Source organism: Passer domesticus, chromosome 2 (genome assembly GCF_036417665.1).
Source record: "Passer domesticus isolate bPasDom1 chromosome 2, bPasDom1.hap1, whole genome shotgun sequence".
Lineage (NCBI taxonomy): Eukaryota > Metazoa > Chordata > Aves > Passeriformes > Passeridae > Passer > Passer domesticus.
In genome coordinates, this window is record NC_087475.1 from 24,316,166 (window position 1) to 24,388,254 (window position 72,089).

The following is a 72,089-nucleotide window of genomic DNA, read 5'->3' on the forward strand; positions in this document are numbered from 1 at the left end:
ATTCTGTTTTGGTTTATTTTTACTGAGCAAATGTTCTACATAATACTAAAGCCCTTAAAGAGATTTTTTCTATTTTGCTTAAGCTTGGTTACCCATGGACTTTCTCTCCCTTTGTTTTCATGCTTGGCCTTGTTACAAAGGATCACAAATTTTATGCACACGAAGGAAACCTTTGAACAGTAACAATAAAATAAGAGACTGGACAACTTATTCTGAATGCTTGCTTTTTCATTTGTAAAATGAGAAGAATGATCTTTCCAAGTGAAAAAATTGAAAAAGAAAATACTTTATTTTTCTCTTGAAAAATGCTAAATGATTTCTAGCAACTTTTCTTATCCAACTAAATGGAAATGACCTTAACTGATTTCCTCAACCTGGTTCTCTGAGAAAGATCTAAATAATCTCTAAAATCTAAATAATTCCCCTCTGCATGCCCATCTGAATGTGCCCCATCATTCCCTTAATTTCCCATCCCCTTATCTAGTAACCTATTAAATTCTTCAGCTATTAAAGAATATGTTAGAGGGAGGTCAATGATCCAAGCTATGGTATATTCTTATATTGCCATGAAAATAAAATGGTAAGAAGATTAGAGTTCCCTGTGCTCCCCTTGAAGGAAACACTAAAGACGTAGCGGCTGGTAGACCAGTCAGGAACATACATCTCTAAACTACTGACTTGGCACACTATTTCTTGCTCAGCTAGAGAGCAATAAAATGTGCTTAGGGGTTATGATACTAAGCTGAAAATATTGTGATTGCTTGGATCATATGAGGAAGCAAAGCATTGTGTTTTAAACAGCAGGAGACATAGGGAGAAGGTCTGGTAAGAGGAGGCTGGTTTGCTTAGTTCTGCTTCTCAGTGAGCCATTAGAGGATACTTTTACTTGTTTGTAGTTTTATTTTTTTTTAAATTAGCCTGTTTGTATCACATTTCTTTTCAAGCATGAATTAAAGATTATGAATATTTCATTTTCTGTTTTATTTCCAGATTTTCCTGTTTGGATTGCGCCTTAGACTAGCTGGTAAGGTATGCTATAAGGATGAACCAATTCATGTAAGAGGAAGAAACACCCTTTTCCCACCTCTTTCTGAATAGAGATAATCAGATACAGAAATCATAGAATCATTGAATGGTTTTGCTTGGAAGGGCCTTAAAGATTAACTCCCCCGCTATAGGCAAGGACACCTTCCACTACACCAGGTTGCTCAAAGCCCTATCCAATCTGGCCTTGAGCATTTCCAGGGATGGGGAATCCCCAGCTGTTCTAGGCAACCTGTTCCAGGGCCTCACTATCCTCACAGAAATGAATTTCTCCCTAATATCTAATCTAATCCTGCTCTTTTGTTTTAAAGCCATTACCCCTTGTCCTATCACCATATGCCCTTATGAAAAGTCCCTCTCCAGCTTTCTTACGGGCCTCCTTTAGGCACTGGAAGGTTGCTGTAAGGTGACCATGGAGCCTTCTCTTCTTCTGAACCCAACTCTCTCAGCCTGCCTTGATAGGAGAGGTGCTCCAGGTGCTCCAGGCCTCTGATTATCTTCAACTTTTCTTACAAGGAATAGAAGGGACACTCTTCCAGAAGTAAATAGGGAAAATAAAGCTATAGAAGTACTTGGGAGAGAGTTTCATTCAACCCACAGTACAAATCTAAGCCAAATACACTTAAACTATTATTTTAAAATATAGGTTTGTTGATAATCAAATCTTTTGATGAGAGGTATCCAATTCCACGTTCTTTTCTACTGTATATATTACTTAATTCAGGAGAGAAGAACTGACTCTTCTTCAATGTCTTCATATGGTTTAGAAACAAAAACTTCTGCATTTTGGTTTCATCCCACTCCTCATGTGGGATATTTAATAACTTGTACTAAAAAAAATAAAAACAGAACCAAGACAAACAGTGAGATAAATGGAAAATGTTTTAATTCAGATAAAAGTACAAAATAATAGATAAAAGAAAAGAGGACAAGGACATAAATTAAACTACCACCTGCTAGAAATAACTTCTGAGAATATAACCATCAAGTCCTTTAAATTCTAAGCAGTCTGCCATTGTGAGCATTTTTTTGTGCCTAAATTGTGTGTCTACAACTGTCTGTGTGTTTCACAAACACATAAGAAAATTATAATCTTAATTAGATCAAGAGTGCAAAATGAAAATCAAGTTCCAACTATGAACTCTGGGAAACAACTTGAGATAGAGATCATGCAGGGATGATTCATTTGACAAGTTATCTAATTTAAGTAAATATTGCTGGGTTGCGAAAGTAATTTTAAAGAAAATGCAGAGTTGGTAGTTACAGTTGCCCTAGGGAAAATATATAAGAGTGATATTGTCTTCATACTCCTACTCAGGATACCCTTTGTGAAAATATTTTTATTGCCTGTTTTTCAGTCTTGGCTCACATGATATATTTTTACTGTGTTTTGTTGAAAATCATGTATTTTACAAAATAAGTGGAATATATACCCTTTAATTCACACACATATACGTACATGTGTAGATATTTTACACAGAGGTAAAGAAGAAAAAGAGTGAATGTGTGTCACAAAAGCAAAGACAATCAGCTTCCCTGGCTTATGTAATGGAAACAGCAGAAACATATTTTATCCTGAGGTCTAAAAAAAGTCTTCCTCCAGTATTAATGTCTCAGATGACTGTTTTGTGTGAATGAATGTCTAAACCAGGCAGAGCCATAGGAAATTTAAACAGCTATTATAAACTGTCATATGCAAAACCAGTCGAGATTATACATGGGTGGAAGTTTCACCTTGACTACTACATTGTAATTGATGTCCATCTTAAAGTATCCATTTTGTTTCTTATCAAATGTTTATATTTTATTTACTGCTCATCCCTTTTCCTTGTCTCCCATGAGAGCCATTTCATGTTTCAGCTGCTGAAACAATTTCAGAAACTGTAGAAACTGTCTATGTATAAAAAATGTGACAGAACTGTGACCTCTGAGACAGAGAATTTATTTATGTTGATATTTAGCCTTTTTCAACCTCTTATTTCCCTTTTCAATCACTCTCTGGAAACTATACTTTACTAATTTTAGATTGAGTCATCCATTTCAGCAGCTGTAAAAGAAACAAACAATTTTTCAATCCGGCACTTGTAATAGAATCACAGAATTAATGAATCTGTAAGTGAACAGCATATAATGCAAATAAACCTAAAAAGCATTTTTATTAGGCTTATTTTTCTCTGCTGGTTCTGGCTAGTCCAGAAAAAGTTTAGATGGCAAACGTTGTGTCATTGTTTCTGTTATAGAAATTATCCGTTTCAGAAGTTTATAACAGCAATATTATAAATTTATCATTCTGTTTACAAATTACACTGCAGTTATTTGGTTTTAAATATAATAATCTTCAGGGGAAGAGACAGGATTACTCTAAGATACCATAAGTAAAAAATGGAAAAAATCCAAGTTGGTATGCATTTAAACAATTTTAAAAGGCACAAAATCTTCTACAGGACATGAACATTAACTTCATTTAATTAAATGATAATATTTGTACAACCGACATGCCAAGGTATCTCAAATTGCTCTATTGTGTCGGGCCCATGGACCTATTCATTCTAGCTGGGTTGCAAAGCAATAGACTATATTTTCTTTGAAATGTGTCCTTTTGTTTGGTGAAAGCTGTCCCAAAGTAATTAGTGTCACAGCTTCAAAAGAAGCATAAGTAAAAATTGAAAAAGCAAAGGGGAAAGCAGCACTTATAAACCTGCCTCTCATGCCCATAAACCAATGCAAAGTTAAGATGAGTGTCCTGGTCTAGTGAAGTAATCCTGTTGGAGGAGACCCTCACAGCATAGAGGTGATTTCTGTCATGAAGCCACAAGCCTGCCTCGCTGGGTGACATGTGCCCAGACTGCCTAGTCTTTAATGTGGTTGTATAAAAATGGAAAACAACAGTGTTAGCATAGTGAAGGGCATGAGCTAATGTGCCCAGGGTTTTAATTCCAGGTTGCTCTATCTGGCTGTCCCAGGGCATGAGCCAAACAGATGCATAACTGCCTCCAGTTGCTCATGAACAAATCTTCTATGTGAATTTCAGTGAAGGAGGGGGAAAAGGAAGAGAACACACCCAATTTGTTTTGATTACCAAATCCCCTATTCAAAATAACTATCTAGCCAGGTTGGCGTTTGGGTAATAAAAATTTGCACATCAGGCTAAGACCAGATGCCTCAAGAGGGGCCCTGTTGCCACAGACACAAGTCCCAGACATGTGATGCCACCAGAATGTGCTTCTCATTAAAAACCACACAGCATTGTACGCTGCCTGTTTCTAACATTCTTAGGCAAATAGATTAATTTATTTAAATCATTCCTGTCTTTCCAATCTTCTAAGAAACTATACTCTGGAATAGACAAGATTTAATGTTTGATACAGGTACACCCATTCAGGACTTTAATCTCACTCTAATTCTCCTAGAGGACATTTGGCACAAAAGTCATGACTGTGTGCTCAAAAAGACAAGGGCAAAAAAAAAAAATTATTTTCATACTTTGCTTTTGACAGCAACTATTTTTGCAGACAATCCCTGTTCTGTGGTGCTCCCCATCAAATAGAAAAGACATGTAGCTGGCAACATTGGTCAAACTGAAAAGCAGAGTAAGCTTCAAAGTCTGCACAAGAAGAAGGGAGGTTGCTGTAGGATAGGACAGGACAGGACAGAACAGAACAGGATAAGGTAGTGAAGACAAGGCAAGTCATACTCTGTTGTTTAATGTTAGTTATAGTAGATGTCTATCTCCCACATTATTGTAATATACATTTCACCTTCCATTTGCAGTAAAAACTAAATTGCTTCATTAATTTACTTCACATGAAATGCATTTCTATTGAAAAAAAGAATTGACAGGTTCATAGCTATGAATCTGACTTACCTAAGTGGCTGATAATTATGCCACTAATTTGAGTGGATACAGAACCAGATCCTTATTAATGAGTGCTTTCTTGTTGACTCACAGCATTGAAATTGTGTCTGTAAGGGACACCTATAAAATTGTGCTGCAGGCATTTTGTGATGCTACGTCACACTATTGCTTACAAATTGATGTAAAAGTTATACTGAAGATCAATATCAGCAAACTAGCAATTTGTACCTAATAAATTCCAGACTACATACTAGGGACCTGTTTTCTCATTGTGAGACTAGTTTTTTCTCACATGGCAACTAAAAAAGTCCAGAAAGTGGCCTAACCACAGTGTAGCTTTCAAGAAAGTCATAACACAGGGAGTTCATACACCTTGGAAAAAAGCAATGCATAATTCCACAACCCTCTGCATCCCATCTAGATAATTTAACTCTGTCTGACAATCAATGAATGACACAATAAATCACTAAGATGGCTGGTTGCTTTATAAAGTAGTTTATTCCTGGTGTATTACTTCTAGATACGTGGATGAAAAATATTTCTTACTGAAACTGGATTTTAAGCTGTTTCCCCAACTACTCCATTACATTTCTTTATTCCTTTCTTTTATATCGTGAGGTAATTGGGTTTTTCTTTATTTTCCATGCAGTTGTGTGTAATCTTTGAGGCCAGCTATGATCTAAAACATAGCAGAGAGGTGTTTCATTTTTTAAAATCAAAATGTAGTATCTAATGCATATAATGTATGTTGTTGACACAGCTAGTCTCCAACTGCAATAGAATCCCAGAATTTTTTCTATAAGGTCAGACACAAAGAAGTTTTAAGGTTAAGGGTAACTATGCCAAAACCTGGGATTGAGCCATTTTAAAACACATGCCCAGGTGATGCTTCACTAGAGTGAGGGCACAGGAAAAGGTGCCCCTTGGAAATCTATTAGTATAATGTACTGCTGCATGGCCCACTGTTCCCAGATCCAGCGTACTTGCAACACAGAAGCAAGGCTTTGATCCACCACTTTATGGTGCCAAGTATGCAGAGGACACAGAAGTGTTTGTCCTCTGCCTTCTTGTCAGCAGTGCACTGGAGAGCAATCAAAGCTGCGTGCTGCATGTAAATATCACATGGAGGGTGAGTCTAGATTGGAAAAAAATGTACAGGTTTTGCATCACAGTCCAAGTGCTGTCAGAAGTGGGTACCATGCAAGAGAGAATGCAAAATACCACTGTGATATAACTCAACAGAAAGCTATGAGAAGGTAACTACTCGATGTATGTCAAAAGTTGATTCAGTTATTCCCCATGTTTCAGCAATAAACACCCAGTGATATCCTTAAAGTCCACAGTCCATGCTATTCAGCTTATATTTGGTTTCCATTAAATTTATGGACTATTCACTTTTCCTATGCTGTCATCCCCTTGAAAAAGAGCATTAAATGTTAAAAATTCACATCTGAACCCCTGTCATTTGACTTTTTAATGTGTATATGTTTGAATGTAGCTTCCTTCCTTCCTTTACACTTGCCCAGTTTCCTCTCAGATATATACTTCCTAAAACCATGGATCTGTACCTACCTAGACAGAAAAAGAGAAAAGGGGCAGACTGGATTGGATCAATCTGATCACTCATATTATACATGCCTGTATTAAATGCTGAATTTAATCACCGAGTGCATTATACATAAGAGAACACTGCAGCCACAGTGCAACAGAAGAGATTAAGCAATAGAAGAGATCCACAGGAAGATCATTGAACAGATATTCCACAAACATGGGTTTGTTGGCAAGCTTAATCATGCCTATTATACCTGAACCATATTCCCTTTTTTTTTTTTTTTTAATTAAAAACATGACAAGAACAGAAGTTGGGAGCTATTCAGCCATAACAACCACAAACTCTTATTAAAGTGAGGTTATCCTGGATGTATTGAAGCCAAAATTGAATTCCAGTTGACTTTAATGGGGACAAGGTTTTGCAAACATTCAGAAATCAGTAAGAGTTTAAAAAAAAAAAAAAGTGAAGACACTCAAGCTTCTTACACTCCAAGTATTAAATAAGAGCAAACCATGATGCTAATCATGTTTGACTTCTAAAATGTGGTGTTTATGGAAAGAAGTTTGAACATTAAGAAATCCACAATGGGGACTATTCAAACTAAAATATTTTATGATGCTTTAACTACTTTGGGTCTGGTTATGATTTTGGCTTTTTTCTCAGGACTGTCAGCTGCAGTAGTGATGGGTGCAGATAGCTCCCTCAGGATGAGGATGTGGAAGTAGGGAATGACTGATTTCTTCTATATCACAAAAATATTTCAAGTGTTCTAAACATTACAGTTTGACTTTTCAGTTCTAAACCATATCTCTTGAATAAAAAAATGTTAAGGCAGGGAAATGGGTTTACAAGTCCAAGAAAAAGTACTGATTTTTCCATTAATTTTCCACTTCCAATTTATAATAGCCAAAGGCTTTATATTGCAGGTGGGTTGCAATAGACCTGGTGAGCTTTGGACCTTTAATTGCTCTCAGAAGCCTCAGAATAATTAAAAAAAAAAAAACAAAAAAAACCAACCTGACATATAAAGAAGGCTGGGGAGATTAGGTCTCTCAAGGCTTCCATGTTTTTGGCTCGTAATTATCCCTCCAGGCGGTCTGCTGATGATCCTTGAAGGAGGGACTCTACTAAGGATCCAGGCAGGGCAATTTTAATCCATGAAATGTGTCTTTATTCCTGCAGTTTCAGCAAATCAACATGTTCCATGGAAGCAATATTCCCTTAAAAATTTTCTAGTCAGTCAGAATGCTGTTTTCACGCTACAATGCAAAATCATATGGATGACCATTGTCCTAACCCTGAACATGTCTTTATCCTGCATTTCTATGCTCTTTTTCCAATTTTGGTGAGCTTAAACTCATAATAGAATATAGTCAGGTTTTATACTCTGTTTATTCTTCTTGAATATTATTCTTTACTGTCTCTATCTCCAAACTTCTTAATCCAGTGTTTTAACAGAAAAAAATTCTACAGACTTGGAATTTTGGTTATGTTTTAGTAACATTCTTAGTTTCAGTACCCTTCTACTACACTACCTTCTAACAGTAGTGTATTCTAACAGTATTTCCTTTACATTCACTGTACTGTCTAAAACTACCTGCTGTATTAAGGTGACTTGCAAGATAGTCCAACGGAGGTTCAACTAAGCTGGCATGCAAGTGGCTATGCCCATTTTTTTGTACTGCCACTAGCATGTACTTTGGGCATCAGACATCTGCAAAATGTCTGAAGCTTCATAAAAATCTTTGAAAATAGCTTTTTAAAGTTTTTTTTTTCCAATTGTTCATGATAACTATATTTTAAGTTTTCAATCATGTGTTTCATTAAACTACAGAGGTATCTAAATTAATCCTATGAAAGCTGTTTGTGAACAGCAAATTTATTTGGTTGGCCAAAATTGTTCCCCAGCTTTCAGAACCTTAATGAGAAAATTGTCAGGATTTCAGAACAGGAAAATGTTAATTGGTTCAGTTGTTTAGAGCATGGTGCTAATAATTCTGATCTTGTGGGTTCAACCTCCACATTGGCCATTTGCTTGAGAGTTAGGCTTGATGATCCTTGTGGGTCCCTCCCCACTCAGAATGTCCTGTGATTTTGTGAAAAACTTAACAGAACAAGGAAAAAGAATGTGTTCATTAATTCACAAAACCGCTTCATTCAGACAGCCTCAGTTTGTTTTCCAAGTTAGAGCAGATTCTTTAATACCTACATTATAGAAATTGCATTGCTGTTAGAATCAAAGGCAACAAAACACTTAAAATATCAGCTGTGAAAGAAAATCCACAGCTTCCGATACTGATGGTGTGAAGCTCCCAGTCCAAACTGCTGTGTACCTGGTTTTCAAAAAAGGCTGAAGTCCAAAGATTTCCTCAGTTCAAAGTGGAAATCAACCTTAAAAAAATTGGGTTTAACTTTTATCTGAACGTCTAAATGTGATTTAAAAGCCTTGGCAAAATTATTTTCCACTATGGAGACACTATAACACATCTAACTTCTCTTCGTAAATTTTAATATGCTCTAGCATATTGATACCTGGGAAGCAGCACAGAACTCCTTTCAGTCACACAAATTGGAAAACACACCCCTGCTCCAAGAAAGAAACTTTGATATCAGATCAAAATCCATCAATTCTTTATTAGCTCTTCCTTAAAAAAGAAACTCATTAGAACGAAGCAGTTCTTATGAAAATCTTAGAATGCAATGTGCATGTTTGGCAGCGAGGGCTCTTCCTAAGTGACTTCTGTACTTGATATTTACAAGATGTGGAGTCGTTTTACTTCACAGCTAAAACTCATTAGGCCCACAGGTCAAGCCCATTTCTCTCTTCAAAATTATTTTACTATTCATTTACTAGTTGTTGAGATTTTATACTCTCTCTGTTGGGCTGAGCTATGTATTCAGTCCTCCCATGCTGGTCTTCCTAACTCAGAAAGTCATTCATGTTCTTTTAAGGAGCTCAGGGAGCTCAATAAACTCAGCTGTTGATAGCTGGTTATCTAAACCAAAGGTCATCCGTCAGTTCTCTTTTCTGCTGAGATAAAGTCAGTTTCTTTGCACCTTCTGAGATTAATCTTACCTTGCATTATTTGCTGAACTTCACAGTCACATTGTCCTTGCCCATCTTCTGTAAGCCTTCTCTCATTTTAAGCATTTATTGGTCAGCCACACTCAGTAAGGTGACTTAAAAGCATTTTTATATAATTGTTTCAGTAGCTAAAGGTTACAAAATGCAGCGATACCAGAAAGCTCCTTCTTTGCTCCAGGTGCAACTTAGTGTGTGCCAAAAGGAAGCAATTCAGCAGGCCAAGTGGGCTCCACTACCTTACTTAACTGGGACTGTAAAGAGGTAAGATTCTGATTAAGAGACCTCACTGCCTGTAGGGCTAATTTTGTACATTGGAAAAGAGCCAGTTCCATGCCCCTGGGTTGTTTAGGCTCTACAATCCAGAAAATAACTTGACAAGTTTTTGACAAAATTTTCACATTCCCCAAGTGTGTAGAAGTTGTTCTTCATGCAGTCTTCAAACAAGCTGACACAAGAGAAGCCTGCTGGGGTTGGCTCAGTTTATCTGTAATGAGCCGAAAAAAGACAGAAGCCAATATTCCACTCTGTAACTGGAATCAGCAGCTTATCTCATTAACTATTCACAGTGGAGTTGCTATGCTTGAGAAAGCTGGATAATTCTCCCTTTTTTAGGTGAAAACGTTACTCGAGCTGCAATTGTGAGGCTGAAATTTACCCATAGTGCAAGCCCGCCATGAAGTAACTACTTTACTGTTTAGAAAAAAACTCATGACCACTTAAGAGTTTTTACAGCATTTTTAGTTAAAGATGATTCTAACATTCCAAAACACAGTGTGATGATTTCCATTTGCTAGTCAAAGGTATTTTAAATCTCTACAATGTCTGAAAGCATGGATAAAACTCTCAAGGCACATCTGTAAGTTCAAAAAGCCACACTGAAATCAAACTAGCAATAAGTGTTTCTTGACTGATATCTTAGATGCCAAATTGTATTCTGGAAGCACTCTTATAGCCAGATTCTGAACTTTGAAATAGGGTTTTAGGTTTATAACAGAAACAATTACAAAAGCAAGGCCAAGTCCCTGCATCTGGATTCAATGGTCACATCACACCATTGGAAGCTCCAAATCTAAGTCTGTACAAATAAATGTAAAGAACTTCTGTAGTGCAGATACAGTGGAGGTATATTGGGTTTTTTTCTTTAAGAAAATAATATAAAGTGGTAGTAATAAGCAAGAAATATTTTTAAATGCATCTACCTTTACAGTGGGAAAAATATATTTATATTTCATTTTTCTGAACATATTTCTGAAAAGATTAACCTAGTACTTTCAACTCAGCTTTAGATCTGTGTTAACCCCTTTCATAGCTGTGTCCTCCAAGTGTCATTTGTAGCAGAAAGCCTAGATTTTGCTATCTCTGCTTATTAAAGCAGCCATGTGAAAACCACTGATTTATAATATTCTGGCCACTGGATTTAATTTAGCCATTCAGATCACACAGATCTGTTTAATGCTGCACTACTAAAAACATTATACAACTGAATAAGATACAGCAAAACATAATCCAAATCTGCACTTATCTGCCCTGACATGCTGAGCATTAGGAAAACATATTTTGTCTTTGATCACATGCTGTTATGCTACTTAGCAGCTCAGATACAAAACAATTATATTCTGCAAATATACACGAGTCAATCAAAGAAGCTGTTCTATAGCTAAAATCCTCTAACCTATAAAATGATATACTGTTTTTGCTACGTCCAGTTCTGTTCCTATAGAGGGCATTAAGGTATCCATAGCCTATAGGAATATTTACAAGATTGAGCAAAACACATCTCATTAATTCTCCAGGGTTTGTGGCATGTTTTGTTAACACTCCTAGAGTTTCGTTAATTACCTGGCACCAGCTATACAATGCCTCTTTCAGTATGGGTAGTCTTAATGCTGAAATACATGCAGTGTCAAGTCACCTGGGCATCCACTTCAGGATTAAAGTTTGCCTTCCACTATGTAAAACCAGTGATTCTGAAGTGTTTCTCTGATAGTTTTTGATGCAGAAATGCACAGTATGAGAATATCAAGAAGGGTAGGGGAAGCACTTGTTTCAGTCAAGAGAGTGTTTCTGAAAGCAGGGATAGATAAAAAATGGAGCTGGAATAGCTGTCCAGTGAAAGAGGGAAAATATATCTGATTAGTGTTCCTGAGGACCTTGCTAAGTTTCTGGAAATAGCTGTACATCAGGATAGCCTGTGTTATTAGGAGGCTAAGTTCATTGGCCTAAGAGTCATATGTGCTTCCTAATGGGGTAAAAGAAGTGAAAACACATTTCAGTGTTTCAAGTGTGCACCACGGAAAGTGTAGCAAGTCTTGGAGCTTAAAGGGAAGAGACAAATATTTGGGTCTAAGTTTCATTGGCAGACGGGACTTGAACAGCTGAGCAGCAGTTTGGCAGCATTCTTAGGACAGAATTTGTTCTTCAACTCGAAATGTTGTTCTTCAGTATAAAATGAACAACACTGGCTGAGAAGGTTAAAACTGAGGAAGTGGAGAAACTTTTTGTAATTTTCAATGCCAAATAATATAGTGTAAGCCACAGTAAAGTGAAGAAGACTCAAGTGGAGAATGTTTACTGCCCACTGCTACAGATTTTTTTTTTTTTTTGGTAATATTTTAATAAAGTTGAATTCTTAGCTGAGGGAAGAAAGCAAATTAAATAAAGTTCTCATCACCTCTTTTATTTCAGCTCTTTTTTTGAAAAGAGGGAAATATTTTTCTTTCCTCAGCTAATTCTTTAGCTGACAACATAAGAAGAAAATCTGGCTCTGTTATGCTTCATTTTAAAGATGTGGAAGTGGCATAGAAAATGCCCAACAACAGTTTCCATGTTATTACTCCCAGGTTATTAACAGTCTGATAGAAGTATCCTATGCAGTTAAAAGAAAAACTTCCTCTTCACAACATTTCACTGGGAAAACAGAAATAAAATAAGCGAAATAAAGAGATACTGGCACACAGTCAGAGGAAACTAAATCTACTTCTTTTAGTGGTATCTCTCATTACAGATTGAAGTAGATTCTTTCCTTCATCCTTTTAATCACAGTACCTCTTTATTCCTTCACTTGTTAATACTTTAAGAGGCTACACCATTTCCTGCCCTTTTGCTTTGTCATTTAGAACAAAGGTAAAGCAGCACTGCATCTCTTGAGGTAACAAGAGGAACAAACTTGCCCCATGGGTTTTCATCCAAGTCACCCCTCAGAAAAGCCAGGTACAAATGGGCTACACTGGTTTGGGGGAAACTGAAGAGCCCTGTGTAGCTGTGGCAGTGTATACAGCACTTGTCTGTCCTGTGCTCAATGGTCTCCGGATACAAATCAATCCAGAGATACGTGATGGGCAGAAGTGTCAGCCCAGTGCTGTGCTCAAGCAAACAAACTCTGTGGAAAGGCAGACATGGGATCAAGCTAACACAGCTATACAATCCCCGTCTGGAGCTGCCCTGCAGACACAGCCACTGGGCTCCAGCCACCCACCAGACATGCCCAAAGGCACTGGAAGCAAGGACAGCCGTGTGACATTTTTGTTTGCACGGGTACAAGAAACAGTTCTGTTTTGCTGATGGCAGCTAAGGGCCCACCAAGGCTGTGGCAGCCCCTAACACCCTCTGTCACTAACTCTCTGCCTCCTCTGTTGCCTGTGTTTCCTGCGTACTTCAGTGAGCCTTGGCCTAGCATTGCTTTCCCTTCCACACTGCTGACCCTCATTCTTTCTTCACTTCTTGTTAATCAGCATTTACTCCAATTAGTTTGTGATATAACTTGTCAGGCATTTTAGTTCAAACACATGAAAGATCAAAAGTAAATAAAGGAAATACTGACACTGGCAGTAGACCCAGCATGTTCTCCCAATACAAATACTCAGAGCCTGAAGAGAAGTAGTGAACAAGTCATGACAGCACACGGGTATTATTTCTGTAAGTTAACAGTTTGTTTTTCTGCATCATAAAGTTGAATGCAGTCCATCAACTTTTCTAGAACTCCTCATTTTTCTGCTGGAAGTTAAACAAGGTCCTAATTCATCTGCAAAAATTTATTCCCCATTTGCTGCCAAGTGGTAAAAGCAATAGTTAATTTATTACCAGCTCCAACAGAAGGCATTTAAAAACTTTGCTCTGCACTCATGGGATTTTCAATCTTCTGGGCTCCTTCTTTCTGCTCTTTTGGAGACAGCTGTCAGGAAAGTCAACCTGTCCATCAAGTTTATTCAACTGTGATATTCAACTATTCCTCGCTTTGTTAAACCATAGCAAAAAAACCCCATCAGTTTCAACTTAAAAAAAATTGTCTTGTTTATTAAACAGAATCTCAGTGCTCTCTCTTCTTCCTGCATGAGGCTGCTTGACAAGAGAAACTGAGAGAGAATCCCAACTTATCGCTATGAGAAGGATGGCACTGGACAGAGATAATAGGGGAGGAAAGAAGACTGGAAGTTTCATTCCACCTACAGCTATTCTTTCAGCAAGAACCATGGCTTAAAGCAGTGCACTTTGATATACCAGGAAGCAGAAGCTGCAAGAAGGATAATCATAGAACAGCTTGAGTTGGAAGGGACCTTAAAGATCATCCTTCTACCACTTTACTCAGAGTGCCATAAAACCTGGCCTTAAAATCATAGAATAGAATCATCGAATCATCAAGTTTGACAGACCTCTAAGATCATCAAGTCCAACCTTTGACTGAACACCCCCATGCCAACTAAACCACAGCACTAAGTACCGTGTCCAGTCATTTCTTGAAGACTTCCCAGAATCTATCACCTCCCTGGGCAGCCTGTTCCAATATTCCTCATGTTCAGCCAGGTGTTGACCAGCACCCCCAGGCCCTTTTTCACTGGGCAGCTTTCCAGCCACTCTGCCCACAGCCTGTAGTGCTGCATGGAGTTGTTGTGCCTTGAACACTTTCAGAGATGGAGTGTCAACAACTTCTCTGGGCAACTTGTTCCAGTGTATCATCACCCTCACAGTGAATTTCTTCCTTATATCCAATCTAAATCTACTGTCTCTCAGCTTAAAACCATTAAGAGCAGTTAAACCATGGAAAAAAAAATCAAAGAGGAAAACCTGAAGGCAAGGAGGACATAAGTTGTCTGAAGAAGGGTATAAAGAAGAGCCCTTTCAAAGGGTAGCAACATATTGGCACTGCAGCTACGAAGAGACAGATAACTGGCTCCTGGAAAACCCAAAACTTAATTTTTGAGAGAGCAGTCATGCTACAATAGTTTGCCAAAACCCTGCTTTGATGTTGGCTCTTACTGAAGGTAACTTCTCAGCCTGTGAGCTAAGTGACCACAAGGACAGTGGTAGTGATGGAATTTTCCCTCAAACACTGCCAATCTGAACAAAGTGAAGGTATTTCACAATTAGTGAAGTTCAGTGAAAATAAGAAAGACGGTTCTCTCTAATTGTACCATTTCTCAAACTTTCATGCTTGACTTACCTTTAGCTGCCTCGCAGTGCTGTCAAAAACCCTGTCATTTGTTGCTACCTACAACAAACAGGTTCTTGTTCATGCGAACAGCCTTTTACCTTCAGAATACTTTCAGAAATGACTGTATCAGAAACTCACTTGGTGCTCCCTACAGTTCAAGTACTTCTACTTGGTTTCCCTTGTTCCTTTGAAATATTTTCCTACCACTTTGTAAATTCTGTGTAAACGGCTGGTACCACAGCTGAAAAGGCAAATATCATGATTTCCTTTACCATCCATTTGCTCTGCCTGTCCCTATACACAATGTAAAAACTTGAAACAGTTTGTAAATATGTTTTCCAACCTTTTACTGTACCAGATTTCAGACAACCTAGCATCAGCGAAATCATACTGCTGCAGCAGCTGTCTGTCTAGATACCAGCCTCTTCTTGAAATGCAGCTGAAATCTCAAATTAAAAAAAAAAAAGCATACTGTGACCACAGGGCTGTCCAAGCACATGTAGCATCTACAAGTTCCATATTACAGACAATATTTACTGCTAAATCCTTAATTGTAAGTACTACACATCATTGAAAAAAATCTTGTCCTTAATACTTTTCATTCCCATAATTTACATTCTAAAAATTGTAAAACTTTGCAATAAAGTAAACATATATATTGGAGCTGGGTGTGCTTCGTTGTCAAAGTAGTGTGATTTTTACCCTGTGAACTGTTGATGCATTTACTGTTAATACAGAGTGGTTACAACAATATGGGTTGGTATTGGCTTTGCTTGGTTGAAACAAAATTATGCTGAAGATAGTGAACATCACGTTAATGGTGTTATTCTAAATGTCTGCAACATTTTATTCTGGCATGTATTTGAATGTAGCTTATATGGTACTGTGCTTTAAATTTGTGACCAAAGCAGTGTGAAAACACAAGGATGCTTTATCTTGCTGCTGATCAAGGCTTGGTGTGGTGCTGGGGTGTTTTTTGCTTTTCACACTATCCTGCCAAGAGACAGACTGGCAATGCACAAGGAGCTGGCAGGAGACACAGCTGGGACTACTGCTTGGATCAGTCCCCCACTGATCCAAGGGGTATCCACCATATGGTGTCATGCTCAGCATGTAAAGCTGGGGCAGGAAGGCAAAAAGGGGGATGTCTTTGCCTTTACAAGTCACTTTTGTTCATGATGACATCCAGCTTTCCTGGAGGTGGCAGAACACCTGTCTGCCCATGGGAAGTAGTGAATGAATTCCTTGTTTTGCTTTTGTTGTGCTTCACCTACCAAACTGTCTTTATCTCAACCTGCGATTTTTCAAACTTTTCCCCTTCCAATTCCCTCCCCCATATCAAACTGGGTGAGGGAGAGGCTGTGTGGAGCTGAGCTGCGAACACAACATAAAACACAACATACCACAACAAAAAAAAGTTTCTGCAGCTAAAAGCATGGATAATACGTTTTTCTTTTGAAAATGAAACTTTATTAATGTATTTGGAAGACACGACTTGTCCAGATTCTGACAACAGCTTATTGCTAACAGTTGAAGAGGTTTGGACACCAACCCTTTTGATAATCACACCTCCCACATGTTTCAAAGTCAAAAACAGTTAATCAATTAGGATTCTGATTATTTCTATTAATTTGGCGATGATCCACTGGCCACAATTTTAGAACCTTGAATATAATGCCATTTCCTATATTTACTTACCTTGGAGATGGAATTTGAAAGTTCCATACCAAAACTCACAGGCATTCTTATGACTCAAGAAGCATTCATGCTCATTTATGCAACTTGAAAAACTGAATTTTTTTGCCCTTTAGAACTGATGAGGGAAACGGCCACATTGGCTATCTAGGGAACAGAAAATTGTGCATATCCAAAAACCACACATCGGAACCAATTAGATACTAGAGCATGGTGTTCTGAATCATGCATTTTTCACTGGACTAGAGACAGGATTACTTTTGTGTACTGAAACAGTTGCTAATACCAGAGAGAAGTTGAGAAGACAGATGTCAATGATTTAATGACTTTAAACTAAAGTTTGCTTCTCTAGTGGATTTTAAAAGGCAATTAATGACCAGGTCTACAATCAGGCTGGTTAATTACTGATTCCTGTCTTTTCCTCTTTTGTTGTAATTTCCTCTCTATTTCAGTTCTGAGATTTTCTGTTCACATGCATTTATTGGAGTGTCTGTCCTTGAGTAAGATTGCAGAGACCCAATTCCCACATACAGACAGCATACAGGTCTCTGCAGCAGAATTGTGCCAGTATGAAACATAAGGATTAATGTCAGGTTGGTTCTTTGTGTTGAGATGGAAGACCTATATCAAAGAACCACAGAATCGTTAAGGTTGGAAAAGATCTCAAGATCATCGAGACCAGCCATTAACCCTGCACTACACCATGTATTCAAGCACCACATCACTATGAGAAGAGAAAGAAACCCAAACTGGTGTGTCCAGTCAGGGATTATGTGCAGAACTCCTGCGTGTATACGTGTGTGCGAGCGCACAAGATGTGTAGCTGCACGTCTGAGCGCTTTAACAGTGCTGGATGTACCCAGGACCCAGAGACAAACTTTCCGTAAGCTTCAGGTCCCGATCCCACGCGAAACCGCAACTGCCGCGACCCCTGCCCGCCGGCTCCGGAGCCCATTTCACCCACCCCCCGCCCCTGCCGCGGGCCCGCCCGCAGCCGCCCCTCCCGGAGGGGCCGCCCACCCCGCAAGAGGAGCCGCCGCGCCGCGCCCTCCGCCTGCACTGCGCCCGGCGCGGGGAGGCGGGCGGAGCGCGGCGCCCCGGCACCCGCATCCCTCGTCCCCATGCGGCGGCGGGCGGCGGGACGCTGCCGCCGCGGGAAGAGCTGCGCGCCCAGGCCGCCCGTCCGGCGGCGCGGAGCCGCCCGCATCGCCCGCCCGCCCGCTGGCCCGCGGGGCTCCCGGAGCCACGCGCTGGGCTGCCGCCGGTGCTGAGGGCTTGCGGCGCACCGACTTTCGGCGGGGTCGTGGGGCACCCGGAGAAGGGGAGAGCTCGGAAACAACAGCAGTCAATACAAACCAGCACCCGGCGGTGCCTGCCCGGCTGCCGCGCATCGCTTATGCTTGTTCGGGGGGACCCAGCCGCGGCGGCGGATCCCCGCAGGATGACGGGTGATCAGGAGTCCTAAGTCGGGGTCCAGGCGGGCCACCGCAGGCAGCGATGAGCCTCGGCGAGCCGGTGCCGGAGGGGAGCCCGGGGTCCAGGTGACCGCCGGCCCCGCGCCGCCGCCCGCCCGCAGCCCCCGGAGCATCGGGAGCGGCGGGCAGCGCCTGCCGAGAGCGCCTCGCCCAGCCGCAGGTAAGGAGCGGAGCACGGCCACCGCCGCCGGAGCGCGGTCGGGTGCGGGCGGGTTGGGTTTTGGGGTTCCCCGGCGGGACTGCGCGGGAGCGGGACGGCGGCTGGGCTGCCCGTCGGGCGTCCCGCAGCCGGTGTCGCCGTGTGTCGACACCCGCCTTCTGCCCGGGCGCTCCCGTCGCCCGGTCCGGCGGGGACATTCTTCTCTAATGGGAAGCATCTGTCCTCCGGTACGGCAGAGAGAACCACGGAGGCGAGGGGGGACTACGGCTCCCCGCAGCCCCCTCCGCCCAGCCGCTGCTGGCTCACGGCCCGGGCCGCGCAGCACCGGCCGCGCCCTCCCGCCGAGCGCCCCGCCGGCAGCCGTGAGGGCAGCGCCGCCGCCCGCGGCTCCGCCCGCGCCCCGCCTCCCGGGGCGGGCCCGCAGCCCATTGGCCGGCACCCTGCGCGGGGCGGCGGAGGCAGCCAATGGCGGCGGGGCGGCTGAGAGCGCCCCCGCGCGGCGGGGCGGGGCGGCGCGGCGCGAGCTGCTCCGGCGGATCCCGGCGCGTCCCGCGGGAGCGGGGCCCGGCCCGGCCGCCCTCTGACACGGGCGGAGCGCGGACAGTCCCGCCCTTCCCAGCCCCTCACAAGTCACTGCAGCCTCCTCTTCACCTCAGTGAGCATGTCCTGAAAGGGACCTCTCACAAAAGGATTCTAAGTGGGTAGGCTGTTTCGTAGAAGGAATTTTCATTAAGAAGAATATAAGGAAAACAGCGCCTGAAAATTCTTAAACAAATTACAAGCTATTTGTCTCATAAAGAATGCTAAACGTCCCATTAACTTGACCACAGATATTTGGGAAAACTCTTCATCCCAATGAACCTCTCCTTTGAACTCTTAATAGTTTGCACATGGTAATCTGAGGGAAAAAATGTGCATCTTGTTGCTTGCAGACCTAAGAAAATCTCAATTTTATACTACAAGCAAATAACTAATGGAACTGATAATACATGGTACAAGTGAATTCTGTCATTGTCACAGTATTGTGTAAAAGCAGGAATATTAAATGTCTGTTACTAATAGCAGCCTGTGTTCTTGTATGGCTGTAATTTGAAAAGCTTTCAAATTATTCTGTTGCTAGGAATAAGAATAGAAGTGTTTTAAACTCATTTGTCCAAAGTTAGAGTGCTTAATTGGCAATAAGACATTACATAAATTATTTGATTTTCAGAAATTACTAGTGGTCAAAGTCAATAACAGTTGTGTTTACTTGTCCATGCTTCTTTAAATGACTCTCCATGGTTCTAGCCATTCGGACTTCAACACACAGTTCCAAAAATGTGAATTTGAGTGTTGGTAGACATACTATAAACTTTTCCTCTGAGGCCTATGCTTATGTTTTTAAACAAATTGTCTAGTTTTGTCATTTCTGATTGGTCATAACACTGTTTGGTTTAGATTGCAATGTTAGAGTGTATCCAACATCACAGAGCAACCCATGGCAAAGGATGACAGAGAACAGATCTATGGCCGACCAATTCTTTCTTTCCCTTTCTCTCTCAATCATTTCCCATATCTATTATGAATGAGAGTCATTGAGCCACATTTTACCCTACCAAATGTTAACAGCCTGTCTAAAAATTAGGCAGCTAGGTGAGGTGAGTTTACTAATTTGAGACCTAATGAAGCTCAGTTGTACTATTTCTAGTTATCTGATGAGGTACATAAATTATATTATTAATCTTCAAGTGAATATTGCTTGGTTTTGGTTTTTTTTCTTTAATTGACTGTAGAGAGAACACTGGCAATTTGCTTGAGCTACATATGTCCCTAAAAGTTTTCTTGTTTTTCTGTGAGATGAGTACTATTCTTGGTGTTCAGAATAAGCCTATAAAATTTTTTACCATAGGGAGATGCCATAACTTTTTTAGAATAGTATTTACTAGAAATGAGTGATGGGGGTAAAATTGACACTGAAATAGAAAATGACATAGAATAAAGAAAGTGGCTTTCCAACTGAAATTGGCCTTGATTGTCTACAGACTTTCTAGACAATGCCAGTAATCACTAGGTATATAAAGGGTTTAGAATATCTAAAGAGTATACAAAAGTTTTAAAAAATAATAATTTATTCTCTCTTTTCTTCCTCCCTGCCCCGCAACAACGCAGGAGGAGCCAGGCGAGGAGAGGCGACAAGATGGGGGAGCGGGTGGCGGCTGGAGCGCTGTCCGTGGTGCTGGTGCTGGCACTGCCGCTGGGCGCCCTGGGCTGCCCCCAGCCCTGCGCCTGCTACCTGCCCACCGAGGTCCACTGCACCTTCCGCTCCCTGGCAGCCGTGCCGGCACGCATCCCTAAACACGTGGAAAGAATCAACTTCGGGTTCGTATGGCAGCTCGGGGCAAACAGCTTCGTGTTCCTAATGCGGAAGCCTGGAATGCTTCGCGCACGTGTGGCAAACCAGGGTCTCTGTGTGTACTTCTTAAGTAGAATTGCAGAGATGGGTTCTTACCCATCAGTGTTGTATTTCATACACTACAGCTGCTGGCATGGAGGAATTAGCTTAGTCTTTTTTTTCAAACAGAAGTTACTATTCTTTTCAAATAAATGTTTATACCAGGGTGTGAGTTCTTTTTTGGCAAATAGAATATTTAGTCTTTTAGAATGTATTAAAAAAAAGGTATTTAGTTAACTCTCTATGATGTAACCCAGTAGCATTTTGGAGAACAATGAGATATAGTATATCTTAAATGAATACAGTGGAAAGAAATTAGATCTATTGCCTTTGGAGCTGTGGTTATTTGCAGTTTTTTTCAAGCAACTAACCACAGTAGATGCATATTTTGGGAAGAGATTGCTCAGACTCCAACTCACTGTCCTCTGCCAGGATATTGCCAACTCACATCTGTCAGATTTTGAGACAAGAAGGCAGGGACTGTTGGTAGGCTTCATATCACAAGAGTATCGTGTTGGGTCATTGTGTGACACAGAACGATGCAAGAGTCGCAGTCCTCTTCTGGTTGGTGTCAGGGTTGCCCAACTACCCATGGTGAACTCACCTCGCCAACCTCAGCGCCTGTAAGCTGCAACTGATCATGCAATGACTGGCAGCAGTGACCTTGGTTAGGGGGTTTTTTTTTGCTTCTCTGTAGTTAAAATTTTTATCCACCAACATTTTATCCACCTAAAGCCTAACTTTATGCTGAAAATGTTCTTATGTGAAGTAAAGCTATATTAAAGAAATATGTACTCAGATCCCTAAATTGCTTTTGAAAATGGAATGTAGGCTTCTAATTTACTAAGGTGTTTGGGTTTTTTAGTAAAGTAGATTATTTGATACAGTGTTAGCATAAAAACATTTCCTCCCTTTGAATTTCATCACTACAATGGACATTTTCTGAGTTTCTTCCCAGGAAGAAACAGTCTTAACTGTCTGTTGTTGCACTTTGACTTTGAAAGAGTGCCTTTATCATATTGTTTTAAGTGCTATGCACTTAGAAGGTGAAGATTATTTTTCTAACTGGTAATTATCCTGGAAAATTTTTTATTTAGACGAGATCATAATTTTTTTGAAGGACTGATTTTGAAATAAGGAATTTGAATAAGACGTCTGCTATAGCCTTAGTGGATCTGCAGAATGACTAAAATATTAATACAATGTTATAAACTTTAAGCAAATTAAGGATCTTTAGATCGGTAACATGGTGAAGATCCAAAAGTATTTTATTCATATTTGAAGTATTTTAATTTCATGCTGTGTCTTCCCTTGCTTTCTAGAAAATACCAAAAAATTGGAAAAAAATCTCCAGAATTCCATGCTTAGTTTTAAGACTTCATCCCTAGATTACATAATACATTGAATTTTCTGTATACATATGAAAAACAGAAATATAGAGCTAGGCCACCAAATGTAACTCTTCCAAACTGGCAAATAAAGCCTGATTTGCTTGTCCAAAGCAAAACTGATTCATTTTCAAAGAGTAGATTTTTCTGTGTGTTTCTTATCTAAGAGGAGTTTCAAGGCTCAAATGATGTAATTGGAAGGTCAATTCCTAGATGTTATGTATTTAGTTAATGCAGCCAATTACATGTTGTAACAGTAAGTGAAGCAGGATGTGACTTACTGCTTCTTGTGCTCTTTGGGAGATAACCCATTTTTAATGTTTACTCTCAAAATCTCTATGTATTTATTGTTAAATGCTGCTTTGGCAGCACTGCAGCTTGTCTAGTTTGCCAGGCTCCATAGCATCATGGTTTGGCCACAGGCCATTAACTTATTTCCATTCTATAAACTGAGCTGCATGGAAAAATATACTGACAACTATTAGAACTTAAACGCTTATTTATTACTTTTACTCCTAATTTATGGCTAAAGTGCCACAAAATGAGTTGAAAGAAATCTGTAGTGTAAACATGAGCTAAGTATGCTTGGGCCTTGTAAGAGTCTTTCAGTAAATTCTGGCCTTTTGACAATGCATTAAGATCCCTCCAGTTTTTCCTGAAAGTTAGGTTACACTAATTTTACATTTGCAGTTCATGACAGTCAGTGAATAAGTTGCAACTATATTTGTGATTATTTTCCCCAGGTTCAACAGTATACAGTCTATATACGAAAACTCCTTTGCAGGACTTACAAAATTGGAATTGCTCATGATACATGGAAATGACATTCAGAATATTCCTAATGGTGCTTTGAAAGATCTTGTGTCTCTACAGGTAATGCTTACGTTTTCCTAAATTTCAAAACTAACTTCCATGAATAACAGAAAAGAAAAATAAGTGTATTGTATAGTGCCTTTTTAGGATTAACATAAGAATTTTCCCCCAAAATACATTTGACATCTATTAACTATGCCTATATCTAACTTGATAATGCCAACTAACACTCAGTTTTATTCTACCTCTGACCAGCATATCATTTTTCAGTGGTGCAAAGGATTTGAATGTGGGAGGAAAAAATTTGTTGGATTGCTATTCTATTTGGATTTAGATAATAAAAGTAACCTCTGTTTCTTTTTTTTTTTGGTTGATGTTTGTTTTGTTTTTCGTGGTTTTTTTTGTTTTGTTTAGGTTTTCAAAATTAGTTACAACAAATTGAAAGCCATAACTGGCCAAACTCTCCAAGGACTTTCAAGCTTAATGAGACTACACATGGACCACAACAGAATTGAGTTTATTCATCCAAATGCTTTTAATGGTTTAACCTCTCTAAGACTTGTCCACCTAGAAGGAAATTTGCTCCAGCAGCTTCACCCCAACACCTTTTCAACATTTATGATCCTAGATTATTTCAAATTGTCAACAGTAAGACATCTCTACCTATCTGAAAATGCTCTTAGGACCTTGCCTGCAGGAATGTTTCAAGGCATGCCACTGCTGGAAAATCTTTACCTTCATGGAAATCCATGGGACTGCGACTGCAGTTTGAAGTGGCTCCTTGAATGGAATGAAGTTTCTGGAGGTAGGAGCATAAGCCACCAGTGTTTATTGAACTCCTAATATTTGGGTTTTTTTCCAGTTCTGTGTGTTGATGGTTTTGTTTTTTCCTAAGTATTATTACCTACATGATGTCTAAGCGCAGTATTAAATTCTGTTACTAGTCAATAAATATATATATTTAAAAACACTGTAAAAAGCAAGCAGTTTGTTTCATTAGATAAAAATACGAATATAAGAGCATAGAAATTAGCCATTACATTTGGAATGATGGAAGTGGTAGTGGGGTTTATAACTGGAAAGGGGTAATAACCTTTTACTGCCTTTTCTTGCACAGCAGTATACTTTTGGCTAAGGGCTGCCAATTGTCCTCAGCCGACAAAGCTACTGACTATATCCTCTCATGGAAGTTGGTAACAGTGGATTTGGACTTGTTTGTCCAAGGAAGGAAGGAAATCAGGTTACCAAGTTCCTGGTTGAGCCCTCTAACTTTGAATCTATTAACATTAAGGCTGTAACATGCATTCTTCATGTCCATCCATGTTTCTTCATTGACCACAACTGTTATGATAGAGCAAATGTATTTTAAGTATTTTCAAGTGCTTGCAATGTTTTTATTTTCAGCCATGTAATTTTTGCATAAAATAGCTTGTCTATCTTCATTCAGACTTAGAGATTAAAAAAGTATCACAATGTCTAGGCTGGAATGCTTCTGATTGTATGCAGAAGCAAAAAAAAGAGAGTTTTGTAATGCCTCTGTATCTGTGATGCTCAAAATGAGGAGGGGTTTGAGTATCAGTTTTCAGTTTGGGCATCTCAGTGCAGCAGAGGAACTGGTGTCACGCCAGAGCTACTGCTAAAATATTAAGAGGAAATTAGCATTTAATTGTAACTGAAGATGTCTCAAATGAATGATGGCATCCCAAGGTTTATATAATGACTTTGGAGCACGTATGGTGAATGATGGTGGATCTTGTCATCTTAGAATATATAATTCATTGCAATTTTGCACTTGACTGTAGGACAGTGCTTTTTAAGAATGTGCGATGCTTGAATGAGTAATATAAGTCTTCCTGACTAAACAGATACTTGAGAATCTAAGGGATTGTCATCTAATGGAAATACTGTATTTCACTAGCTTACATTTTGATATTCTCACTTTCTGTTCTTGATCCAAATTGTGTGTGTATATGTAATGGGTGTACTTAAGTTTTACTGTAAGTTATAGTAATGAGATATTAGTTGAACATTCCTTCTTTAGTGCAGTGTTGGCTTGCTAGCAGTTTTATTCAGTTAGGTTATCTCTTTATGCTAAAACAGTAGTGATTTTTGGAGGGAGGAATAATTTATCCATGCAATTTTCATGTATGACAGATTTTGTATCTGTATATGACTATAACATTCACTTATTTGGGAATTCTGTCTAGAAAGAGTTATTAAATTTCTTCAGACTGTTGTAGCCACTGCCAAGTTGATTGTGGGCCAGTTTTTCCTTATCTTTGAAACATCCAGTTTGAATCTGCAAGTGACAAACTGCATATATATATATACATATATATATGTGTATATATATATATATATGTATGTGTATGTATTTCATTTATAACATTTTCTCAAGAAAATTGATTTTTCAGAGCAGCAAAGCACATATTTTCAATTAAAATAATGGTATGAAAATTTGCTGTACATTTCCCTTTCTCCTGACATTTTGCCTTATAACCCACTGGTATATTGTTCATTCTTTCAAAGATCCCTCATTCTTCAGGATGATACTTATTCCTAGAATAACTGTAATACATTTTTTTTACTGTGTGGTTCCAAACTGAATACCTAAGGTACATTTGACATTTGAGTGAGCAGAACAATGTAATAAATATATGATTGTTACTTTGCAGACAACAGTCTGCATTGACAGAAGAGAGGAGTCAAGACTGTAATTTCCTGGTCTAGCTCTCCTTCTCTGTTTTAGCTTTTTTTGTATTATTATAAAGTTTGCAGTTGTTTCAGAGGTCAGGGAAGAAGTGGCACTTTATTTTTTTCCTGCTGATAAATAGCTTGTAAGTGCAAGAACTAGTCAGCCCATTTTGGAAGCTACAGTAAAATGTTTTGCATACTGCCAGTGCTGTTCTTAATCAATAGAGAAAAAATAAAAATCTTCCTGGATTATTTAATGAGGAAGTTCAGCATTTCTCTGGTGAATACTGTATTTTCGAAAGCTGAAAGGTCCCACTCCTCTTCACATTGGATCCACAAGTTAGGCTGTCACTACAAATACAGACGTTTTGACACAGAGTAGTTTGTTACTGATACAAATGTTGCCCTGCACACTTCGGTTTCTAGGCATTTAATTCAAAGGCAGTGAATCTAAATTTCAGAAGGGTGGAGAATTCAATCCTCTCATTAAAGTCAAAAGACATCATGGTCAGATTGAGAACTGGGTGTTCATTCAGCTGTAAAATAAAGAGGTGCTATTCTATAAGTCTTGCCTTATGTGTCATGTGCCATAATGCACTTCTCATGAAGTTTATTTTGTACTTCTGAGAGTTGTCTAACTCTAGAACTGTTTTTCAGCATATTTATCTCTTGTTGTACCTTTTATTTTCTTCTTTTTTTTTTTATTTTTTGCAGGTGTTTTAAAATGCAAAAAGGACAAAGCCTATGAAGGTGGACAGCTGTGTGCTAAGTGCAGCAGCCCAAAACAACTGCAGAAAGAAGATATTCCAAACTTGAAAGATATTTCCTGTAGGAAGCCTGTCATTCAATCCTCACTGTGGCAAAATAGCAGTACTCAAAATGAGGAAGATGGTGACAGTTATGAACTCCCTCTGGAAGAACTTCAATCCTCGCCATGGAACATTACTCTAAATATGACCGATGAGCATGGCAATATAGTCCACCTGAACTGTGAAATCAAGAAACCGACAGGTTCTACCAAAATTCAGTGGAATCAAATCCAGACTCAGGAGATAGATATAAATGCCACAATTGCACTGGATTTTGAATGTCCAATGAATCGAGAAAACTATGAAAAACTATGGAAGCTTATAGCTTACTACAGTGAAGTACCTGTTAAATTAGAGAGGGAACTTATGCTCACAAAAGAGCCTAAAATAAGCTATCAGTACAGGCAAGGCTCAGATTATGATGCTCTTTACTACACAGGTGTAAAAGCTCAAATACTGGCCAAGCCTTCCTGGGTGATGCAGCCTCTTATAAATATCCAATTAAACAGGCGCCAGAGTACAGGGAAAAAAGTGGTGCTATCTTTTTTTACTGTGTTTTCTCAGACAATTCATACCAAAACCACCAGGCAGCAGAGACACTGGGTAATGATAGAGCAAAACCAGAGCACAAGGACAGCACAGAGTGTGGTGGAAGGGTCAGAGTGTCAGCTGAGCTGCAGTGTGAAAGCTTCTGAGAGCCCCTCCATTCAGTGGCTTTTCCCAGATGGAACTAAACTGCAGGCACCTTTTAATGAGAAAGATAGTAGGTTTTCCATTCTCAGTAGTGGCCAACTAATAATCAAAACAGTGAGTTACACTGATGGAGGTGTGTACCACTGCATTGCCCAAGTGAGAGATGATGTGGATGTAATGGCTTACAGACTTGTTGTGCAGCCTGCAGCTGTTCAGGTAGCTGATTCAGATGTAGTGAGGGTTGAAAAAAATGTTGGAGATCCAATAGCTTTGCCATGCAATGCAATTGCCATCCCAGACCCACAGTTGAGCTGGATTCTTCCAAACAGTCAGGTACTCAGTGATTTATCAAACTCTTCAAAAGGCTATATGCTGCCCAATGGTACTTTGCTTATTCCAAGGAGCCATGTCACTGATAGTGGCCATTACAGATGCGTGGCTGTCAATCAGCTGGGATCAGATCAGATTGTTGTAAGGGTCACAGTAAATAAAATGGTGTCTGACAGGTCATTTAAACGAATCAAACTAAAGAAGCGCCCTGGCTCAAAAGGTTTGTCAAAGACAAGAGGGCGGGTCATAGATGATGAAGAGGGATCAGGAGCAGGAGGGGTGGAGGAGTTCCCACGAAGAAAGAGCCGCCTAAAAGACTGGGAAATACCTTTTAAACAAAAAAGTGACCAAGTGCCAGAGGCTCAAATTAAAAAGGGGAAGAAGGGCAGAAGGAAAATGAAACTCTGGAAAAGTACTGATGGAACCCAAGACAGCAATGTTGCAGAAGGCCGGAGAGTATTTGAATCTCGAAGGAGAATTAATGTGGCAAGCAAACAGATTAATCCACAGCATTGGGCTGACATTTTGGCAAAGGTCCGTGGGAAGAATTATCCTAGAACGACAGCTACAACTATATCTGTAACAACTTCACTGCCATCAGTCATGCAGGAAACGACTCCTGCCTCTTATCCCTTAGCCAGCCCTCCGTCCTCAAAGACAGAAGCTGATGTGGTGGATTCCTCTGCTGATGCATCACCTGTGGGTGAAGAGGAGCAATTCTCGGTCACTGTTTCACAGAACACAGAAGTGTTTTCAGTCCAGCCTGTATTAATAAGGTCAGAAACAGAACCATTCTCCAGCCACAGGGCTTCAGAAACACCTGCGAGTTTGGACACTGTAGAAATTGCCTTGTCAGGTCCATATTTGACTCCTGTCTCTGCAACTCCAGAACCGCAAGGGGAGCATCATCTTGATGTCAGGACAGATGATTCAGTTGCCCTTACTGAAGAACCTCTGGCCAAAGAAATTGTGACAAACTTTGCTGATGTTCAGAGCAGTTTATTCACAGTGGAAAACGTAGATAAAACTATATCTTCTATATCTGAAGAAAATTCTGCTTTTGCTGAGCTACCACTTGATGCTACTCTCCTTGCTGAGTCTCAGACTGTGGATCATCATAGCACCTTGGAGAAAAGCTTGAAGTTTAATGAACTGGGCCTAATTAGTGTTGACACCGTAACTTCGGCACCTTCTCAGTTTGATGAGATCATCCCGACAGATTCTGTAGGCACTACTACTGTTCCTTCATCTACTTTTCCATTTCTTAGAGAAAAGAGCAATGATTCAAGATACCAGCGCCAAAAGATAGCCACAAGTCATACAAAAATGGCAGACTTCAGCAACAGTTTTCTAGCTGTCACCCCCATCATGGTTCGGAGTGAAGAAGCTGAAACCCAGAGGAATACAGTGACTCAAGAAAGTGTACCCAGCAGTTATGTAGACAATTCTCAGACAGAGGAACATAGAAACCTGGCTGTTCCAAAACAAAGTCCCATATTCATTTTGCATAGTGCTAATGCTCCTCATAAAACATCAGAGGGTTTAGAAACAGCTTCTTCCATGAGTAGAATGACCACTGTGGCCACCACAACAACTCCATATAGAAAGACCATGCCTTCACGTATTACTCAGCATGGTAGAAAAAGGCCTTATGGGAGAAGGAGAAGACCAAATAGAATCCGACAAAGACCAAAGCCTTTGCCCCGTGTTGTTTTAACCACAGAGGCAATGCCTATAATTACAAGGACACCTGAAATTGAAGCTGTTACCAAAACTTCTTCTGCAACTCTTCGAAGTCCTGATCTTAAAAACACCAAAATACAGGCTAGGAAAGAGGAACATATGGAATCCACTCCTTCCTTAATTCCTGATTTGGGTCTCACAGAAAAAATTACAAAAATCAGCGACATGATTACAACTTTCTCTTTTAGGCCTACTGCTTCTCCACCTGGAGCCAAACCTGTGACACACCCTACTAGCTCTGAAACCCTGGAACTTCCAGTGACTGAACCCATCACAATTTTATCATCATATGCTGTACATGATGCACTTCCCACGAAAGGGTCAAGTGTATCTCTGAAACCAGAGCAAAGTGAAGTGCCAGCATACCACTCATTAGACAATGTTTCTGTGGAGAAGGACACAAAAGCAGATTCTAAAACTGTGGATCAGAAGGCAGAACAATCAAGAACCACCACTTCTCCTGCATATAGGAACAGCTCAATACTATCAACAAAACCAAAATCTCAAGAAGAGCCTAACCTATTTGACTTAGAAGTTGTGGTTAATGAAACAACTGCTGGAATATTTCAGTTGGCATATCCCACTATGAGTGACTTAAGTATTCCTGTTGGCACAGTTAAAGTTTTTAAAGACCTCTCCGTTTCGAAGGAGCCAAGGAAGTCTGCAATATCTACAGAAACACCAGCAAAAGCTGAGCCACCTCAGCAGTATGACATAATTACTTTATCCTCCTCTTTCAGCACTGCAGAAACTCAGACTTTTCCAGTTAGAGAGACAAAGAAATCTGTTACTTCCCAGGCTAGGACAGAGCCATCTTCCTTGGACAGAAAGGAATCTATATTACATGTGCTTTATCATTCGCAGCCAACTGAAAAGCTTCCTACTACATCCACTGCTTTTATTCCATTTATAAAAATTGTCACTCTTCCCCCTTCCATTTCAAGCACTTCACATCCCTCTCTTCATTATACCTCCAAGGAGAGTAATGCCTTTAATCAAGAAAGTTTCCCAGGAGCAAAACAAGTTGGAGCAGGTGGTGACAAAATATTGATGACCTCAAAGCAGAATATTCACCCTACTACTTCCTCTAACCAGAACAGGATTAGCATACAGTCCAAAGAGCAGCAATTCAATGAGTTGTATAGCAGCAAGTCAAACAACAGTTTACTGCTAAATCCAAATCTTCCCCATCCACCTGCTGGAATGATACCAAGCATAAACCAAAGACTACCTGTTGTGCCTCCAAAGCACATTCCAGTAAGAGGCACAATGAAACTTCCCGTAACACAGGGCCCACTTCGCTATTTTATAACACATCAGCCTCTTCACTACACAAACAAACCAGAGATAACAGCGTATGCAGCACATACTATCCAGGACAGAAAAACTTCTGCATCCCAAAGAGAAACAACTACCCCAACACAAGCCTCTCCATTTCACAAAACAAATCCATTAACCGAAAGCAAGTTCAGTAATCAGGGTCAGAACAGATACAATCTTAATTCAAGATTTTTTGGAAATAACCATCTTCCAGATAACAGAGGCACAGCTGGGAGAATACCAAGTCAAGGGATCCCCTATTACCCCAGTTCCAGAATACCATTCCTTTTCAACAGAACAAGGATATTCCCTCACTTATATATACATCCTAAACCAGATGTTCCTAGTCAACAAGTGCCAAAAGACACAAATGAGAAGAAGGTTGCTCAGGTCTTACCTACTGGGATTACGGTGCAGAAAGCTACAGCAATTCCAGTGCCTCCAATGCCACATGCCACAACGACCACATCACCACGGGTAATTTTAAAGATCACCCCTCCAGCCTTTCTCTCTCAGCGCACAAAACCACAAATAACCACTACAGTTCACCCTTTTAAAAATGTCCATTATCATCATCAAAAAATCCCATCTGTTCCTTACATGGGAGGCATTATGCCGCACAATTCGACTGTAATTCAGTCTTCCACTAATTTTAGGGTACACGGAGAAAGACCTAAAATTATCACAAAAGTGTCTCAGACCATATCCATCCTTGCTGAAATGGATGCTTTTATGCCTTGTGATGCAGTTGGGGAGCCCAAGCCTTTTATTACTTGGACAAAAGTCTCTACAGGTAAGACAGATAAAAAATGTGTTCTTCCATGTGGTTTGAAGGGGTATTGCACAGAAGTGCAACATGCTCACAGGAGTTGTTCAAAATACTAAAAAATACTTCCTGTCACTTATAATCACTGTAGAGAAAATGATTAATTGCAACTAATCATTACAAGTAATAATAGATTTACAGTGTTTCTTGTAGCAAAAGAAAATCTCTGTCATTTAATGAGTTTGTTTTTGAAGAGTAATTTTTGGCTGTGAAAAGCAGCCAACTCTGCTTATTCATAGCAGTTAGAATTTATTACAGCAATACTTGTGAGCATGGGTTTTTTAACATTGCTACCTTAAATATTGATGTGTGTGTCATCTCCATATGCAAAAGGAACAGAAAAGTTACATAAAGACTTAAGAGAGACCCTAAAACAAGGCCTTCAAAAATTTCTACGCTGTCCATGTTTGCAGCTAGTGGGTAGTTTTGCAATAGAAACAGACTAATTTGTGCTATGGAGAGTGTCAGAAGATGTCATGTGCGCCCTCTGAAGTTGTAATTGGTGTTGAGTAAACCTAAAGTCTCACTTAAGACTTCTTTATTGCAATAATGTACATTTTAAGCCCTTTGACTTTGTTTTTCTTTCCTCTCACCTTCACAGGAGCTCTAATGACAGCCGACAGCAAGTTACAAAGGTTTGAAGTCTGGAAAAATGGTACTCTCCTTATCCGAAATGCCCAGCTTCAGGATCGTGGGCAGTATTTATGCACAGCTCAGAACCTGCATGGCGAAGATAAAATGATTGTTGTGCTCACAGTTGTAGCCTACCAGCCCAAAATTTTACTTTCTCGCTATCGAGATGTCACGGTCTACTTTGGAGAGACCATAGCAATGGAGTGTCAGGCTAGTGGGTCTCCAAGCCCTTTAATTTCATGGATTTTCCCAGATAGGAAGATTTTGCAGGCGGTCACAACCACAGAAAGCAGGATAATGCTCCATGAAAATCGAACCTTGTCTATCAAGCAAGCAACTTTTTCAGACCGAGGAGTTTACAAATGTGTAGCAAGCAATGCTGCAGGAGCTGACAGCATTGCAGTAAGGCTGCACATTGCAGCCTTACCCCCCATCATCCAGCAGGAAAAGCAAGAGAACATTTCCCTGCCCCTTGGTAGCAGTATTAACATCCACTGCACTGCCAAAGCAGCACCTGCTCCCACCATCCGCTGGGTGGTCTTTGATGGCACGCAAATCCGACCTTCTCAGTTTGTCAATGGGAATTTATTTGTTTTTCCTAATGGAACTCTTTACATTCGCAATGTCTCCCCCAAGGACAGTGGGACCTATGAGTGCATTGCTGCTAACATGGTGGGAGCTGCCAGGAGAACAGTACAACTCCATGTGAAGAAGCACGCATCTAATGCTAAGATCACTGGGAGCTCTCCTCAGAGAACAGATGTAACATACGGTGGCATCCTGCATTTGGACTGTAGTGCTTCTGGTGACCCTTGGCCTCGGATATTGTGGAGGTTGCCTTCCAAAAGGATGATTGATTCCCTTCACAGGTAAATTACTATTTGGGGTGTCACAGATAAATTGCAGTTTAGATGAACTTAGAGAAAAGCACACTCATATGTACAAGTTTCGTTCTTGACTTCTGTGGGTTTTGAATGATCCTCCCAATCCTTGAGAAGGAATTTAAAATTATATCAAAAGCCATATCTTAGAATAATTTTCTTGAAAGCAGTATTACTCTTGAAAAGTTAACTTCAAGTTTTTAGGATAAGCTGTCACTGTTTTTCTTTTGCAGCCACTTGTAAGCATATAAAAACTCCAGATATACAGCTTGTGTACTGGTTGTCCCAATGTGCTTAGTCTGAATTAATATTGCACAGGTGGCTGCTTTTCCCCGGGAGAAAAGGGATCATTGAAGTTTATCTCTTAGGCAAATCATTACACACAAGTAAATACAGGGCAAATAAATCGACTTATAATTACTTTAACAAACACAATCATTTTAACATCATGTATAAACAAATGTTACCACCCAATAAGGTCTGTGCAAACCTGGTTGTATATAAATGCCTAAAACAATAGGTTCACCAATATTTGCTATATCAAGTAAAATATCACTTCTACAAACCTACAATAACTGTCCTAACACTTGGCTGAAAACAAATTTCTGTGCTATAAATTATTCATAGCTCACTTTAGAGAACTATAAAGAGATGAGAAATGCACTGTAATTAAAATGCATAATTGGGAACTACTTTCTTCACAGCTGAACATAGTCATAATTTTTTTTATACTGACAAAAAATATATTTAGGTAACCTGTATAGCACAAAATATATAGCACAAAATCCAGATTGCATTTTATGCCTCATAATGGTAGCAAAAAATTACTGTGTTTCTCTTTTATTTTCCATCATGATCTTTATGTGGGCTACTTTTCAAATAATGGAGATCTCCTCTGAGGAGAAAACTGGCTACCAAGGAAACTGGTTTTGACCACAATACCCCAATTCCATAGTGAAGTGGAAAGGAATAATAGCTTTTTTTGCATGCTGGAATTTTTTTTCCCCTTACTTCAAAGCATAGCAACATTTTGCTTCTTTGTGACTCTTCTGAAGGTTTAGTATTTATACACAATGCCAGAGGAAGTTCCTCATCTTTATTTGTTTTCAGCTGAAGACCCAGGTGCCAGACTCCATTATGGTCCATATAGTCTTGTGTGGATTATATAATTCCGAGATCTCATGTTTCAATGTTATAGAATAATGTACAAGTAGTCAGAAGAGTCAAAACTACCATAATTTGTTATTTAGTGGATGTTTAATGGTCAAAAAGAGCATTAAAGTTCATTAAACACAACAGAATTACTTGATTACAAGTGAGTAGAATTATTTTTTCCCATTTGCTTTTTGGTGGTGAATATCCTGGAAATTGCTGACCATTTAATTATTTAACAATAGCAATTTTCCTTTCCTATTTTTTTTTCTTTGAATACTGTTGAGTTGTTATTCCCACACAGATTTCTCTCAGTAGTTGATACCCAAAATGTGATTTTGTATCTCATGTTAGGTTCTTTTTTCTTTTCTTACAGCACTTTGGAGACTAGAATCAAAGTATTCAGCAATGGGACTTTGGTTGTTCATTCAGTTACAGACAAAGATGCAGGAGACTACTTGTGTGTGGCCCGCAATAAGATAGGGGACGACTACGTGGTCCTCAAAGTGAACGTGATGATGAAACCAGCAAAAATAGAACATAAGAATGAGAATAATCACAAGGTCAAGTATGGAGGGGACCTGAAAGTTGATTGTGTAGCCACAGGTCTGCCAAACCCAGAGATCTCCTGGGGTCTTCCAGATGGCAGCATGATCAATACTTTCATGCAGTCGGATGACAGCGGCAGCCGGACGAAGCGATATGTGGTCTTTGATAATGGAACCCTGTATTTCAATGATGTTGGACTGAGAGAGGAAGGGGACTACACCTGCTATGCTGAAAACCAGATTGGGAAGGATGAAATGAAAGTGCGGGTCAAAGTGGTGGCAGAGCCTGCAACCATCAGGAACAAAACATATATCACTATTAATGTACCTTATGGCGATGTTGTCACAGTAGCATGCGAAGCCAAAGGAGAACCCACTCCCAAAGTGACCTGGCTTTCCCCAACCAACAGGCCTATTCCTGCCCTGTCTGACAAATACCAGATATACAGAGATGGCACCCTCCTCATCCAAAAGGCCCAAAGGTCTGACAGTGGTAACTATACTTGTGTAGCACGGAACAGTGCTGGAGAAGATCGGAAGATAGTTTGGATCCATGTTGACGTTCAGCCTCCCAGAATCAATGGTCATCTCAGTGCAATAACATCTGTGAGGGAGACAGCCATCAGAGACAGCCGGAAACTTATTGACTGCAGAGCTGAGGGCATCCCTGCTCCTCGCGTCCTATGGGCTTTTCCAGAAGGAGTAATCTTACCAGCTCCCTACTATGGGAACAGGATCACTGTGCATCGCAATGGTACGTTGGACATCAGAGGGGTGAGACAGACAGACGCCGTGCAGCTCGTGTGCATTGGGCGGAACGAAGGTGGGGAAGCCAGACTGCTTGTGCAGCTCCTCATCACAGACCATTTGGAGAAACCTTCCTTCAGAGACCCTGTCAGTGAAAGGATCACTGCCATTGCTGGGCACAGCATCAATCTGAACTGCTCAGTCCAGGGGAACCCCAAACCCAGCACAAGCTGGATCCTTCCCAACGGCTCTGAAGTGCTGAGTGGCAGTCGCCTGCACAGATTTTACCATAAGAGGGATGGGATCTTACACATCAGCAGCTTATCTGCTGGGGATGCTGGGACCTACCGCTGTACAGCCAGAAACCAGGGCGGTTATGTGGAACGAGTAGTCTTCCTGAAGGTGGGACTCAGGCCAGAAATTAGCAACCAGTACAACAACCTGGTGAGCATCATCAATGGAGAAACTCTGCAGCTTCACTGCATCACCCAGGCAAACCACCGGGCGCAGATCTCTTGGACACTGCCCAATGGTATGGTTATGGATGCCCCCCAGGCTGTGGGTCGCTTTTCCCTGATGGAGAATGGCTCATTGACAGTGCGTGAGGCTTCTGTATTTGACAGGGGCACTTACCTGTGCAAAGTGTCAACAGAGTATGGCACTTCTGTTATGACTGTGCCTGTCATTGTGATCGCTTATCCTCCTCGGATCACCAGTGAGCCAGCACCTGTCATTTATGCCAGACCTGGAAATTCAGTTAAACTGAACTGCATGGCCATTGGGATTCCCAAAGCAGAAATAACATGGGAGCTTCCAGATAAATCACATCTGACAACAGGAGCTCAATCCCGTCTGTATGGAAACAAATTCCTCCATCCTCAGGGGTCATTAGTCATCCAGCAGTCCACTCAAAGGGATTCAGGCTTCTATAAATGCACTGCTAAAAATATACTAGGCAGTGATTCTAAAACAACCTACATACACATATTCTAACATTAAAACAAGTGCCTTTGACTGGATACTGGTGTTCAAGTCACTGCCAAATGAGTGCAATGAGGAAAGCACTGCTTGCAACAGTGGCTAACAAGAGGAGAAAAAAGAAATAATCTGCATTTCTTTTCTACTCAGTATGGTAGTAAGTCTGGAACTGAGAAGACTAACATGTTGGAAAAGGTCTTCAAATTGTTAAGACAGTGTAATGTGGTTTTTCATGCTATCCAATAGCATCTGAGACCTAAAGTACTCTATTGTCAATAGTCCAAAGCTATTTCTAGTTCTAACAAGCACCTTAAAAGTACCAAAGAAGTATTAACTGTTAATAAGTGAGCTGCAGTGATAGAAGTACTTTAGTAAAACATAATTTTCTTTATACCCTGCAGCGCCTTTTTATAATCTAGGCTTATAGAATATGATTATTAACCTTTCTATTCATGCTTCTATCAGCTCTTCAAAATCAAAGACTAAATTAGCAAATAAGAGTGATCTATTTTAATAAAAATACATGCAGAGATTAGCTACCTTAACATACGAACATACATTTGCCAGCTACTAAGGATGCTATGGTCAATTAATTCATTATATATTTTATATATATTTTTTAATCTGACTATGAGACTGGACAGAGTAACATGAAATTGGTCTCATTTTATAAATTATTGGTCTTTACAAGACTCTGATACATTACAGTGTTTTATAATATTAAGGTCAATATACTGTACATTTTATAATAAAAAAATATTTTCCAAAGAATGTATTCACTGGTTTTCTTTCTTCTTTCAGAAAATAAGGAACTCCAAACAGTGGGAGTATGGAATTAGGTCAAAAAATCTGAAGTAATTTAGTGTTATATGTACTTGTATTTGACCCAATTTCTATTTGATTCATTTATAGATGTTTCAGGGAAGACAAATTAGAATAATTGTTTATCTTTTAAAAAGTGATTTATTAATATAAGTGTATTAATATTTCAGCATATATTTGCAATGTTAATACTTTTTTCTGCAGTCAAGGATTGTTTACTGAATAATGTCCATAATTTTATGAATACTTACCTCTTGTGCTTTAGAAATATTTGCTACAAGGTGCTGAATATGCCCATGTTTCAACAAAGTATAACAATCAGAATTTTGGAAATCTTAACTTACCTCTAAACATGTGGATTCTCTTAGATATTCATGAATTCTTAAAGTTCTGCTTGTCCATAAAACCTATGCACATGTTTTAGAATGTGGTTAGAATAAAACTTTGTTTTCTCTGTTGATCAAAACATGTCAGTATGGTAAAGTGTTTTGATAATATTTACATTTTGCAAAAGCTGAAAACAAAGATTTCCTACCCCACAAGTTTGGAAAGTAGTAAGCTCTTGCAAAATGTATACTTATCATAATGGCAAACAGAACTGAGCTACTTAAAGTAAAAGGTATTTTATTAGAACAAGAATATAGAAATTAAAGAGAAAGGCATTACTAAAGATACAAGGGGTACAATTTTATAAAACTTACTTTTTAAAAAATCAGGGCAGGCTAAAAATCTGTGGTTTGTGCACAGCCTTATTAAAGTTGTGGATATGTTGCCTGATTTGACTCAGTTATGTCTTAGTTTCTTTTTTATGGTTGAAACCCTTGGGCCTTAAATCACCAAACAGTGCTCAAGAGGAAGCATGTCCCTAAATACCTGACAGGGATGTAGCTGCTTGTGAGAGCAGTTAATGAAGAAAGAAAAGAAGCCTTTAAGGTTTTTTAACTAGATTGCCCATGTGGTACTTTCTAATCTGGCTGTTTTCCTTGAACATCACATACATCTTTAGATCCTTTACTTTTATAGTAGTTTTCCAATTTGGAAAACGGTCATACAATATTTAATAATAATACGTCTTGTAAAAGAGTCTGAAGTCAGCATTTGGCATTGTAGTAGGAGTCAAGCACTTTTAATCATTTGTCCAGCCTTCACTTAACAGTTACGGGAATTTAGAGATATTCTTGGGTGCTGAATTACTTCTGTATATTTCTATTAAGTAGATTTCCTTTTATGTTACGGGAAGAAAACAGAATCCAAACTCAAATTCAAACATTTGATCTTTTAGGATCAAACAAAGCATCAGATCATGTTTTATTCCTCAGTCCAGAATTTTCACAGCTGCCAATGGAAGTTTTGGAAGCTTAGAAATTAAAGATTTGGCTCTAGGCATTTTCTTAAGTCAAAACTTGCATGCTTGCAAAATTCCTTCAAAAGGGGACATAACATTTTTTAATGTGTTATAATTTCCATTATGTTTGCCTGTACCCCTTTTATGAAAATATACTCCCAATGAGAGACCTATAAAATAAAATTTTCTTCCAAAATAAATGTAGCCACTACTTAAAAACATCAAGTGAATGCTTTTTACACTCGAGCAGTGTTGGGCCATACATTGTGTTGGTCATACTCTTTCTGTGCTGATATGCTTGTTGTCCAGGGTATCTATCTTGAGTCCCTTTTGTAGAAATAAAGACGTTCACAGGGAAACCAAGTCTGTTCTAGGACTTACATTCATGGGCCTGAATCTGTGTGTCATTCTATGTGCTGAATGGTCCATCAAATGAAGATAGTTGTAGGACACTGAATTTAAATAATAATTTATTCCTTTATTGCTAGCTAATTATCTGCAAGTTGTGTTAAATAAATCAATGACAAATTCACATTACTTCAAGGATGCAACGATTTCATTCATTTTTTTTCTTCAAAAGTCTTCATTCCTTTTTCAGACCAAGCAGGACCCATGCATTCAAAGGCAATGTAGTTTGTTCTTTTCTGATTTAGGGAATGCTGGGAAATTAAGTGTTTGCTTATGGTTTGAGAAGGTTTCTAAGTTTTTACTTGATCAATCAAAGTAGGTTCTGGATAGTTTCCATGGAAAGGAAAAACATTTCTTGCTTTTGCTTTGTAAATGGAGAAGAAAGATTTGTTTGTCTTCTATTTGGAGAAGCAGAATAACTAGGTGACTAATTACAACTGTGCAGATTGAAAATTACTGCAGTTGTAGAAACATTTTTTGCAATGGCCTTCACAAAAAGAGATTTCACTGTGACCATATCCAGAACACAACTAGCAATTAGTAACAGAAATGGATGTAGGAATATAGACCAGAAAAACAATAAACAGGGAATTTACTAGGGTATTCATGTCTAGATCGGATAAAATTCCTAAAACACTATTGAGTTCACTTGCATGTTTTAGTGATTATCTTCAAAAGCTTGTGAAGTTCAATTGTGGTACAAAAAGACTGGAAAAAAACCCCAAAGCTCTAGTTGAGAAAATATCTATCAGTAAATCTGTGCTATTAAGAGAGGTACTTTGTTTAGGTCATTACTAAACAATCAACTTAGGAGCTGTAGAACAACAGTGATAGGAAACAGCTGCTCTGCATGTTTCTGTAACAAACCATGTAACAACAATCTAGTTACCTTCTCACACAAGTAGTTAGTCCAGAGTATGGAAAGAGAGTATTGATATACTATAGCAGAATTTTTTTTTTTTTTTTACACAGCCATATGGAATGTCCTCATGTCCAAACTAAAGAAATGTTATTTATCTTATATAATGTGGGAAGCTTGATGTTGCAGTGAAGTAATGAGTAACTGCTTCTCATTTAGGAGAACATGTCAGCTGAATCCAGCTTAGGTCTGGTGACTTCCCACATTAATTAATAGTTGTCAGGTATAGAGAAGACATTTTAAAAATATGTAAATATTATGAAATCTAAAAATATTAAAGTACCTAGGACCAAGTTGCAATTCTGAGGGATCTTTCCAGATGGGCGAAATTATGGGAACTAAAAAATAATCACTCCCCCCACACCAATAAATACAAATGTAAGAATTATATTCAAAAGAAAGACAATGAATATACATACAGTAAACAGTGAAGAAGATGTAGGAGTTCCATAAGTTAACAATGTGACATTCCAAACAGAGCTTTATCGCTCTGAAATCTATTCAAGAGGGCGGTGTGAATGAACATAGTGGACATACTCTTTTTGCAGTCAGGCTCAAATACAAATAAATTGGAAAGCATCAAAGGAAATTATTTAGAAAATATAACCTGTAAGGCTAATTGAAATTAGATGAGCTTGTTCTGCCTAAGAAAAAAAAAGACCAAACATTAAGTACAACAGTTAAAAAAATGTGTAGTCCTTATGGAAACGGTCATGAGTTGTTTTTCAGGTTCACTGTGGTTAGTATGAGAAACTTACTCTGGGCAAGCTCTAGGCTAGATATAAGAAAACTGTAAGAACAGTTGAACAATGTGTTATTTTTCTTGAGAAAATTTTAATATTCCTATCTTTGGGGACAGTTAAAAAAGTTTAGTCTGATAACTGAAACAGGTAATCAACATCCTTGTCCAAGAAACTGAGGAGTCTTGAGGTTTTCTTTATATTTACTGGGGGGTTTATTACATTTGTTTGGGGTTTCATTACATTCCTATCTTTCCTAGATTTTCCCATTAGTTAGATGCATTTGTAAAAGATTTTTTCGCTAGCTTTAGTTTGGGCTTGTGATTTTCATCTACATAATCATGATGATAATCTATGGGGTTGTTAACAATTTAGTACATAACAGATATGGGAACATGACAAATAGGTCCACTGTGACCACGCCTTTATGATGGAAATCTCGTGGAGATATTTCTAGAAGCAGTTATGTCATAGGATCTTTTTCTCATTCAAATAGTTTGGTTTACAAAGGCATCTCACACTACATCATTCACAAGCTTGCCCAGAGCAGAAATAAGGAACTGCAAGGACTTTATGTATTTCCTTTACCTAACCTGGGTGTTATTTATCTGCATGTTTTCAAAAATGCATTTGCAATCTATCAATGCAGCCAGCCACCATGAAAATATCCTAAAAGCTGTACAAGCATATGTATAGCTTTTAATATCATTTCCTCTCTTTTATTGTTTGCAAATTGACCACAGCAGGTTTTGAATTATAAAAGGCAGAGTAAATCCTCACAGAGAACATTTAACACTCCATTAATCATCCCTCAGTCATGTTTCCTGAAAAGGATGATAAGACAGAAGCCACTGCACACAGTGGGGAAGCACATGAAGTAGATTATGGCAGATTATCATCCTGCAGAAGCAACAGTGGTTTGTTAGAGCTGTTGCAATTTCTTGATGTATAAAGTTAAAAATTTATTTGTTTGCCCCGAAGGTGTGTATACTTTTTGCAGCTATTTCTGTTGACCTAAGAAAATATACTGTTTTTTCCCTGAAAACCTTTTCTTGCTGGTTCAGTCCAGTAACACCAGCATGGAGCAGTTAGTTAGCAGAAATGCTAGTGAATTTTGTAATAATCTGAGTTAGAATCTCACCTGCCATAAACCAGTTGAGCCTGGCTCAAGAGCCACCCAAAATATTCACCTGTTCTGTGAGCATCCCCACCTTTTTACTTGGAAGGAGGTTGAGTTTCCTAGGTGATGCATTAGTGAGTGAAAGAGAGTGCAAGAAAAGAGGCAGTGTAGTAATTGAGAGTACTTATATTTTCAAGATATTAGGACATAGGAAGTTCTGAGCCTCTGCTTACTCTTCAATAAGCAAATTCTTCTTTGCCTGGGAGGTAGACCTCTCATTTCTTTCCCATATAGAAGACCCACTGCTACTCTTCATGTATGGTGAGAGTGATGCTTTTGACACATGGGATAATGCAACAAGAAAGATGCTATCACATTGGACTGTGGATGTTATGACACTGAACTGCAGCTGTGTACCACCTACTAAGCACTTCTTTGAATGTGGGACCTCCACAAAGGGAAATGCATGTTGGCAGCAGTACTGCTGCTTCTTCCCTTCTCCATGACCCCATTCATCAAGCACAGCTGGCCATTATATCAAAGAATTCACAGACCGGCCACGCATGATGTGCCAGATCACTGAGTGGTTAAGAGGCATAAATATATCATGTCTCACAGCTGCCAGGACTGGAGATGGCAGCCAGCAGTCTCGACAAGTGAGGGGTAGAATGACATGAGATGGATAGTCAAATTATAAAATTAAAAGAACAAGTTGTGCTATCACACCTAAGTACCTCCTGTATCATTCAAAGCACACCTGATACCATATGTATGTTCCATAATGCTTGAATTAACAACACATGTATGGGTTTCCCTGTTACCTTTATTCCCAGTGTTAGTTAAAAAATAAGGCTCTGAAGCAAGACTAGATTTTTTTTCCTTGCTTCTGCCACAAAGGGTCAATGGATTGAGCTGCTGTACTCGCCTACTAAGAACTGCTCTGTGCTTTTATGGGCTTCTTTGGAATATTACAATAGCAGACAAAATTAGGAACATTTTAATAAAACCCTATTTACTAACCTGGGAAAAAAACCCTGGTAGTCATGGATGACAAATGCATGCAGCTCCTATGAAGATAGCAAACCAAACATCTCTCTGAAATCAGTGGGAAAGTTCCTGGACTCCAAATTGTCTCAACACAGAAATTCTTAACTGTTTCTTAACTGAATCATCTTTTTCAGTAAAGTGGGACTGGGAATTGATAAGGAAATTAAAAATTTGCGTATTTTGGAAATGCAAAGGGAAAGTATGGTAATTGGGACTTCAATAAGTGATGCAAAGGGCCTTCCTTATATAAAAATGGAAGTTAACATCTAATTATATATTTTTAGAAAGCTAACATCTTCTCAGAGTTTTTTTTTTTTTTAGTGTCCAAAAAAGGCATTATACTATCCTGCTCAGTTGCTTTTAAAAATTCTGCTAATATCTTGTTTAAAATCTGAATAAAAAGTGTTACTAGGCAGTCCTAGTGGCTATATCACTGTGCTGTTATTACAGCAAATGTACATAAACAAATATACATAGTTATAAGAAAGCTGTAACAGGCATACTACATTCTTTGTATTGTAAGCTGCAACAATGATATAATTAAAATTTATTTCTCTTTTTTAGGTCTCACATGTGTAACACAATATGGCGGGCAGTGGGTGTGTGGATAAGAGGATTGCTTACAATGCAGTTCGGCAAGGTGGGGTTAGCTGATCTATTAGCATGCTGCCAAAAAAAAAACCCAACCCCAAACCTACAGTCTCCTTTCCCTGTTTCACCAGTAAATTTCCCCATGATATACTTATGCCAGCTCTTTTATTAAAGTGTACTCTGTCTTCAGCCAGTTCATTAATTTGCTAAAAAAACTAATCAAGAGGGGTGGGAGTGTATAGTTTTTCTGCTTGGTCAGTAAGCTGAACTGGCTCACCCAGGTTACTAGTGAAAGGTCCATGATCAAGAAAGGAAATATGCAGCAATCTAAAATGAAGCAAGGAAAAGCAGGATCACCTTCTCCAACAGCAGTAACTGTTAAGCTTCCCCTGACATTTCATCTGTCTTTGACCTGTGACTAACTGGGGGAAAAACCCTCTTAGAGTATAACAAGTTGTTTATCTTATACCTAAACTGTTCAATACGCATGATTTTGTTTGGCCTTGTGGATGTTTTCCTGAAGCATATGTACCTTCATAACTTCAGGTAATGACACTGACAGGCAGACCACTGTAGCTGGGGAGCTGGTGACCCACATCACAACTAACCTGAGCAGATGCAGACCTGTGCAGAGCTTGCACTGCTGTCTGGCACATCCAGCAGGGTCTTCAGACCCCTCTTGTGCTGCTCACATCCCTTGACTGTAAAATTAACTCACATAGCAATTATAAAAGAGAAGTCTGCAGGCAGCTCCCACTCAATGCCAGCGTTTACACAGCCTGCATGCTTTGCCTTTATCTCACAGTATGAGTTCACACGTGCATATCTTCTTCATTTGACAGTAGAAATTATTATTAGAGTTGTTTGCTTTTTAAAAAGAGTTCAAATTACCAAACTGGGGCAACTGTACCATGGGTGGGCTCTGCCCAGCATTCCTCATCCTGATTAGAGGCCTGTTTGGCACTGCACAGCTCCGGGTTTCCAGAACATGAAGGGAAGAAAAGTTGTCTATACCACTCTCTCTTTATAATGCTGGCTGTATTAAATTCTGATTTAAAATACTCTCAATGGAGTGCCTTTCTTACTGCAATTGTAATGAAGCAGTACCTCCTGAAGCAGTGTATTCATTCCTCTTTATTGCATAGCTGTGTATTCTAATAATCATTCTAGGGGGAAGTGTTTTCTTTGTAAAAGGCAATATTGGTAAGAAAGAGAAAACTCAGGCAAAATCTATTATACAAAAATGTTTACTGTTTTTCACAAACTGATTTAATTATGCTTTCTCCAGTCTGTAAAGGAGGAACTCTTTCAAACGAATTTTTAGCTGCTTTCTAAGGCCAGAGGTATTTGCGCAGAGTTTTCTCTGTGTGCTGGACATCTTGAAGACTTGCCCTCAAACAGACCATATCCTCAACTTTCTCATAACCTTGCACAACAAAAGGAACATTAATCTATTCCCTAGTCATCTCAACACACTGACAGACAATTATGCTTCCTAACGGCCATGAAGCCAACAATAATGAGAAAAGCAAGGGTCTCACTCCTTTTCCCCTCATTAATGAACATTTTGTGTACCCTGGAAAGCACTGTAAGACACACACTTACAACAAAGGTCTGCTTGGCCCCATGAACTTATGCTATATGTCATGCTGTTCCATTAATCATTGTGTTTTGACTTGTATAAATGGATTCATGCTGTGTCAAGAGAAAGACATGTAAAGGGTTAAAAGTAGAGGAGGCATGAGGTGACCCTCTGTATATATGACCCCACATCACCAAAATTATCTGCAAGAAAAGGTTTGAGGGACTGAGTTTGAGTTTTCTTTATTGTGACTTTTTTTGGTATTTCAGAATTCACTTTGGAATGTATTTGGAGTATGTTGTGCCAAGCCTTTAAAACAAAATACATCCTGTTACGGTTTTTTCTTACAGCCTTCAGTTCCATTCTTAAACTGCTGGATAATGTTTAAGAGTATTCAGCTTACCCAGTTGAACTTTTATAAAAGACCTATTATTAAAATAAAAAAAGTTCTGATGATTCATTCAACATGTCCGTGAATCTGAGGGAGATTCCCAACTCATAAAAAATAAAACAAATAAGAAACAGGCTGGTTTTGCATAATCACACACAGCAAATGGTGACAGGTTTAATATTTGTTAGCTAATGGAGTCAGAAAAGTTGTGTTTTTTTCTCTCTGATTAACCTCACATAAAACATGGTAACACATGGATACATAACATTTGAAAATATAGGAAACAAAACTACTTGATCATGGGAGACTTACTCAGCAGACTGCCTTGAGCCATCCCTCATTAGAGATTTCTTCATACAAGCTGATGTTGCCAGTCAGCCAAATTCAATTACTGAAGATTAGAATTGTGCTTCCTGATATTGTATGGGGTTCCACCAAACAGAGGAAAACAAAAGCTTGCAGTAATTAGAGATGTCAGACCACTCCTGAGAGCAAAATATAGCTTAGAGTAATTTATTTTACTGAGTCACACAGGCACTGTCTAGCTTTTCCCACCCTTAGTACAACCTGCCTGTAAAATTTAACTGTAGCTGATAAACATACATGTGTGGCAAGGTATTAATAATTACAGGCTGAAATGTGAAATTTTGGTCCCAGGTATGGGGAAACAAAATGGCTAAAGTCTGCCTCCTGTTCAACAATGTCCAACTGCTTTGTGCCATCTCCCTGTTGCAGCTGTTCTGTGAGCTTAAGTACCCATGGAAAAAAAAATGGGAGTTGAGATGCTGCCATTTACGGCCAGTTTCTAATAGCCAGGGTCATAGTGACTTACTCCAAAAGTAATCCTCTAGCATGCTGTTCAGTGTGGCAGTCTGGATCATAATTTCCTTTCAATCTTCACTTAGACCAAACAGCCAAATAGAAACCCCAGGATTATACTGTATTAAGTTAATTATAAATTAAGTGTGACATTTGCATATATCCATATGGATATATCCATTTTCTCCAAAGGTGCAGATCCTTGTATGTGTACATGTGTTTGTGTGTCTTTTCCTCTTTCTTTAGCTAGATATGTGTGTCTTTGTGCATGTATTTATTTTATGTTTCCATACATATGTTCTCTTTGTATATATGTGTATATCTGGATGTGCATATATAAATTTTTGTATAAGACCACTCTGCCCTTTCTCTGTAAATAAAGGAGGGAAATAAATTGTAGAGGTGCACGGAACAAATTTATTTGGCCTGATAAGAAAAAAACACATTTTCTTTACTTCTGAGCATGAAGCACTCTACTGTCATGTGGAATGAAATCTTAGATTTGAGAAAGACCAGCCAGTGCTCCAAAAGTCTGAAATATCACACTTAAGCTAGCTGAGAGAACATTTTTTATGATTTTGGAAGTACCCAGATATTCCACCTCACTCAGAGGATCAGTTATTGCTTTTCCTGGCAGGAGAGTATCTTCCAACTCATCTTTGAACAGCCTTTTTTTGCTCTTCTCAGCCAGCATGAGATGCTTTGGTAATTGATGACCCAGCTGCAGATGCTCCAGTGAAACAGCAAATTTTGCAGTGCTTTGATCATCTCAGGAAAACTCTCAGCTCTGGAAGTCTTTTATCTTATATTCTGCCAGCATGATCCATAGTACACACTATCAGTAGCTAGCAATAACTAGCATCAGCTAATGGAATATGAATGAGATTTACAATCTAAATAAAGCAAATAGATTTTTAAAAATTCCATTGTGATTTTCCTTGGCTTAGTAATAACACAAATGAGCAGGAGGATTACACTACATATTTTAAAATACGTATATTAAAATGTATTGATGAAGCATTTAATTTAATGTTTTCTTAGTCTTGCAACATTCTCTTAGAAGTTTTCAAGGCTGCCAAAATCTATATCTAGCACAGCAAGAGAGAAACAGTGTCTGCTGACCTCAAGCATGCTTGGATGGTGGTGGATATTTATACAACACTTCCTATTTAACCTTTCCCTCTACTTTTGTACTAATCTGCAAGACATGCTGAGAAAGATAATAAGCAAGATTACAAGATACAACAGGCAAGACATGCAGAAGTTATCAAAAGAACTATTGCTGTTATAGGCAGTCTGACAGAGAATGGAGGCAAGTGAATAAATGCTGCTTTGTTTCATGTTGGTATAATCCTTTTGACTTTGATGAGATTAGATAGTTAAAAATTAGGAAAAATTTTAACCTGTGTTCATCTCTGATACATGAACATAGCTCAATCCTTGGCAATGATTTCTCCATTGAAGGAAAATTAAGATGACACAGAAATCTAAGGAATCTCAGAAATCAGGTAGCAAGATTTTTTGGGAGGGTTGATGGTTACTTTTTGTTATGAATATCATCATATTAAGACTATACTCTCAGCTTTTAGTTCAGGAAATGTATGAAACAATCATTATGTTTGGCACAAATTTTCAAATCACAGGACAGCAGCTGGCAGGTTTTTGTGTAAGAACAGTAAATTAAAAACAAGTACTGAAAATTTTGGGAAGAATTTTAAGAACTAGAGAACTGAACATAGAAGATGGACAAGAATAGCAACAGAAACCACTGGATTGTTTGAATCAAGTCAAACTTTGAAAGATTTATTTGCTCAGTAGTTCAAAGATGAACTGTCCAAACAGCCTCTTCTTGCCTGTGTCTGATTATTTTACGTCATGTGTTCATTAGATTAGAACAATATTCAGACAGATTAGAACAATATTCAGACACTGAGTCTTATTTCTACATTATCTGCATGAAGAGTCTAAAAGAGTTTAAATAGAAACCATCAACTAAGTAATCCTGTAACTGCGACCTTTTCATTTTTGGAAGGGCAGGGGAGGGATATTGTGTTATAGGCATAGCAAGTAGTAATGTCTAAATTAAGACTGCCTAACTCAATGGAAACATGAAAATCTTCAGCTTGCAGATATTTATAACTTGGTTAAACTAATTGCTGGATTTAAATTTTCCATACTTGTCCTTTGCTTATGATGCAGAATTTATGGTGTTTTCAGTTTTTTGTGGTTTTTTTCTCTTTGTAATTCTTAAAGCGTATTGCTGAAAAAGGCTCAACTGTTTCCAAAAATGAAGCTAAGGAAAAACTTTCTGCCAATATCTCAAACACTTTCCAACTATTTCATTGAAGCATTTGGTGAAGACTAAGATGTTTGGAAGAAAATAATTCTAGGATCAAAGGAGTTGTGTGTGTGTTTGCTGTTTTAAATCTCAATCTCAGATGGCTTCTTCTTACCACAAATGATGTGGATATGGGTAGAACATCACACTGGTTAATATGACTCCCAGCAAGAAAATGCTGTAAACTAAATTCCCGGTGGTGGCTCCACATCCTGTAAAGATGACAGACTCCATCTTGGGGAATAAGAACCTAAAATTAAGTTGCCACACTTAGAGATGGTCAGCATCTTTCAGAATACGCTGGGCTTCTTCACTGTGTTGAAATAAACCTCAGATTAAAATGAATAACGATTTGATCTCTTTATGAAGTATAGGCAACTTTGATAATGAAGTACTGAATTCTAAGAAAAAGAAAAAAATTACCACCACCACCAAAACCACCAAAACTCAAACATTGACATGGGAAATCAAGATGAATCCATGACAGCACAGGAATTGACTTTTTAAACTACTTGACTTGACTACTTGACTTTGTTGAATGCAGTTTTATTGAAATCAACTTTTAGGATATAGCTGGTAAAGAGGTCATCAGCTTAAAAACCAAAAATATCTAAGTAAAATAGAGATACAGGCAAGTATGAGAAGACCATAGCCTTTGAAAAAATGGCTTACATCTACATAGAAATAAGTGTGATTCAATAACTATACTTATTTTATCCAGCAGTCCTGGAAACCTCAAACTGTGACAGCAAGATGAAATAAAGGCTTTATGTCCCCAAATAGTGTGACAATTAATTGTAAACACATATTGCCATGTTGTAAAATTCTGGGTAATCATGACATGCCTTAGGAGCATATTCATTTTTTTCAGACATTTGAGAAGTAATTATTTTGGCAGAATATCTCATTTTTTTATGATTTTATGTCTCCTTTCAGGAAAATGCAACCAACCATATGTCAACTGAGATCTTCTTCCTCCGCCCCACTTTGATTTCCAGCAAGTTTGAGGGCTCAGAAATGAAGAAGTACTACTAGAGTGATCAAATCCCTCCTGACTTATAAAACAATGTGCAATAGAAAAAAATTAATTAATTGTCTAGACTTACCTGCTGAGATTCACTGCAGTGAAAACCATGGTTCTGTCTCCTGGTCTTCCAGCTCAGACATCTGCAAGCTCACATGTCCAGTCCTCCTTTCTACAAAAAAAGAGACTTGAATATGAAGCAGAAAGGTGGGTGACATGCCAATATCTTGCCTCAAAATGAATGCAGGATACTGGGAAATTGGAATGCTTCCTAGACTCAGTAATATAAATAAATGTGTTCATTGTCCAACAGACTAAGAGAATTTTGTTCTTTCTGGGTTCTATTTATTTTATTTTTTTATTTTAACTTTTATTTCTTGACCCAAGATAGGACGATGTTGTAAAAAGAGATGTATTACATTCCCCAGTCAGTCAAATTACACTTTTTCTGGGATTCCTGATGACGTATTTGTAATGTAGATTCTCAGTTAAGCATCTTTACCACACAGCAATGAATGGGCCAGTAATTACTGAATTGGGCTTGTATTCTCACCAATGGCTTTAAGAAAAGTCAAGAAATATTTCTGACTATATTTATATAATAAATACTGCAGAAATATCACAGAGTTTTAATGCAGACCATTTAAATTTTTCTTTGACGTATTAGTGTCTTTGGGACTTGAATGTAATCACCTGATTTACCACCACTGAGACAATACTAGACACAGGCAGCCAGAGGCTGGAAGGACATGACGTTGTTCTCAAAGTATGGCCTCACTTGTATACTTAAAGCACACATTTGTTTATGTTGTACAGCTTCCTGAGCATTTGTCACCTTAGCAGTTCAGCCCTGCTGTCAGCACTTTTGAAGTATTTGCTGTTTTATACACTGTGGATTCCTATGGGCTTTTCCTCCATTTATTTTCCATTGAAAAAATCCTTGGAGCTTTCATTTAAATTTATTTTGACTTCTCCTGCTGTATCTTATGAAAATGGTGTCACATCTGGTAGCCAGTGATTTTGTTTACTGCCATAAAAACGTCCCTGACTTTACATGTCAAGGGGATTGATGCATTTTTTTTGCAAAACTTTGTTTCTTTTCACAATATAAGAAAAGGGTTTAATAATGAGTATAGTCATTGAGATGTTCTCTTCTGCTATAAACAAGAATTGATTATATAAAAATATATTAGGGTTTAAAATACTATCACAAATAATGGTAAACAGAATGTGTGTTGTTCAGCTGCAGCAATAGGGAAAGATTCTTTCTTTCGTTTTCTGGGCTTTTGTCTTCACCCTAGTTCTGAGAAAAAAGTTCAGATTATTGTCCTTGGAAAAACAATTGAGTTATTAACTCATAACTTTAGGTAGGTGTCTAGTCAAAGAGGGTATCCACACATTTAAGTGCTTTTCTGGATTGGGGCCCTAAGCATCTTTCAAGTAATCTGCCAGAAATATATTTAGTTCACTGCAATGAAATAACCTTCCTAGGCTGAGCTATCCTTCCTTGACTTGGAAAAAATCCCTTACTTTCCAGCTTTCCTTGGCAGAGTCAAACTTTTCAGTTCTTACCTCTATGGATCTCCAGGAAAACCAGTGGTCTCCCCAGAACTTGTCTGCTTGGTTTGTGTCATGTTGTATTATCATTTCATCAGTTAGTTGGGCCAACAGTCCTAACAAGCTTGCAGTCCTCTTTTGAATTTGTTTCCTATTCCAGAATAAAAAGCAAATTTGGTGAAGGAAATCAGACTTTTTTTTTATTTAAAAGAGAAAAGACATCTAAATGTAAACAAAATCAGAGCCAGCTTAATGCTTAATGAACTTTTACATCTTTAATTTTTAAGGCAAACTTTCTCAAATGGCAGACTAGAGCTATTGAAGGATTTAATGTATAGTCCTAACTCAGATTTTGCATTACTTCATGGCTAGCCTACAGCTGAGAGGATGAAAATTTGCCGTCAGGATCTATATCTAATCTATGTTTCAGAAAACAGTTTTTCCCTAGCTGATAGAAATTCTGTCCAGAGAAAACTCAACATGAGAAATACTGTGCTGTTACAGTCTGTCTCAATTTTAGTCCCAAATCAAAGGCCAGCATGCTTGCTCTGAGGACAAATACTCATTGAAGTCTACACAAAGCCTAAAGAAAAGAATGAGATGGGTAAACATGTTATCCTTTCATCCATCTTCCCTTCACTCCCTCTCCTTCTCTTAGCTTTCAGTGAAAATACCTGTAATTTATACTTTAGTCAAAGGAATTCTGTCTCACAAATAGGATGCTTGATTCAGTTTTTCTCTCTTGCAAAATAGGATTACAAGTATGTCTTACAGAAGGGCTCTGATTCAGATCTGCTAGGAAAAGGTAACTTTATCTCCCTCTTAGAACTGCTGTAATTCATATTAATAAAGTTAGATATTTAGGAATCTCAATTAAAGCAGGCTCTACTGCAATACCCTAAAACGTGCTCACTTTTCAATTGAATTTTGCTCCTGTTGTCATACGGGGAGGATGTTTCAACATTACAATTCTCTCTATCCCAATATATGTTCTTAATCAGTTCATGCTTGATATTTTCTTTTCAAGATTATTCTTTATAAAACTCATGCTGGAGATAATTAATAAACACACATTTATTCATCTCCAAATGTTTCCTTTGAAAGTTTTTTGGTTTTCAAAGGGCCTATTCAATTCAATTTTTCACTATTTTCTTTCCTTAAACATTTTTTTTTCCGTAAAAAGATTTCTTTCATTAATAGTTTGCACATTGTTGCCTCATTTGATAGAATTCTTTCTTATACCTAAATTGGCTTCATTAGCTTTTAAGCCAGTTCTGTCAAAAACTCTTCTCTAGTGAAGTTTTCATGTATTTGAATACAACTTCACATAAGGGAGTTTGGTGGGTTTCTCTCTTTTCTTTTTCAAGTCACTGGTGCACAAACTGTGATATACCCCATACAGGTCCCTGTTTTTTATCTTCTGGCCAATTTCATTAACTATTCTCACAGTTTACCATAGCTTAATTAAAAAAAAATTAGATTATTTATACTAACTTATTTTAAATATTGAATGTCAAATATTTAAATATTTATTATTGAAGCTTAGATATTTTTGTAATTGGGGAGAATTCTGGTTTGTTTTGTCAGGTTTTTGTTTGTTTGTTTGTTTTCGGTTTTTTTGGATTTTAGTTACTTCTGGGGTTTTGTTCCACTTAAATTCCATTGTCTTTCTAGCGTCCCATCCAAAATTACTTTGTACACTGTTTCTGTACAGTGTGTTCACCATTTTCCAACAAATCTCAAACAGCTTCATTTCTTCCCAGATGTGTAAGTGATGAAGATATTTATTATTTCCTTCACAAACATTACTATTATCTTTGCTTCTGAGAAATTAGTGTTTTCTGTAATTACATAATTCTCAATAGAATTTCTCTAGAAAGAGTTGAGAAACACTCTGACTTCCAACCCAGAGGAAGTAAAACAAATTCCCATATCAAGCTTTGTTTATACTCAACTTTGAGCCAATAATTTAGTTATTCATGTTTAATATCCCCAGATGAGAATCATGACATAAATGGTTTTTTTTTACATTTTTTGTATTTTTAAATAATTTCTTGTGACTTATGTTCTATGAAGACAGAGCCTACATTAATTTTATTTGGTTTAGTTTTAAATCCTGAAGTATCTAGGATAGTATTGACTGTTTGATTCCTTTATAAAGATCTCTTCATCAAAAGAAATTATGAAAATTTTTCTTTAAAAGGAAATAACTCATAAAGTGAGCAAACTTCCTGGCTCTAGCATAAATTTCACATTCTTTCTATCTTCTACTTCTTCCTGCTAGATGTAAATTATGTTTTCTCTTGTTTTTGCTCAAGATAACCTAATCAGCTTCTTTCTCCTTGGGGTCCTGTCTCTGTTACCTTCATATCATAGCTCTCTCTTTCTTTCTTATGGCAGTAGATGCCATCTTTCTCTGCTTTACATCTACATCTTTCATTCCTTTCTGTATCCATTAGTATTATCAGAACCTTTCTGCCACTATGCCCCACTTCTGTGACTTCTGTGCCCTTATCATCCATATGTCAGTCTGATTGTTCAGGTAACATAACTCTCTGCTCGTCTCATTCAGGAGATGTCTGCAAATCCTTCCAGCCACCTCATTCATCATACTTCTTTCAATCCCGTTTCATTTTTCAGATCTCTATTCCATACACTCTGTTAATGAAGTAAACATGCAAATATTAATATCTCAGAAGATTTGCATACATGCATTTAGTCCCTTTGTTGTCTTTTTGTTCTTCAGAAACTCACTGCTGCTCATGACTATCACCTTTGAAAAAGTGGGAACTGTGTTTCCTGCTCTCAGGATGCTGGTGCTTTCTTTGTTTGAGCCTTTCCCATTGGGTAGTCCTGCTGTCTGAAGATATTTAAAATTAATGACAAAGCAATAGTGATGCCAGAGGGCTTCATTCAAGTGCTGAGCTTCAGGATCTCTGTCACAAAAGACAAAATCCCCAAGCAGACAGCAAAGTAATAAACTGTCCACAAACTGCATCCCTTATAAAACTTCATCAAACAAAATATCTTTGGATGAACAATTAATTTATTGCCAAGATAATAACTTGTCTTTCTCCTTCAAAAGCAGATTTTACATAAACTTTTACTATTTTCTCTGGGTGCAGGAGAGAAGTTTCTATGATTATTGCTTATGCAAATATTTTACATGTTAATACTTGAACTGGACAACAATACTTCCATTATGCCTTGCTTTCCCTATCCCCTGAAGTCAACATCGTCACTTCAATTGCTAACATCCTTATGAGCATATTTTCTCTGTGACCTAGAGACTATGGGACCAGTCTTTGATTCGGTACATAAGTTTGTGTCACACATCATAGTCACAGGGCACAGATCACTGATCCAAGGCAAATGTGACTAGGAGATTTGAATGTGTTTAGGCTAATATTTTAAACTGTATCAGGGATCATCTGGTCATGCACATCCATATCCAGACTGGGACAAAGGCACACAACTAACTTAAGCTCCTTATCAGACACTGTAGATAATTTGACAGTGCATAAATATTGGCACGTTCTTACATCATGACCTGGATTGTATTTGTGCTTGTGGGTTGTGCAGGGTGAGGGGGAGCACAGACTTGGAAACCCCAGGCTGTTCATGCAAGGTGGGAAGGGGAATATTTTCCCTAGTCCTAAACCATATTGTCTCAATTCAACAGTCTACCCAGAGTGGTTTGGCACACCACATTTTTTCTCTTTTAGTGTTTTTAGGAACCAGAAAATACTCCCAAAAATCAAGACAACAGCAGTCAGCAGCTGGAAACAGCTGGCTCTTACAAATATCTCTCAGTAACATACCAGCTGCTGAATATCATTGAGAGCTAGTCTGTCTTTGGTTCCACAGCCTTTGTTGATAACCCTGCTCTATTTCAAGGTTTTTCTCAGAGGGGTAGAGATGCACTGAAGGAGAACTGGATCAAGTATTTCATACCTTCCTCCATGTGTTTTGCTAGGAGGGACAGAAGGTTATGCCTCTCTAACGCTAAAGTCTCTAACTGCAAATGATGGGTCAAGACAAATCCCAGAGGAAGGAATGACAGAGGGAAATAATCAAATTTCATATTTAGAGTGAGACTCAGAATGCGCAGCTGTCTTCATCAGGATTTGATGGTTACTTTAGGAAAATTGTATTCCTGGGTTTGGCAGTTCTTTAAAATTATACAGAGCATCTAGTTATCTCATACAGGGCTTTGATTCTGCTATTCAGAATAAGTCCATTTGTGCATGGAAGTCTGCTTGCCTGATATAGAAATGCAAATAAAAATTAACTTGACTGCACTTTTTTATGCATCTCAGAAGTATTTGACTTGTCTGACTAGTCAACAACCATCAGAAAGCATAAATGGATTATGATGAAATAAAACACTTTTTTGTCAACATTTCTTTGCAGTTTTTTCTGGCCATGGAAGCCTATTTTTACTCTGGGAAACAGGAAAATAAACCTCTCTCTTTTTTTTGTAATTTAAATCTTTTGGACACAATGTTTTACATATCTCAGTGTCCATCATATATAAGCCAAATTTTTTACTACATGTGTATCTTTTCTATTAGGTGAATTTAATTAACACCTTGCATATTTGAATTAGATAGGTTACCTTAAAAATCATATGGTGATTATAGAATTTAATTTGACGTGAGCAAAAGTTTTGGTATGTACAATAAATCAAGCAATTCCCTACTTCCCTCACAAGAGCTAATGAAATCACTCCATATTCTGGCCTTCACCAATGGACTGGCTGCCATATACTGAGCCAGTGTTCTTGGCACCACTTTTTTAGGGCCGTTAGTTGGCAGATTTCAGCTGGCCCAGTTTTAGGTCTGGGTTAGACACCTGGAGCAGAAGATTTTATCCAAACACAAAATAGGCACCTTCCCTCTTGCCCACCCCCACCAATGATTTTAAAAAATGCTTTGTCAGTTTGGGGTTAGACAAAAGAGAGAGACAGAGATGTTAGTTTTTGTTTTATACAGGACTGAATAGTTAATTGAAGTGACATGGTGCAAAGCTTGAGCGTGTGGCATGGCAATCACAGGAGCTCAGCAGACCATTGCCTTTCATGTACTAGTGAATTCCAAAATTAAACTAGGGTCTGAGGAATCAAAAACCCTTATCCTAGCTCCCTGTGGGAGTTAGTTTGGATTTAACTCAAGGTAAGACTCCAGCTGTGCCTCCCTATTTCCATCAGAATGGAAACTCAGAAATCTCAGTTAATCTAGACGCAAGCTAGATCTAAGCACAATCTAAACTATATCATAGTTATATATTAAAAGCTTTACCTTTGCAAAGAGCTTTATTAACCAAACAAGATCAGTTAGTCTTGTATGAAACATTTTTCTATTGTCTATAAAGTGTCTTTGTCTTTTGCAGAGAAGTATAAACATAGGCTCTCTCCTTGAGAGAATACTAGGTAAGGGAACAATTTTGTAATACATTTAAGGCAAAATACCTGTCAAACTTTTCTTTGGCTTTTTGGACCTTTTTGTGCAATCAGAAAAAGAAACATTTCAAATTCTGTACATAATGGTAAAAATCCCATTCTGTCATTCTAAAATTATCTGTGGCCATGGTAAGTATTACCATGTGTAGGTGGAAACATCAACCGCAGCCAGAGTCAGTACAACAATATCTGAGGTGGGGTGGTGTTTGGACAGATGGAATAAACCACAAAAAGAAGAGACAGGGAACTAAACATTGTAGGAGAGGCTGCTCTACCAGCAATAAAGTCTGTCAGGAATCCATGTCTTTCAATTAAACTGGTTGCAAGATTCAGCAGGAAAGAAAAGAAAAAACCAAAAAAAACCCAAAAACAACACCAAAAAAAAGACACATGGATACTACAGATGAACATTCAAAGCAAACTTCACAATCCTGGGAAGTTTCCTTGTCTCGAAACTCCAAGGATGCAGTCCTTTTCCTATTTTCAAATGGAAAAGACAGCTCTTCCAGCTCAGACAAGCTGCAGAGTATGCATCCCACCACCTGCTTCAACTGCCTGCTGGACAGTTGCCATAGTGCAATTTTGTCTTACTTGTGTAGCAGGGAAACACCACGTGGTTCCCAATGGCTTTTCCATACAAGACATTCCATTGGTGCTTGCCCCACCATTATCAAAGCTGTGGTCCCTCTGTTTCCAGCTGTTCTGCAGTTCCACCCTTGCTTTCAGGGCTTAATAACTCTGTCACAAAAAAAGTCTTCACAGGGTCAGTTTTAGCAAATAAAATCTCAACACAAGTAAACACTGCAACATGAACTTTAAATTATCATCATGTTTATTTTCCATTATTTGGATGAGGTATTTATTGTTTCTACTTTCCTAAAGAAGGAAGTCTGAATTTTAAATTGTGAGCTTTACTTTTACAAGATGACCAGTGGTAAACATGTAAAAAAAAATATGAGCTCTTCTCATGTAGTGTTGTAACTTCCTTTTATTTATTATGGGGACTTATTATGTACATTGCTATCTGAACAAAGTTTTCTATTCTGAAGTTCTATCAGGGTTAGTCACTTGCAACAGCAGCAATATTATACTAAAACATGTATTACTGCAGGTAGATTTGGATTTATATACACATTTCTCTACTTCTCTAAAATTTGTTTTGTTGCCCTAATTATCATCAAAATCTCTCTATTACAGCATTCCCATGTGTATTGTGGCCATGTCTCTATTGCCCCTTTGAATTCCTGTCTGGTGAAAAAAAGTGCATTTCACAACCCCATAAATGTTTCATAAAACTGATTGGTTAGATATTATGGTTTTATTGGGTTTTTTTAATATAATCTCTTACAATTATCTTCAAACACTGATCTTCACATATAATTCAGGAAGATACACGCATCTGTTCAAAAGAAATGTCATTGAATTAATAAAATAAAAGGATGTACTTCTGATACCTAATGTGTTTTAGAGAATGAATGTCTGATGCATATATTGAAGCATTTATGATGTTTTTCCATAGAAATACAGATTTCTTAGACATAAGTAAGGAAAATTGTACAGAGTTTGCAGGAAGGATGCAGAAAGGCCAATTTACAAGACAGGGGGAATAGATACAAACCAAAGAGAGTAGGTTTAGATTAGATATCAGAAAAAAAAATCATTACTGTGAGGGTGGTGAAGTCCTGGAACAGGTTGCCCAAAGAAATTGTGGATACTCCATCTCTGGAAGGCCAGGCTGGAAAAGGCTCTGGGCAGCCTGGTCTAATGAAAGGTGTCCCTGCCCATGGCATGGGGGCTGGAACTGAATTCTCTTTAAGGACGATAAGTAACAATGTTTTCTGTATTTAACATTAATTCATCAGTAAGCTGCAATTTTTATTATAAATGTATTACATAATCAAAACTATTGAGCAGTTGTTCTTTTTATTGGTCTGTTTGAACTTAAAATTTCATCCTATACCTATAGACATCCTTTGAGTAAGGCCCAAGATATTTTCTCTCCATTGCCACAGGATTTTGGTTTTGCTCTCTGACTAGGAGAGCCAAGCTCTACAGCTGTTCCACCCACAGTGAATTTTGGTCCCGGTTTATTGGAACACATTTTGGGACAAAACCATGACTTACAGATTTGGAATCTGCTGTCTGAAAACATTCACATTAACAAAAGTTTTCTCAGATTATTCACAAATGTTAGTGTACAATAAAACTTTCTACACAGACTGAAGCCACACCCAGAATCTATTTAGGCTGAAATGCTTCTTAAAAATTCTTTGTACTATTTCACAACTTTTAATCCAACATATTGTGTTTTTTCTCTCTTTTCTATGCACTTTCTTAATCCATGTGTTTCTCCCTTTGAACCATTTTGTGTTTTGCTATTTAGATCAAGTTTAAATGCATCAAAAAGAAATCGCAGAAAATATAAGGAAGAGAAATGTGTGACTTTAAGACTCAGGTTTGTATGATAATGCAGTTTGGAAGAGAATTACATACATCTTTCCTAGAGAGTATCCTGTCTATATCAGCTCTTTCATATTCCATCAGCCTGGTTTACAGAAGTCATATAAAAAAGGGCGGAAAGATTTCTTGCACATCATGCAGGTAGCAGCCTACTGTTGCGTTTCATGGACTACATGTCTCATATCACTGAGAATAATTTAATTTAACATAAATTTAAATTAATTTAAAGTAGGAACAAGACATAAGAGCTTAATTAACCAACATCTGCATGGCATAAAGATGAGAGGAATTTCTTTTGCTTTAAGAGAAATGTTTAATATCATCAGTAAATAGAAAATAACTGGTTCAAGTTTTCTTGTTTTTTATTCAGATTGTATATTTTCAAGTTCTCTATAAAAAGTATTCCCTGCTTTATGTTTCAGTTTCTTTTTCAGCATTCCTTCCCTAGATGGGGAACATGGAAGTATTTAAGACAAATAGTTCTCAAAATATTAAAGTATATTGTAGATATATATATAATACAATGAAACACCCTTTGTTTCCTCAAGCTATCTTTCAACTCATTAAATTTTTTTGAGTTCATTTGTTTCCAGTATATTTGCTTTAAACAAGATGTACTCAGAGCTAAATACGTCCAGATTATCCCCACTGGCATAAAGTATAAATAACAGCTATAAGCATTGATGCTTGCTGTTATTTTTAAGAGGTTGAGAATCATGTCTGATAAAGATATTTTACTTTACTGGTTTATCATGGGTTTGTTTGTTGTTTTTTTTCTTTTTAATTTTTGTCCTCAGGATAAGTTAGGAAGATTTGTATTTTTTTTGTTCCATTTTAAACTCCATGCTTCAATTAATTCATTTTAGACCACATTTCTCATGTATCTTTGCTCAGCAGACAAACATATATCTAAATTCCACTACCTGGAAAAAGGCTGTTACTATGAATATGAACTTCATGCTTGGTTCTGGCTGACTAGGCATCCAGGGGTGGACAAGGGCCAGAATATCCTTAGGGGTACACTGAAAGCATAATCATATATTGCACAGAGCATCTGCCAAAACAGTCTCCATCTGGGGGTTTTTATGTGCCATCAAAGAACAACAACAAAAAAAAATTTAAAAAAGGAAAGCAAAACTATTTGACAAGTATCAGTTCCATGCAGTCACAGAACACAGATACGATGTCCAGAGTAATGAACATGACAGTGTTCACTCACAGATGATCATCTCTGGTTATTGCCAACTGCTTTGTCAGGGGAATAGGTGGGTTATAAAGTTTTATTTCAAACCAGATGTCATGGCTTTTCCTCCCAAAACTTATATTCTGCTGTCAAAAACAAAGAAAATACTGGAAATCAGTGATCACATAGATGTTAGGCTTAAATTTGATAGTCGCCATGACCTGGAATTTACTTGTGAAATTTGCATGCTTTGTAATTTTCCCTTCTGAAATTTAAAATGAGGAAACCACAAAATTTCTGTGTCTGAGATGACAGTGTGGAGTAAGGGTACCTATATTTGAAGGATGTTTCTATTTAATGAGTGTATACCTGCCAAAGTCTTAAAGCCAAATCACACAAGACCAAGCTTAAAGAGAGGTGGTGTGCACAAGATGTTTGTGTAAGACATCTAAAATATTCTTGAGCTTCTTTAAAGTTGTTGAAGCAACTTTCTTCACATCCCCAGTATCATTAGAGAACATTTGACAGATTTTGTTAACTATTTTAAACAATAAGAGGGTTCTTATTTTTTAAGGGGAAGGTAAACACTTTCAGTCTGAGTAGAGCACTATTCCACAATACTTAAAAATTGACACCAGAGAGAAATGGACCTGTCCTGAATTACTTTATCCAAGCACTTTCATCTGTAAAACTACCCTGAAAGCTTCAGGACCAGTGATGGTATCTATGGATTCCTTGCTCCAATTCATTTGGAAGTGCTGCCAGAAATACCACATTGCGCCCATGTTTATGTTTCTATACTAAAACTCATCCAGGAACCACTTCACAAGAAAGAAAAAGACAGACAAGTCAACGTGAAAGGGAATCATAGGCCGTAGAAATGCAGACTAAATAATTTTATTTAACATTGATCTAAATGTTATCTTTGGGGGAAACAATAAATTATTTTTATTAATCATCTCCCCTCTCCTTTTGGTCTAAACCACATTCTTTAGGAGTGAGTAATTATTCTTTTAGTAAAAGGTAAATTTAAAATTTATTTGTCTTATGTAAGCAATGTGAGAGATCAGATGTGAAAGATAAATGAGTATACAAGAGTCCAAGAAGCATAAACAATGTTTTTTGAAACAAGTAGAAATACTGTGAGTGATATTAGCAGTAACAGTACAAAAATTTTAAGGCAACTGTTTGTTTCTAAACTGTTTATGTGTCTTGAGCCAACTCCATTCCTTGTGTATACATACTCACACAGACTTGTTCTAAAAAATAGTAAAACCATTGCTAGGAAAAGCTTCACTGCAGACTCCTGATGAGGACCATTATGCAGTATAGTTTTGATCTTGTGTGCTAACTTTTTGACTAAAGATATGATCATTACTTTTTTTACATGAAAATGTCATCAAAGCAAGTTTTCTATGCTATAAATTCATAAATGCCAACCAGATCACTGAAAAAAATTGAAAAGTAGGTTTGTCAATTAAGTAACAAATAGCACATGTCACTGTATGGCAGCATGCTGCATGCTAAGCCAGAAATTTTAATCATTTTTCAGAATAATTTAAAAAGAAATTATGCATGTTTATACCAAGATGGAGGACTTAATCAGAGTAAACAAAGCCACAAATGTAAAGTACAAATATGCATAGGCTCTTTATCTGGCTCTTTATCTTTTACACGGCTCTTTATCTGAATTTTTTAAAGAGGTAGTGTTATGTTCACAGCTTCTTCACAAATTTCGAGGGTCTTAACACCAGTGATCCATTGACCCCTGAATGGATCTGCTCTAACTGTGTTCATGGTGACAGAAACAGCAGTAAACTTGGCTGTGACATGAGGCAAATGGATCATAGAGGAGACCTATAAAATTCACTGTATACCAAAAATAAAAGCATGTGAATCTGGATTTTCATCTGTGCTGGGTAAATTTGTCCTCCTGAGGACAGTTTTTAAATATTTATTTTATAAACACAGCATACTAAAAATGCCACCAAGTTGCTGCTCTAGTGGAAGCAAAAGAAAAATTCCATTAATGTAACCTATAGAACTATACAATACATATTGGTCATTAGTACATATGCCAAAAATAATAGCTAATAGATTTAAAATATGTGAAGTTACAGCTGTAACTGACTTCTTTGTACCAGGATAAGCAGCTCTTATGTAAGAGATAGAGAAGAAGAGAAATGATCCAACATTAAATATGAAAAAGGACCTCTTTCCCCACACTTACAGTAAGATGATCTGAGCTGTCTGTAAACATAACAGAAAAGTCTCACTGATATAAGCTAAGATAGCTCTAAAGTGAAAAAAAAAATTGTTCATTGTTTGGAAGTGACTTAGTCACCTGCAATGCCTTTTAAATAATTATATATTAGGGCCCAAAATGCCCCTAAGTACCTGGTCCTTGGCATTCACCTATGAACTGCACTGACATGCCAGGACAACAACCCCTAGAAAAGTAGAACTTAAGATGTCCCAGCTGATATTCAGTTTTCCTCCTTCTCTGCTGGAAGGCAGTTATGTATGGCCTAAAAGCAGCATAGGGAGCATTTTTAGTGACATCAGATATCTGCCTTGCTGAAGTTCACAGAGATGGCTAAGTAAGAACAATATTCACCTCAGAATTAGCCATTTTTTTCATTGTCATATTATTTCTTAATGTAAGCCAGTCCTCTAGTTCTGTGGCAAAATATAGTATCCAGGTCTGAACAGACTCAGTGTTCTCAGGCTGAAAAATCTATACTACTGGGACGAACTTTACCTTTAGTACAGATAGTTTTTAACTGAAAGTGCCTGTGTATCTGAAAAAAACCACTTTTACAAATAAAAATGTCTGAGGGTATAGTAGGGATCCTTAACCTGCATAAGAAGCCCATAAAACAGTGTAGGCATTCCCATAATCTCACGATAGTATAGATGCTTTAATAGGCAGGAATAGAATCATAGACCTCTTTGCTGGTCTATTAAATCCACTTCTTTAATAACAGTCTTAAAAACAGAGATAAAATGACTACAGATTATATATTACATGAATAAAACAATTTAATTTATTGGACAAAACTACACTTAAGGTAAATGTTGTCATAAAAAGTGTTTGAATTTGGTCAAGGAAGACCATTGTAGAATTACTATCACAACTCTGGTACATTCGACTAGAAGGTAAAACCAGTGAGAAATGCTCTGTAACTTTACCCTTCTCTCCCCCCTCTTAAAACCTTGCTCTGCAATGTTTGTTGCACAGACCAACCTAGAACCTCACTCTGGGGTCTCTAGAAGTGTATAAAGAGACTTAATAGGTAACATGGCCAGTAGCACAATGGAATGTCAACGTGGATTTAGCTTAATGCACAACATCCTGGGCCTGTCCAGTCTACAAACTGCTTCCAGACTAAGCCTATTACACTGTGGTGTATCTGGCTTAAAAACCAAACCAAAACAAACCAGACCAAAACAGGAACACATAGCATTCCATCAGCTTTTTTCATTACAGCAAATGGCTGAAAGTTTATATGTGCACAAATGAAAGGGGAAATGTTCTAACTGTGTCAAAAATTTTGAAAGGAAAATTCAAGTTTCCTTTTCTCAACTTCATTTTTGTGGGGAGAAAAGAAGGTTTTGTCTCCCAGTCTCTTTCTGCCAGACATGTTAATCCACTGAAAACCAGGTATGAGAGGAATTTTAAAAAATTTTGTTCTAATATGGAAATGAAATCTTATAGGTATTTTGAAACATCTATCTTGGAAAAAAATAATAATTAATTCTCTAATGTTTTTTAAAGTTGCTATTGCTTGCTTGACTTTTGTTTTTATTTCACTCTGATCTGCCATGCAAGGACACTTTCTTCATTCAAAAGGCCAGATTTTCTTCCTTTAAAATAAGAGCCAGAAATCTTAGTTTCTCTCATTCTTCTTAGGATATGGCTTTGCATTTTAAATACTAACCAGTACAAATGATCATATGTAAGACGCCATGTGATCTTCCATTATGTACCCAAGCCAAATTTCTACAGTGTAATGGGACTAGAAAGGAGAGCTGAAAGGTGCTGTTAGCAGCCTTAGCTTTCCAAATTTTTCTGAAAAGGGTTTTCTGATGAGATTCACTCAACTGGCTAGACCCTAAAACACCATTCTCCCTTTTCAGTTAATACAAGAGTTTCTTCCTATTCTTTCTTCTTCTTGGGTCTACCTGGGTCATATTACCTGCATTAATCCTCTCCTTACAAGGGAGACAGCAAGGGGTGATTTGGTTCCTGACATCTGCCATTCAAATAGGCACCTACACGGGGATGAGCTGAGCCCAGACCTCAGCAAGTAATAGCATGGAAATCAGCAATCTTCATTTACTAGACCATTTTAATATGCAGATTTTTAAGATTTTAAGTTAGGGTGTTTTTTTGTTTTGTTTTGTTTTGGTTTGGTTTTTTTTCCCAATTTTCTTCTTTTATTATTTTACAGGGAAAAAAACTCCTACTAAATATTTGTGTATGTGAGTTTGTTGTTAACTTCAATATGCATATACATTTGTTGAGGTCTGAGCAAACGGTTTTGTTCAGCAGGTTTTGCTTTTGGTGGGAAGGTGAGGGAGACAAGAACAGAAGGGGAAACCTAGTAAAATGTACAATAGATCTGATGACCTGAAAATTGCAACCAATGGACAAACAAGAGAGAATAAATTCTGAACATGTGTTGGAGATAGAAAATCACCTTCCCATCTGCTCTTTCATGTCTGTAACAAGCTAGAGATGTGTAATAAAGGAAACATCTGGGTTAGAAAATAAAATTCCCAAATTAGATCACCACAAATCAGTGGTTAATGAAACACTAGGCTCTTCTCAGTGTTGGAAAAAATTAATAATTTCCATCTAAATTGTGGGATAATCTTTTCTCAACTGAATGGAATGTTTTGCAACAATTATTTGTTTTATTTGCATTTATTCCCTTTATCTAACTAAACTTTTATCCAGATTGAATTAAATAGTAAATGTAAGTAAGTTAATTTCACAGTGTGCTACATGGAAGTTCACTTAAACAACTACAGATAATAAGATATAATTTTAAAAGACTGTGATGGTAATGCTTAGGCACCTGTACATATCTCACAAATTCTGTATTGCGGCACTGAGAGTGTACATGCCAGTTCCTTACCTGCTGTGGTCTGTTTACAGAATCACAGAATCACAGAATGGGTCAGGCTGGGAGGGACTAAAGTGGGTGCAACCTCCCTGCTCGAGCAGGGTCATCCCAGAGCACATGGCACAGGAATGTATCCAGACAATTCTTGAATGTATCTGGTGTGGGAGACTCCACAATCTCTCTGGGCAACCTGTTCCAGTGCGTGGTCACCAGTACAGCAAAGAAGTTCTTCCTCATGGTGAAACTTCCTCTGCCTCAGTTTCTGCCCATTGCAGATTGTCTTGCTTGGCATTGCTGAGAAGAACACGGCTCCATTGTCTTGACAGCCTTCCTTCAGGTACTTATATACTGATTACTCTTTATGGATCAAGTCCCCTCTCAGCTGTCTCTTCTTGAGGCTGAACAGGTCCAGTTCCCTCAGTCTTTCCTCATAAGAGAGATACTCCTCTCTCCTAATTATCTTTGCTGTTCTCCACTGGACCTGCTCCAGGTGCTCCACATCTCTCTAGTTCTGAGGAGGCCAGAGCTGGACACAGCACTCCAGATGTACTCACCAGGGCTGAGTAGAGGGGCAGTATTGCTGCATGGGCTACCCCTGACAAAGGGGAGAGAGAATGATGCATCTGACTCCATCATCAGAAGGCTAAATAATGACTTTATTTACTATATTATATACATTATATCTATACTATATTATATACATCTAAACTGAATCTGCCTTGCACCAACTCTTGCTCACAACTGCACAGCACTGCACTCATCTCGATTCTCCCATGACTGTCTTGTGACAGTCTGGACTCACACACACACTTTTGGCCCTGATAGGCCAAAGGAACAAAACATCCTCACTTTGGGTAAACAATCTCCACACTGCATTCTACTCTAGCACAGCGAGATAAGAATTATGTTTTTCCTTCTTCTCTGTTTGTCTCACAGCTTCTCTCTGTTCAGAGGGCATGTGAATACTACAGGGCAGGATCTCCTTTGCCTGCTGACAATGTTCTTCCTGATGCCCACCACGATACCATTGGTCTCCTTGGCCACAACAGGCACTGCTGGCTCATGGAAGGCTTGTTGTCCACCAGCACCCTTAGGTTTATGAGAGCTCCATCTGTCATGAAAATTCCTGTTGAATCTACTCTTAATCACTTGGAAACTTTAGGAACCACTGTCTTACATACTTCCAGTTTGGAAGCAGTATAGACCAAGTTAAATTGCCCCATTTGTTTCAAGTAAGCACGATATTCCAAACCATGTGGTTAAACACAGAATACTCAAGTATCAACAAGACAAAAAACAAACTGTCATGAATGGCAAAAATAGCATAACAGAACCAAAACTCCCCAGCAGTAGCTATTCTTAAATATTTGTTTCAGATCCTTCATATGATATACATATTTTATTTGCTAATTCCTGCTAAGCTTTTAATTGTGCTTGACTAGAATAATAAATAGAATAATAGTACATTAAAAAAAATCACACTAGTAAATTTACTATTAGGAGCAGATACCTCATTTCTGTGTTTTTTTGTAGAACAGCAAATTACTTTACCACAGACATTTTGCCATAAAGTTTCTATCTAATTTATATCTCATTTCAGAGAAAAGACATATTTTTGAATTATTTCAGTGAGTTGCAGAGACTGTACAAAAACTATTCTGTCTTTCATACCGTCTAAACCATTGCAAGCATTTCAGAAGCCTATTGAATTTCTCCTTCATTTATCTCTAAGGGAGGTAATTAGTGCTGATCTGGGACCAAAGTATTGATTTTCTGCTGCTCTGAAGTAGCCAGGCATTGAGTGACCAGATGAGAGGCTTAACATCCAGTATTGTTCCAGGTCAAGTTCTCTCATTACAGGAACAGTACTGAAGGAAAACTGTGAAGGTGATAATCATAATAGCCATATTGGGAATGCATACCTGCTAGAAAATTTGCTTCCGTTAGGAAACTGGTTTATTTTCCCTATAATTAAAAAGCAGTTTTTTTAAAGACATTGAGGGAAGGTCTCTTTTGTGTACAGAATTTAATGCCAGATACTATTGCGATGAAAGAGGTGGTGTTGGCATCTGGAGCATTTAATATGTGAATTAATTAGTGATGAGTGCTTTTTTTTTGGTTAAGATTTGGGAAGGTACTTCTGTAGGTTAAATCGCAGCTATAATGTGAGGAGGCCTTCTAAAAGTAAAGACATCTGTTATTGAACAAATTAGTCAAGGAATGCGCAAGAGAAGACTGGAAATTACTTTTGAAAAATCATTAAGTATTAAAAACATATTCCATATAAGCTGTCAAAACTTTATCCTCTAACAAATATTCTCATATATATATATATATATATATATATATAACAGAATTACCATATGCTTTGGTTTTTAAGATTTTATATCTTGAAACCAAGATGCCACAGCAAGATAAATATTCTGCCTGTGCACCTGACTTGCTAATAACAATAAAGTAAGCAGACACAAACCCACTAATATGTACCTATAAGTTTATATGCATTTCCTCCCTAAGTATATCCTCTTGCTATTTTGAGTGCATAAAATCAAGCTTATATTAGGCTCTTCAGAACATATTATTTAGACTTGAAACTGACTATGATCTGTGGAATGAATTATCTAACTTAATAGACATGTCATTACATTTCAATCTTGTAATCATCATATTTGTGCTTAATTAAATGTTTATACTGTTTTTTGAATAGATTAAATTTCTGAATAATTTAATATATATTTCATTAATAATTTTCCTTAATTCAGGGGTTTTTTTAATTTCTTTCTCCTGTCTTAAAAGATCAAACACCTTGTCAAAAGAATTTTACTAGCTAAAAGTTCTTTCTTGAAATAAATTCAGGGACAGGAAATGTTAAAGGGAACTAAAAGAGGGTTCCTTGTTTTGCTCTAGAAGTCACACTTGCCTATATCCATGCTTCTTGGACTTGGTGTTTTCAATCAAGATCAAGGGATGTTTCCTACTGTTTGGAGCTTGTGTTAATTTCTCTGTACATCTGTACCTCCCAAACAGAGGGCACAGATATACATGTTTGTACAGAAGGCAAAAGTGGTGTGGTCTACAAATATTTTAGATGTGTAGTTGTATTGCTCTCAGTAGGTAGACTACTTTACACTTCTCCATAAACTCTGCCCAAGCTAAAGGCAATCAGGCCCAGACCACAAGGGATTGTTCTTCCACCCTCATGGAACTTTGACGTCTGAACTTCTCATTTTTCTTAAAATGACAGCATTCTCTGGTGAGTAATAACACAGATTACTTTCGCTGAACTGTTACAAAATCACTTTCCAATCTAAGCCCTACAGTGAGTTAGTCATCTCAGTGTTGCAGATGATAAAATCCTTCTCATAATATTACAATCGAGTCAAGCTGACCTGGTACACAAAGGAAATGAACAGAAACATATGCCTTATGTAATGGTCTCACATGTAATTAGTTTTCTATAAGTTGGATTTCAGCCACAATTTCATCATTTTCTCCATTTTTGTTGAATCCCTGTTGACATCTCAATAACTTTCTTCCATCACAGACAGATGCTTTTACCCTGTCTGGCTGGTGAAGCAGTATTAATGGTTTTCACGGGAGTAGTTGTATAGAAAAATGTGTGTACTGTTGACCACAAAAGCAAATAGAAGACAATTTTATTCAGAATCAGAGATGCATTAGAATAAATTTGTGAAACATTATATGAGCCAAATTCACCCAGACTGGAATGACTGCTCAGCAGCAAAGAGAAGACACAGTTCCTGGACCAGCGAGCAGCCCCACTGTGACAGATTCCACCTTCAGTGGGGATAGCTGTGATTCAGTTTCCCCTTCTGCTTGGTCTGTTATGAAATTTAGTCTAACAGAGCTACAAAACACTGATTTTATGACCACACAACAATTTGTTAATGCTTGGGTAAATGGATGTCTCCCCTCTTTTCTTATCTGTTTTCCTGTTTTCCTCTTTTTCTCTCTCAACAATTTAACGTTGGATTTTTTTCATTATGTAGATGAAGAATTAAAAAAAAAAAAAAATTCTAGAGAGATCTGTTCACCCTCTTTGAAAGTCTAAAGATTTTTCTGCTAACTATTTTCTCAGGTTTCCTCCTGTTAGGACTACACGAGAGTCCTTTTTCCCGGTCCGATGGTTGAAGAAAGAGTCGGAATTCTTCGGCTCTGGTTCAAAGAATTGGTTGTTTATCATCTCTTATCTAAAAATTGTTTACCTCTAGACTCGCAGAGGTCTGCTCAGCAGGTCTGTCAAGGGCACACTACAGTGCCCTGAAGTAGTGCTATCTCTTTATACTAAGAACTAAGTGTACTTTATTTACGATTATTTTCCAATACCTATCACCTATGTTAGACAGTCTACTTCTAGTCTAGGCCAATCTAAATGTGCCAGCATCACCCAGAACATGGAGGTTAGGAACGAGAAGAAGAAGAAGGACAGGGAACACCCAAATTCCTCCATCTTGGGACTCCAAACACACATTCTAAAAATCCCAAAATTCTATTTTTCACCCTGTGACAACTACTATTATGGTACTTAAACTTCTGTGACTTGTAATTCTTCATACAATGTTGGTAATTTGCTCCATGGGTTAAGATCGAAATCTCAAGTGTCTTTGGCTTCCTGCCAGGGTCTCTGAGCCCTGCCAAGGGCTCAAGCCATCCAGGGCACCCAGAGGGATGTCCTGGGTTGTGACATTATTTGACACTAAAATCAGAAGAAAAAAGGCTCATGAGAAGAGCTCCTAATATTCAACCCATCTTTAATTTAATTTTTATTAATTCCATCAAACAGGCCCAAGCAAGTTTTTAGGCAAGGAGGGAGAGGGCTAAATAATCTAATTCAAGGTTTTCTACACAGTGTCCCACAGATGTTTAAGGCAGGGCCAAAGCATATCTATTGATCAGACCAGCAGAAGAGAGTTATTGCTACAGGAACAGACAGAGCAGAGCTATGCAGCTGCCATGTATCTAAACAATTTGCTGGGACACAGCACCACCTTAATAGAAAGGCATTTTTAGTACCTGAAATAGCTTAGGCACTTCCTACAATGTTTTCCGGTATGGAAGGAATCACACTCTGAGGAGCCTACAAATTTTGCACTCAGCTAAAGAGAAGAGATAGTGATGCATAGAAAAGGTAATTTAACCCAACCCACTGAGAAAGGTGTAAGAAAGAATCACTTAACTTCACTGTTTCTGTGTTACTAAATAAAATGCAAGCATTAGGAACATACCACCAACCAAAATGAAGAATATTTACACATCAGCCAGAGGCTGCAGTGTGGCTGCACTACAGTTTACTGGGAGGAGCTACTCCTGTCATCTCTGAGTTTGTGCAAGACTTCAATTAGCTTTCAGTACTTAAATAAGTTCAATGTGCAAAATTGGTTTAAAAATGGTTTTTGATTTCCCACCAGCTCAATCTCAAAAATCTTTTATTTGACAATATTTTAACTCCTTGAAGGCACTGGGCAGTATTAGATTGGCTTAATGAAGGGAATATTATTTTTGACACAATTCTTGTTACCAATAAAAGGCTGAGATACAATGATGCAGCCAAAGATTTAGAAAACCTATTCTGCTTACAATTTAATGCTAGGGATTTTTTCAGTAGTTTTCCTATTTTTAGCAGCAAAAGAAGCCATGTTGGTTTTTTTTAGACCAACTTCACAGATTGGATTGTAACTCCATTCCTGCTGTAAGAATGTGATCTCATATAGAATAAAATATATCTCATGCAAGAGCTAAGGAGCGAGGAAAATTATACTAAAGGTCATGGGTTTTAACCTGGTGAAATGTGAAAAGTTTGGAGTTTTTTCAGATGGTCTGTTCCACTGGATTCAGTAAGAACAAAGCCACTATAATTCACAAAAGGAGGAGGAGCACTTGGTACTTTCTCTTGACAAAAATCTTCCCCGGGCAACTGAGCTCACTTTCTATATGTGCTTCAAAAGCAAACAAGCAAGAAAATAGAGTGACAGCATCTGAATAATGAGATCTTGCCAGCCAACACTGGTCTGCTAACAATCTCACTACAAAATATTATTTCAGGAGTTCCTTCCTCCTCTACTCTTGCTATGTAAACAACAGAAAAGAGATAGTAACTTTGGATTCTTTTCCTAAGTGATTGAATTTATTTTACCTGTGAATGAAACATAAAGAGCATCACCATAGCCAGGAAAATATTTTATTTTGTGCTCATTTGCCTCAGTTACATGTATAAGTTTTAAAACACATTGTACAAAAGTCAGAGTGGATAGCTGAGCTGATTTCCTACTTTTCAGTGAGTGGTGATGACTTAATTGCACTGTTAGTTTAATACACTACTTGAATTGATAAAATTGATAAAATTATGACTAACAAAACCAGCACAACATTCCTCTGAATACCAAAAGTATACAATTAAAATTTCTTTTTTATTTTGAAACAATCCAAAGAAGCAAATCTATAAGCATAAAGTCCTGTAATCAAATTACTCAGATAGTGCAAAAGCAGATGGGGTATCTAACTATTCCTGTGCCAAGAATGAATGCATTTTACTGCTGTCCTTTTCCCTGTCTTTTACCATGACTTTTTGCTCCATTTGAACATTATTTACTTTTCTGATTTGTGTTCCAATCTTCCTAGTAAGATTTAGTGTACATGCTACCTAAATATAAATGAGAGAGGTTCTTCCTCTGAGGTTCTTCCCCGGTCTCTGAGAAGTGCTTTGTAAGATGAAACAAGCGTCAAATGGAGAGTTTAGGCTAATGAATATTTTAAAATTAAGGCTTTAAGTATGTAGAATAATAACATCATAGAACCATAGAACAGAAGAACAGTTTGGATTGGGACACCCTTTAAAGAAGATAATTAAA

General features: G+C 38.1%; 1 protein-coding gene across 3 annotated transcripts; it reads left to right on the plus strand.

Moving 5' to 3' along the window:
* Window positions 1-17,750: 17,750 nt before the first annotated feature.
* Window positions 17,751-38,669, plus strand: MXRA5 (matrix remodeling associated 5). 3 transcript variants are annotated; one of them, XM_064407767.1, is made up of 7 exons: window positions 17,751-18,295; window positions 20,444-20,653; window positions 22,858-22,987; window positions 23,342-23,732; window positions 26,336-31,309; window positions 31,944-32,844; window positions 34,385-38,669. In XM_064407767.1, exons 2-7 carry the CDS (start codon window positions 20,472-20,474, stop codon window positions 36,294-36,296), a joined length of 8,490 nt encoding a protein of 2,829 aa, XP_064263837.1. In that variant the 5' UTR covers window positions 17,751-18,295; window positions 20,444-20,471; the 3' UTR covers window positions 36,297-38,669. The 3 variants fall into 3 exon arrangements, with proteins under 3 accessions (XP_064263837.1, XP_064263838.1, XP_064263840.1); XM_064407768.1 differs by lacking the exons at window positions 17,751-18,295; window positions 20,444-20,653 and adding an exon at window positions 21,323-21,393; XM_064407770.1 differs by lacking the exons at window positions 17,751-18,295; window positions 20,444-20,653; window positions 23,342-23,732 and having other exon boundaries at window positions 22,857-22,987.
* Window positions 38,670-72,089: the final 33,420 nt, after the last annotated feature.

Bases quoted from the DNA above. Each gene is read 5' to 3' on its own strand.
- MXRA5 (XM_064407767.1), top strand. From the start codon at position 20,472: ATGGGGGAGCGGGTGGCGGCTGGAGCGCTGTCCGTGGTGCTGGTGCTG. The intron at 23,733-26,335 runs GTAGGAGCATAA...TATTTTTTGCAG, and splicing joins ATGGAATGAAGTTTCTGGAG to GTGTTTTAAAATGCAAAAAG. The intron at 31,310-31,943 runs GTAAGACAGATA...TCACCTTCACAG, and splicing joins TTGGACAAAAGTCTCTACAG to GAGCTCTAATGACAGCCGAC.